At 42.6% G+C, this 72,089-nt stretch overlaps 2 protein-coding genes across 6 annotated transcripts; one reads left to right on the forward strand and one right to left on the reverse strand.

Moving 5' to 3' along the window:
• Positions 1-20,316: 20,316 nt before the first annotated feature.
• On the reverse strand, positions 20,317-53,543 carry LOC102928761 (uncharacterized). 5 transcript variants are annotated; one of them, XM_076559600.1, is made up of 6 exons: positions 53,438-53,543; positions 46,598-46,827; positions 41,742-41,958; positions 26,763-26,889; positions 26,516-26,576; positions 20,317-25,707 (listed from the first exon to the last, which is right to left on the reverse strand). In XM_076559600.1, exons 3-6 carry the CDS (start codon positions 41,745-41,747, stop codon positions 23,691-23,693), a joined length of 2,211 nt encoding a protein of 736 aa, XP_076415715.1. In that variant the 5' UTR covers positions 41,748-41,958; positions 46,598-46,827; positions 53,438-53,543; the 3' UTR covers positions 20,317-23,690. The 5 variants fall into 5 exon arrangements, with proteins under 5 accessions (XP_076415715.1, XP_042122779.2, XP_076415714.1 ...); XM_042266845.2 differs by having other exon boundaries at positions 41,742-41,892; positions 53,438-53,520; XM_076559599.1 differs by lacking the exon at positions 53,438-53,543 and having other exon boundaries at positions 41,742-41,892; positions 46,598-47,826.
• A 788-nt stretch (positions 53,544-54,331) lies between these two features.
• Positions 54,332-57,660, forward strand: LOC102922732 (ATPase MORC2B-like). Its single transcript, XM_006991303.4, has one exon. The coding sequence runs from the start codon at positions 54,422-54,424 to the stop codon at positions 57,488-57,490; it is 3,069 nt and encodes a 1,022-aa protein (XP_006991365.2). The 5' UTR covers positions 54,332-54,421; the 3' UTR covers positions 57,491-57,660.
• Positions 57,661-72,089: the final 14,429 nt, after the last annotated feature.

A 72,089-nucleotide genomic window follows, 5' to 3' on the forward strand; every position in this document is an offset into this window, starting at 1 on the left:
TCTTCCTGTACTAGTCAGTCTTTGAGTCATTGTGACAAAATGCCAGAGCAAAACATCTTAAAGGTGAAACTGTTTGTGTTATTTTATTGTATCAGTTAAAGATTGGCTGGCTGTACCTTCTCTGGGCCTGTGCTGAGACAGGATTGCATTAGAAGGGCATAGTGGAGCAGTCCTAGCTTTGTTTCATATTGTTGTGATCAAACACTGACAAAAATAACTTCAAGGGAGAAAGATTGTATAAAGCTTCCAGTTCAAGGGTTTGTCCATCACTGCTGGAAAGTCAAGGGATTTGAAGGAGCTGGTCACATACACAGGCAAGAACACAGAGAGGATGAATGCATATCTGCTTGTAATCAGCTCACTTTCCCCAGTTTTAATACCACCAGGACCCACAGCCAGGGAATGCTGCAGCCCATATTTAGACTGGCTTTCCCGACATTCATTAATGTAATCAAGACAATTCCTCACAGATATGCATGGGCTGACCTCACAGATGGGTCAACCTGATCTAGAAAAATTCTTCATTGAGACGTTCTTCTTAGGTGATTCTACATTGTACCATGTAGATAATTAAAGATAATAGTCAGGCAGCAATGTCACATACCCCTAATCCCAGCACTCAGGAGGTAGAGGCAGGCAGATCTCTGCATTCCAGGCCAAACTGATGAACCAAGTGAGTTCCAGGACAGGCAAAGCTGTTACACAGAGAAACCCTGCCTTGAAAAACCAAATGAAATAGATAGATAGATAGATAGATAGATAGATAGATAGATAGATAGATAGACAGATGATAGATAGATAGATAGACAGATGATAGATAGATAGATAGACAGATGATAGATAGATAGACAGATGATAGATAGATAGATAGATAGATAGATAGATAGATAGAAGATAGATAGATGAATAAATAAATAAATAAATCCATCTTAGGCAGACAAAGAGGCTTGGGACAAGATATACTCACTAGAAAATGCCTCTGGCAACCTACTTCCTCCAGATAGATTCTACCTCTTGAAATTTTTACCACCTCCCAATCATCAAATTATTAACCCATTAATGTATTAACTCATTGAGTCTTCCTGATCAAATAACCTCTCAATGTTTGGATCTACTATCTGGGGACCACATAATCAACAGATGAGCCTTTAAGGGGACACTGCATCATCTCAGAGTCAACAGCCTCATCCACCATTCCACCAGGTCATTCAGTTGTTTCACACTAAGTGAGACGATGATGCTGCATACAATCCTTTGAATACAAAACAAGAAGAGTCCATGTTTTCCTGGGGCAATATATTGTGTATCAAATAACGCTCACCTGAGGATCAGAGGACAGAGCCAGCCACTAGATTAAACATAGAGGCCAGGCAATGGTGGCACATACCTTTCATCCTAGCACTTGGGAGGCAGAGATCCACCTGGATCTCTGTGAGTTCAAAGCCACCCTGGACTACATGAAATTAGTCCAGTTTAAAAGAGAAACAGCTAGACAGTGGTGGCACACACCTTTAACCTGAGTCTCAAATATTATTAAGGACCATCCTTAATAATATTCTTCCCAGGGGCCTAGAAGAGAAGCTTTTATAAACAGCAAGAATTATTTTCAGGGAATGAATCTAAATACACCAAGCTCTTTGTCCATCTACTTTATTCCTCTGGGATAAAATCCTATCTACCCAGCTTCAGTTCTGTTCTCATGCCTAGCTCCTTTCTTACCTGATTTCTCTCTGCCTTTATCTGCTGTCCCCTCTAAGTTCTGTCTTAATTCTCTCATCTTAATTCTGCCTCATCTAGGTTCTTCTTATCTCGTTCTTACCCATCTAGTACTTCCCCATCTTGCTCTTCCTCATCTTCCATCTTATCCTCAAATTCTCTCATAATCCTCCTCTAAGTCTCCTTATACCTCTCAATTCTCTCCAAGTCTCTCAGGAATCCAGTTATAAACCCAAGCAATAGTAATCCTTCCCCTCCAGCCAGGTTACCAGGCTTGAATTCCTACAAGGTCATAAAGGCGGGTAAGAATTTTCCTCAGGCAGTGACTGTCAGGCTTTCTTTTACAACCCAAAAAGGGAGTGGCTAAAGGAGGAGGTCAACTGAGAGCTAATGATTGGTTAGTATGTCAGAAAAAGGGAATTTATGTGTTCAAACTCCATTCCTAGAAGTGGTTGAGTAAAAATGTTAGGAGTCTATAATGTTAGTAAGGCTGTATAAGAAAGGAGGGTCTCAGCTAAAATTGCACAAGAAATAAAGCTATCTGCCTGACCTAGGTGACAGGTGCTGTTTCCACAAGTGTGTTACCTTAATTCAGAAGATCGTTTAGCCTTGGATGCTTGATAGGTATTTTAGATAAATACACTGTTAGGAGTTCTTGGAAGCACACATAACATACAAGAAAATCATTGTAGGAACCAGCATATATATATATATATATATATATATTAGTTTATATATCTATAATATATATAATATATAATATATATGTATATATTAGCTAATATATATATATATATATATTATAAGCTAAAATATTACCAAGACTTCTTAAGTCATGGGTTGGCCTTTGGAAAAGTCCTTGACCTTTCCAAGTAGTAGCTTTTGTGATAGTAGATAGTAGATGGATTCCATTACATTTTCCAAATGTGCTTGCAGCACCCCAATACATGCCTTTAATCCCAGCACTTGAGATCTCATGCCTTTGCTACCAGTATTTGGGAAGCACACACGCCATTAACCCCAGCACTAGGAAGGTTGAGATAGGAAGTGAAGTGGCTGAACAGAGAAAGGCATATAAGGCATGAGGAGGCAGGAACTCAAGGTCCCTTTCTGCTGAGGACTCAGGGGTATTCAGTCAGAGGATTCGTGGAGTTGGCGAGGTAAGAAGTAGCTGTGGCTTGATCCTTTGTCTCTCTGATCTTTCAGTATTTACCCCAATATCTGGCTCTGGGTTTTTAATTAAAGACCAATTAGAATTCATGCAACATTTTCTGTCCGTGTTTATTTAAAATATACACAAGAAGGAAAATCTAAAATACTTTACATGGGTTTAGAAACTGGAGACAGAACCAGATGAGGGGTATACTGTGATTTCTCTCAAAATAAAACTAAAAATCAGGTTGGCAAACAACTATGCCCTTGGGAATGTAAAGATTCCAGGCCCTCTCTGTGATTAAATTCAAACTCCCAGTGAAACTGGAAAAAGACACTCCCAAATATAGGTGAAAACCACAGTGCTATGGATGAGTTACTGCTCTGTAAGTTATAGGCTACTGAATTATCTAATACCCTCATCAGCCCCAATATAGGCTAGTGTTACTACTGTTGGTTGTACACTAGAACTAGAGACAGTAAGAGCCTGTTGCTGAAGACCACACATTCTGTGGTCACAGGACAGGGAAAAATCAAGCTAAAACAAAACTGGAGGTTTCTTTCCTGAAGGCTACCTTAAACAGCGTTAAAAGGCATTGATACAAACAGCTAGGGGATAAGAATCACCAACAGTCCAGGTTGGTTATGGAATCAATATGCCAGACAAGATGTTCCCACAGGACAATAATGGCATGGCTGTTATGGGTACAACTAACACTCTATTTGGATTTAAGGTAGATCTACAGGAGATAGCCATTGGGTACTTTAAGCTAAGCAAAACCTTATGGCTAGGGAAGTTCAGTAAGGAAGTTCAGTAAGGAAGCTACTGATACTTTGTTAAATGGATATAGTGTGCCTTTGAAATCAACTTCTAAACATTTCTGATTGTGCCTGCAGATTACTATAATATTCAGCCTTTTTCATGGAGGGCAACCTCTTTTTTTTTTCAGTGAACAGTAGTTATTGCAAAGATGCATACTTCATCAACTTGCTGAGAATAAATGGACTTCACAGTGGTATAGAGTCCCAGTGCTCTGAGAGATACACAGACAAACACATCACCACCAACACCACCACCACCACCACCACCACCACCACCACCATCATGAAAGATGCAGAAAATACCACAGGAAAAAGGACAGAATGAATGTCAAAGGCTGAGGAAGAGGAGGCTTATGGTATAGGTATTTTGTCTGAGCTTAACATGACCACTGGCAATTACAGAGCAAAGATCACTATAGGGGCCCCATACAGTCACAGCATTGGCCATCATGTACTAGATATTGCTTTGGTGTTCTCAGCTATAGAAACATAGTGCGCAAAGTAATATAGCATACTTATGTCCACGCAGGTGGTGAGAGGGCTGTTACCATTCCACTATAGAAGTCAGAGGTGACTAGAACTTCCCCTGAGATTCTAGCCCATCTACTATCTTCTGCTATCTAGCATATCAGTGAAAGCCTGGCTGAGAGTGGAATAACAGTGATGCAGCTTTTGTGAGGTCATTACTCATGCTGGGCATGGGATGTCTTTTGGTGATGTGGCTATTTTTGCGTCATCCAGGCTACTGTAAGTACCCCCTTATTCATACTTTTTACATACGCTCCAAAATTCATTGGTTCACACAGATAGACAAGGTTGGAATAATTTCTCTCATTTTCTTCTGCCCTAGTTAGAGTGAGAGACAGTTCTTAATGCCTTCACAAACAAAAGACAGATGCCCCCTCCAAATGTGTCACATCACACAGTTTTATGGAAGGTTACACAATGTTCCCCACAGGCGTGTGTGTTTGAAAACTTGGCTCCCAGGTGGTAGTGCTGTTTTTGGAGATTGTATCGAAGTTAAAATGTGGTCTTAGCTTGAGGAAGGAGTCTATGGGGACAGTTGTCAGGTTAGGGCCATAAGCCCACTGCTGGCCTCATCTCTGTGTACTTCCTAGTCTGTCAGGATGTAGTGAGTTCAGCCACATCAACATGAACTTTGACATGTGCTTGTCACTGTTATGCTTTGTATCTTTCCAAACGGTGAACCAAAATAAACATTTCCTATCATAAGTTGCTTCTATCAGATATTTTGTCATAACTATAAGTAACTAATAAAATAACCACATCTCTTCTGATGTTAAAGCACATGGTGGATATATGAAGTGAATGATGGAGGAATTTTCGAGATTTCACCCTGCTATTCACAATGCTACATCTAAATTTTATGACAGTGATGGAGTGGAGAGATTTGAAAATCAGTGCCTTCAAAGTCATTTCTTCATTGAATGATTTCTTCTTATTCATAGTAATCTAAGTACCACCACTTGGACACAAACACAGCAAGATTGACAGTTTTACACAGATTTTTAATGATATTTTTATTATTTGAAAATTGTACACACACACAATGCATAATGTCCATTCCTACCTCTCTCCAACTCTCCACAAAACCCCCATATCACATCTCTCAACTTCATGTATTTTTGTTTTTAACATACCAAGTCCAATTAGTGCTTCTCATATGCAAAATGGGTGTGGGGTCATCTTCTGGGGCATGGGCAACCTACAAATTACCATACCCATGAAGAAAAGTGATTATTTCTTCCTAGAAGCATTAACTGCCAATGGCTCCTCAGCTAGGTATGGGGCTCAGTAGCTCATCTCTTGTCCATGTAGGAATTTCTAACTGGCTTGATTGCATTCCAGCACCACAGCTGCTGTGAGTTGATGTGCATAACAACCACAATATTGCAGAAGAGGGCATTTCATAACACTCATCCTTGAGGTCTTACATTCTTCTTGTCCCCTCTTCTGTAATGTCCCCTGAGCCTTTGGTGGAGGGGAGGGTAAGCCAAACTTTTAGGTAAGCCAAACTTGGAGGCATTCATCTATAGCCATAAGTTTCTCTGGTCCCACCTGGCCCCATGGTCCCATGTTTCTTTGGTTCTGCAGCTGCTTATAAAATAATAACTCTGAGGCTTAATATTAATTGCAAATTATATGACCTATGGTTCAGGCTTCTTGCTAGCTAGTTCTTATAACTTAACTCAACCAGCTGTGGACATTGCTCTGTATGCTGTGAATGTGTTGCTCTGATTGGTTAATAAATAAAGTGCTGATTGGCCAGTAGCCAGGCAGGAAGTATGGGTGGGACAAAGAGAGAGGAGAATTTTGGGAACAAGAAGGCTGAGTCAGGAGTTGCCAGCCAGGCAGAAAGGAAGCAAGATGTAAAGATACTGGTAAGCCACAAGCCATGAGGCAAGGTATACATTTATAGAAATGGGTTAATTTAAGCTGTAAGATCTAGCTAGCAAGAAGCCTGAGCCATTACGCCATACAATTTTTAATTAATGTAAGCATCTGTGTGTTTATTTGGGTCTGAGTGGCTGTGATCCCAGGCTGGACTGGAGAAAACTCCAGCTACATCAACCCATAACTATTAATCTATGTATTGCCACATGTTCTGTGGCTTTGCCTGTGTCCCATTACATGTTGCTCCTTGGAGAGCAGATTGGCGTCTCCCCTTATTCTCCTTTCTCCTTTCATTGTCTCTCCTGGATGTTCCCACCTGGCTGCATCCTGCCCTGCCATAGGCCAATACAGCTTTATTTATTAAACAATGGGAGTAACACATATTCACAACATACAGAAAGACATCCCACAGCATTCATCAGCACGTAAGAGCTGTGCTCATATTCTTAAAGGATCTATCACCCTTTCTGTCTCATTGAAGGCTAAGTTCCTCATATTATATGATAGGATAAAACATTCAGACTAACACAAGATTACATAAATGCTCCAGGCTGGAATATGAGTTCTGGAATCTATTTCCACAAAGCCAAATTCAAAACAATTTCATCAACACACAGGAAAGCAAATATGATAATGATAAAGATTCAGAACTTAACTATTTGATGGTAATTACTATTGGAATCTACAAGTATAGAACTCCCATGGCCTTCACATTTTATTGATTGTTATTTCACTAAGAATTGAAATGGTAAGTTGACAAATCTTTCTCCAGTTATGAGACTGCCTATTTGTGAACTTTCCATCAATTATAAATAACAATTATTTGAAAATACTTTATATTATATATGTAAATATAAATATATATAATATATATTTATATATATTTATATAATATATAAATATATATATATAAAATCTTCTGAACATCATCCATCTGGCTTAACAAAAGTGTTATTAGAATAATTCTACTAGTCTCGGTTTAACAGAATCAAGTACAGCAAAGTCAGCATAATACTAAACATTGAACATCTCATGAAGTTTGTCAAATACAGTACACTAGAGAGCAAAGCAACTGTTCTTAAGGGTTCTCTATCACAAGGATCATTGGGAAATGTACCTTTCTACAAGGTTTTTATTTTTACTATTGACTGTGTATATATTGCTGTATCTGTGTGTCTGTGTATATGTGCACATGAATGCAGGTGCTTTCAGAAAGGAAGAGCATCATATCCCCTGAAGTTACAGGCTGTTGTAGACAGCTGATTTTGGTAACAAGTGCAGCAAGCACTCTCAACCACTGAGCCATCTTTTCAGTCCTATAAGTGCATCTTATTATATATGGCTAACTCAGATATAGGCCTAAACATAACATTCTGGACCTTGTTATGCTTTACAGAGAGTGACAATCTCTGGTGACTGGAAGAATATTGGCTCTGAGTTCATCTTGGGGACTGGAGAATCTTAGAGGCCTTGTTTCAAGAAGACTGAATCAACTTAGGAGGTGGAGGCAGGAGGAAAGCTATGATTTCTAAGCCAGCGTGATTTACACATTGGCTTCCAGGGCAGCCCGAGCTACATAGTGAGACTTGTCTGTAGCTAGAGTTTTCCTGGTCCTGCCTGGCCCATGGTCAGAACAAATCTCTCTCACCCGACAGTCCTGCAGCTGCTCAGACCCAACCAAGTAAACACACAGACACTTATATTACTTATAAACTGTATGGCTGTGGCAGGCTTCTTGCTAACGGTTCTTACATCTTAAATTAACCCATTTCTATTAGTCTATAAGTTGCCATGTGGCTTGTGGCTTACTGGTACCTTACATCTCGCTTTTCATGGCGGCTGCTGGCAGCATCTCTCTGACTCAGCCTTCTTGTTCCCAAAATTCTCCTCTTTCCTTGTCCTGCCTATACTTCCTGGCTGGCTACTGGCCAATCAGTATTTTATTTATTAACCAATCAGAACAACACATTTAACATACAGAACATCCCTCAGCACTTGTCTCAAAAAAAAAAAAAAAAGTCTGGGTCAAGGTTAATCCTAAAATTCTTTAATCACTGAGGAAGTACATACAAAGGCCTTGGCATGAAACCAAGAACATTACCCAGTATTGCAGGCACCAGACAGCTTACACTATAGAAAAACTGGTAAGTCCCAGGTCATAAACACATTAACCAGCAAAATTACAATTATTTTTTTGGGGGGAGTGGGGAGTTTCAAGACAAGGTTTCTCTGTGTAGTTTTGGTGTCTGTCCTGGAACTCGCTCTGTGGTCCAGGCTGACCTCAAACTCACAGAGATCTGCCTGGCTCTACCTCCAGATTGCCCAGAATTAAAGGCGTCACCACCACCACCCTGCTCAATTATAATTTTTATAATGTAATTTCTGAAACAAATGAATGCTGTACTGACTGATAAGAAAGTAAAATGCAAAATGAAATACACATCATTTTTATTTTGGGAGGCAGTGTTTAGATCTATGTCCAAGGCTAGAAACTAGAATACTATACAGCCCAGGCTGACCTTAAACTAACAACTTTGCTGCCTCTAGCTTCCAAGGGCTGAGATTAAGCCTGCACCACTACACTAGGCCCACAGTAAAGTTTTTAATATATGCTTATCATGTTGGTTTCAACATGAACTAGAAAAAGCATTAAGTTCAACCATTCTATGCTAGAATATCAGTAAATCTTTAACATGTCCACAAAATGATCAAATTTTTTTACAGCCCAAATAAGTAAGATTAAATTCCCTTCTTTCCATGTAACATATGCAGGCCTATAGGGGTAGGAGTGGGGTGAACACATAATCCAATGCCATTTTTCCTTCATTGTGAACAACTCATTTAATGGCTAGTGCAAGAAATGGAGAGGTTAGGAACTGAAGATTTTCACCTTTAAAAAACAAAACAATGGGCTTAAACAAGGAGTTCCTATGTAATCACACCTTAAGCTTTATTGTGCACCTGGAATTGGAATGACTGTTGCCTGGAAACTTTCCCCCAAATCGTACTGTGTTTTAAATATGCCCACAATGAACATCCTGGCATTATACTCCCCAAAGTCTGATCCAGGTTAGCTAAGTCAAAATTTGAACCGAGTTCTCATTCTCATCTCTTTAAAGGTTCACTTCCCTGCCTGGATACCTGCAGGGTCCCCCTCAGTTTCAAAAGATAGACGCAATGTGAAGTAGTACGTTTAACGCATCCAGTTATATCAATCAGGCTGATGGGAATATCCTTTAATAGTCATATGATTTATATGAAAATCTTCTGTTAAAACAATTTTCGAGCCAAATTTGAAGCAAGCTTTAATTAATACTGCCCAGAAGGATGGGCTCTGACCAGGACCATTCTGAGGTTCCCAGGAAATGGTGATGAAAAAAAAACAAAAAACCAAACCAAACAAACAAACCATGAGTCTCCTCCAAATCTAATCCCTCAACTCATTCCTAGCTCTGCAGCAGAACACCTACTGAGGCCTGTCATCCCTTCCCTGCCCGCCCCCCATGCAGTAGATCATTCAGATCTTCCCACACCCCCACACTCCCCATGACTCATTGCTTTTCCTAGCCCCCAACTATAGCAGGCATTCCCTGGGAACCCACATGCCTCTCAAGCCAGGGAAGCTGGTAGGCTAACTGCACATCATTTTTACCTCTTCTTCACCTCCACCAAAACCAATCCCTCAGTTTTACCGCGACTGGGTAGCAGACCACCTGTTTTAGCCTCCATCCACCCTACCCCCTTCTCCAGTGAATCACACAGCTACTGAATCATCTAAATTTATGAAGTGTAACAACAGGATCTTTCTCTCTTTTCAAGATGGCTGGGATTCCCCTTCTTCTCCGAAGTCAGTCTCCATGGGTCATCGGATCTGGAATTCTGTGGTGTGCTTCTGACCCTATTTCCAGTAAGAAGAAGCATCAATCAGGACCCAGTCAGAACAGAAAGGTTGGTGTCCACTTTGGAGAGTCAGAAGCAAGGCTGCTTAAATTCTACTAATCCGCAGTCTGGGCCAGGTATGCCTGACAGGCAGGAAGCATGGTGGCATGCAGGCAGACGTGGTGCTGGAGAAGAGCTGAAAATTCAGCTCTGGATTAGCGGACAGCAGGAAGAGAGAATGGGTCTAGCTTGGGCTTCTGAAACCCTAAAGCCCTTCCCCAGTTACACACTTTCTCCAGCAAGACCTCACTTACTCCAACAAGGCCATACCTCCCAATAGTGCCACTCCCTATGAGCCTATGGGGGCCGTTTTCATTCAAACTACAAGAGGACAGGATCGCTAATCCACTTTCCCCTCCACCCATTCTATTCCAGCCCATATACTCACAGTAAAAACTCTCAGCAAGTTTGTGCCAGAATCGCTACCCCAATCCACAGCTGTCTGTGATTCTTACCACTGTTATACAATGTCTCCTTTATTATGAATGCATTTTCTATTTACATAGAAATGTATTAAAAACTGTTTTCCTTGGGCCGGGCGGTGGTGGCTCACGCCTTTAATCCCAGCACTCGGGAGGCAGAGGCAGGCGGATCTCTGTGAGTTCGAGGCCAGCCTGGTCTCCAAAGCGAGTTCCAGGAAAGGCGCAAAGCTACACAGAGAAACCCTGTCTCGAAAAAACCAAAAAAAAAAAAAAAAAAAACTGTTTTCCTTGTTGCTGCTTCATAACTGTAATTTTGCTACTGTTATGAATTGTAATGTAAATATCTGTGTTTTCCAATGGTCTTAGGCAACCCTTGTAAAATTGTCATTTGACAACCCCAAAACCCATATGACCCATGTGTTGAGAACCCCTGTCCTGAATCCTGTCAAACATTATTCCAGTGCCCTTGAATTGAATTTTGATAGGAGGACAAGTGACAAAGTCCACTCTGATAAGGTGTTTGAAAAGAGGAGATTTATTGGAAACTAGAAAGTAGCCATTCTCGTGATAAAATGGGAATAGCTTGGCTTTAGTTTGCTCATGTCTTACATAACTGAAGAAGTTCAAAGTGCAAACAAAGTTGCTTGGATAAAAATATCTATGTTGCAGGGCTTAGTTGGTTGTATGGTTCCTATTGTGATTTGAATGAAAAAGGTAGCTGCATCGGCTCATGTATTTGATCATTCAAGCTGTAGTTGGTGGCACTGTTAAGGAAGGCTATGGAATCTTTGACAAGTGGAGCCTTGCAGGAGGAAATATGTCACTGGGGAAAGGATCTGAGGTAATATAGCCTAGCCCTTGTGATGGTGAACATTATGTTTAGAGGATAAATTTACTGTGTTAGGCTTGTAAAAACAAAATTATTTCTAACTTGTATAAGCCATATGGAATTTGTTCCTACCCTGAATGATGGACCACTTCTTGGTGTAGTTGGGCTAGTCTTTTTTTGTTTGTTTGTTTGTTTTTGTTGTTTTTTTTTGTTTGTTTTTTTGTTTCTCTGTGTAACAGTCCTGGCTCTCCAAGAAACTCACTTTTTAGACCAGTCTGGCCTCAAACTCACAGAAATCCACCTACCTCTGCTGCCCAAGTACTTCATGTGGGCCACCAAGCCTGGCTAGTTAGGCTATTCTTTTTTTTTTTAAATGCTTATTGTTACAAAATAGTTCACAGCCTCAGCTATTCTTACAAGATAACAGGTCACAAGATTAAACACGCTAATTAATAAATTCTGCTTTTGTATGAAACACATGCTTGCATGGATGGCTGAGGCACCTGCTGGACATCTGTTACAAAATCAAGCCTTACCTGTATCCAGACAGGATATAAGTTAAATTGGCTCCCCAAAATTATAACTTTGTTGTTTTGCCTTCATAATCCTTTGGCTAACAATAGCTGGGGCATTACCTAGAGGACACTTTCTGGTTTGGTCCTGGCCAGTCTTTTTAATAAAAAGCCTCTGATTTACTAAAACCAATACTTGAGTCAGTCTGGTGAATTTCTGAACAACCCCAGACCCACAACACTCCAATTTCTGTGCTCACACTTAGCCTTCTTATTTTGATGGAATGTGATCATTATATTTCCTCATTACCAGGACATCCTGACATTCTTGCTGCCATGCCTTCTCCATTATGATGAACTGTATCCCTCCTGGAACAGTAAGCTGAAATAAATCCTTTCTTCCCTAACTTGCTTGTTCTCAGGCTATTTTTATCATTGCTGTCGAGAGGTAGAATAGCTCCTTTTATCTCTCTATAGTGCCAACACAAAACGGCTCTTTCATCTTGTACAGAACTATCTTCCAGCCAAAAGGCCATCATCTTCAGGAATTCACCTGAGCATTCCATCAAAGGATCATGCTACTTGGGCTTGTTCACTGTTGACCTTCCCTCATAGACAGAGAGAGCACATAGGGTCATGGGACCCTCACCCAAGTGTCCAGTAATTCTTCCCAACCAGTTGTATGCAATTTTGCCCTAATTGCATGTGGCCCCAACTGCGGTCTGTGAGCAACAGGAGGCTAGAGTATATAAGTAGAAAAATACTAGGGAAGAAGGGGGTCTATCTGTGCAGCCGTGGGAAGGACATCAGCACTATTGAGTAAAGACTTCCAGTGCTATACTGGAGGAAGGAGCACCTACATTCCTGTAAGTAACTCCTTGCCTATGCCCTGTAAGTCCAGTAAACCCATTGTTTGCCCTGGGTGAGCCTTTGTGGCATTGTACTGTGGTTTGTTGTTGGGACCTTGGAAAGACAGGGTAGTGGAGGTAAGATACTATTTATGTCTTGTCCAGAAAGGAGTTTTAGCAACTACTCAAAGGGAATAAAGAGATAGTTTATTCTAGTGCTAAAGATGAGTAACCTGGGAGCATGACTCAGGTTTGTGCAAATACCATGTTCTGGTGTGGAAAATTTTTTCTCTTTATATATATATTTCTCTTAGAAAAAAATAAAGTTATAGAGCAAGACACTTTTAAAATCTGTTGGTAGAAATGTCAAGTAGACAGGTATAGCAAGTGAGGACATTTCTGGTATAAGCCTCAGATACTATCTGATGGTTTTCTTAGCTTTTAGATACAATCCCATAGGGAGTAGAAGAAGTCCTGAGTGAATATATGTTGTTGACATGAGCACAGCCTTGTCAAGGATTCCAGTGCCTCAGACCCATGAGAATGGCAAATCCTTCCACAAGTCAGGCTCAGAGAAATAGTAAAACCTTCTCCTGGCCCCTGTGTGAGTGTTGACAGTGTACAGGGCAATTGCCAACCTCAGATTCTTCCTAAATGTTTACAGCCTGAGATTGTTCCCACAGCTGAGCTTTCTTCTGAGATCAGTTAACCATGCCCTGCTATAAATTATAACCCCACTTCCTCACTCAGCTATATATTGTTAATCCATTCTTGATTCTGCTATATAAAATAAACTGGTCCAAGTTTCTGACTGCTGCTGGTGTTCTTCATTGGAGTGCATGGTCCACCCTATTCCAGTTTTTCTGTATGTGAATCTGTTGTTTCTTCCTTCCTCATCTCCCCAGTTATGTGTGTGTAGTTTGTGTCAATCCATCATGGTAGAAAAGTCATGGCAACAAGACCTTGCTACAACTGTTCATACTGCATCAACAATCAAGAATCAGAGAGCAGGGCTGGAGAGACAGTGGTTAAGATTACTTACTGCTCTTGTAGAAGGCCCAAGTTCAGTTCCAAGCACCTGTGTCAGGCAGCTTATAATCACTGGTACCTCCAGCTCCAGCAGACCCAATGCCTCCTTCTGGACTCCCTCAGCACTGGAAAACCCACAAGCAAAGACACCTCCCCGCCCCCACACAATATACATATATTTAAAAATAAACATTTGTTAAGAAGGAGAGAGAGAGAGAGAGAGAGGGAGGGAGGGAGGGAGGGAGGGAGGGAGGGAGGGAGGAAGGAAGGAAGGAAGGAAGGAAGGAAGGAAGGAAGGAAGGAAGGAAGGAAGGAAGGAAGAAAACCCAAAGCTGGGTACTTTATTTAAAAAAAATTTATCTCTTCACAGTTCTGAATGCAGGGATGTCCAAGATCAGGACAACTATACTTAGTGAAGATGCTCTTGCCACATCTTCATATTTGGAAAGTTGATGAGCAAGAGAGAGTAAACTCATCCCTACAAGACATTTTATTACTAGATTTAGCAGATAAGGTGACAGCTCTTGTGATCTAGATCATTCTCTCCTGTAAAAGACCCACATCACTAGTCTGTTGCTCTAGGGATTATACTTTCCACAAAGGATTTTTGGGGAAACGTGGAGACTATAGGACAGAACACACAAGTCTAGGACCTGAGCCCTATAGTTGAGAACCTATATACAAATTTTAACTTAGAATCATCATAATTACAAAGAAACATTAATACTTGTCATGCTGGGAATGTTGAGCCCAAGTCACAAGGTAAAAGTATTTACCAGACCATAACTGATATAAAAGTTTTAATAAAGAATGTATACTGTGAAGGCTGGAGAGATTACTTAGTGGTTAAGAGCACATACTGTCTTGCAGAGGACCCAAGTTTAGTTCCTAGTATTCATATCAGATGACTCACAACTTCCTGCTAACTCCATCCTCAAGATATCTGACACCTCTGGCTTCTATGGGAATTCATATTCATATGATCACACCCGTATTGTGACACATAATTAAAAATAATAAAAATTTTAAAGAACATACATTGTGGAGGAAACAGAAACCCAATGAGAAATTCTAAGAGAGAACAAGAGACTGGTCCTCTTGACATTTCTGTAGAATATATTTGAACAGATGAGAAACAAGCAACTCATTATCTTTTAAGTAATAAATTTTACAACACTTTATTTTTCCTGTGACTAGCCATTTGAAGCAAACCATGGATTCTAATTGTATAAGATATCACATGTCATTAATTTGGGTGCCAAACAGTCAGGGTCTGATTGTTAAAGTAGATAATTTTTGCTTTGATTTATTGTCTTTTTATCTCTATATTCCCCCTTACCCAATAGATGACCAAAGTCAACTTTTTGATAAGGAATAAAGGATCATTTTATTTTAGAATTGCCTCATAGCTGAGAAGGGGTCTTGGTTGACATTGTGGATTTATCATGGGGTTTTAGGACCATAGGACATAAGAATCTTGACCCATATTTTGGAGGAAGGGTTATCTTAAGATGTTGAAGGCTATGATTTGCTTGTAGGTCAAGAGGTCCTTAGTAGTAGAACAAAGGTGTTGGTGTTGATGGTAATGATTGATAGTCCTTAGACCATACCATCTGGAGCTGAATAGCTTGCAGTCTTTGTTTCACTGAAAGAGATGATGGATGTCTCCAGAAGACTCATAAGAATAGGTCATTCATGTTTCTGGGACTAGAACAGCCTTAACTCTAAAGAGATGAATCCATAGAGATTGGCCTTACAATTTGACAGCAATTGGAAACCTGTAAGTTCAAGTGCAGAAAGCTCCAAATGGCCTGTAGTGGTTTGAATGAGAATGGCACCATAGGCTTATATATTTAAATACTTGGCCCTGAGTTGGTGTTTGGGAAGGATTAGAAGGTGTGGCCCTGTTGGAGAAAATGTGCTACTGGGGGTGGGCTTTGAAGTTTCAAAAGCTGGTGCCATCCTCATTAGCTCTCTCTGTCTTTGCTTGTGAATTAGGATGTAAGTTCTCAGCTATTGCCTCAGTGCACTGCCTGCCTGCCTGCTGCCATACTCCCTGCCCAGAGAGTCATGGACTCTAACCTGTTAGAACCATGAGCTCCAAATTAAATGCTTTGTTTTATAAATTATCTTGGCCATGGCGTTTTGTCACAGCAAGTGAAAAGTAACTAAGACATGGCCTTTTAACTTAATTTCTTTTGTTTATGTGAGAAAGTTGTCCCCAAAAGGTGGCCATAGGCTTGGAGCTGTATTTTTCTTGCTACTCAATGATAGCCTTGATCATGTATTGCAATGACAAACTAAGACAAATAATGAGTCTCTGGATCTAGAGAGAGGTTTTTCTGGAGAAAGGACACACTGTAAAAGACTTCAAAAGGTCTGGGGTAGACTGTAGACTTGGGAATAATGTGGGATTTTAAACAGCTGTTGGGAGAAGAGTGGGTCAAGACTGTCAAGTCTCCAGTGTGAGCTTATTGAGAGATCTCTTAGGAGTTAAATTAGAGAGCTATAGAGAGATGGCTCAGCATTTTAGAGCACTTGCTGCTCTTATGGAGAATCTAGGTTCAGTTCCTGTTGCTCATTTCAAGCCACTCATAATTGCCTATAACTCCTGTTCCAGGGGATCTGGGTCCTCTTATGGATTCCATTTGCACTAAAATGTTTTATTAGTCCTTTTAACCTGCCTGGAAGATTAGGATGCCAGGCTATGTGGAGATATTTAATTTTAAGAGTTTTACCTCCTCCATGAGTGGTATATAAATGAAAGCCATGTCTTTATCAGACTGTAAAGACAGGGAGCCCAATACAAGGAACAATATATTCTATGACGACAGTGGTTACATCTGAGACCTTTTCTGTTTTAGTAGCAAATGGCTTTGTTTATCTAGTGAAACATCTGCTAGAACTAATACGTTTGAGTCCCTTTCTTGAAGCTCTATGAGTATGCAGATGAAATTTGTTTGCCAGTCTTCCTATGGCATAGTCCCCCAATGTCGGACAGGCAATAAAAGAGTGGGTTCTGTTAAAGCCCATTTCTAGGTTTCCTAGTGGCTTTACCCAGGAAGTCTGCATAAAGAGGATGATTGGACCATGGGCCTGAGTGCAGGTGTCAGAGATGGTCTGCACTTGGCTGTGCTGGGGGTGTTTTTTGCTCCACCCCTTGGCATTCCTTTAAATACCCCAGGGCAGAAACAGTTGGGGCCGATGTATTAGGATCCCGGCCCTCCTGAGTCTATCCTGTATATTCTATCTGTTTATCTCCCCTCTGTCCATCTAACTAATATTTCCTGCTGCTCCTACTTGAGTACTCTGGGGAAATGTGGGGGTGGGGTATGGTCCCCCATAGGGTTCTGAAGACTTCTTGGAGAAGTCTTGACCCAACAACAGGTGGGACAAGATTAGCAAGTGGAAATCGAGGTCTGAAGAGTATCTGTACCTTTAAAAAGAGACTCAGAATCAGTAGGGCTTTTCCCTGATCCCCAATTGTATAGACTCGTGTAAATTACTAAGAATCTCTGATCAGGAAGCTCTGGGCAACACAGTCTTGTTTACAGAGTCAGGGGTCAGTGGCCTTTGAAATTCCTCAATAAAGATGGAAAGATTCTAGCTGAACAATCCTGGTTTGGATTGTGTTTCATATAGGTCCGATATGAGAAAGAAGTATATCCCTTGGGTGATAAGTATATCCCATTATGCACCCTGCAAAGGGGAAGGGTGTTTCCTGAGAGAGAAGATACTTTCTCATTATTCCCCAGGTTCCATGTAAAGTTCATGAAATTCCTGGGTGAATGTGTGTACATGCTTGTGCATAGGGAGGGGGAGCACTGGAGAATGCTCCAGAAGAGGAAGATGAAAAAGAGGAAGAGGAGAGACTGCAGAGAGGAGGCCAGGATGGAGCTGTTAAACAAAGAGGTGGCTGCTGCTGGAGAAGCTGGAAGTTGAACAGGGATCGGTTGTCCTCCGGGGATGAGTTTAGAGTAGATGGGCTAGTGAAAGAGGATCCTGAAAGGCACATTCATCTTTCTCACGGCTGAAGGTCCTGAAATAAGAATATGGAGGCTTGTTTAAAATACTTTTCTATGAAACAAGATCTCATTGTAAGATAGAGTTGCATTTGTGCCATGAGGCAGCAAATGCTCTTGGTCTCAGCAAGTATAAAAGCAAGATTTTTGTACTTTTTTTTTTTTTCAGAAACCCACAACTGGACAATGTGTAGAGAGTTGGAGACTTTGGAGAACTCACCCCTAAATGGGATGTCATTATTAAGCCCTCCCCCCTCAAGGCTTAAGGATCTATTTGGAAGAGGAGGCAACAAGATTTTTAAGAGCCAGAGGTGGTGGATGACTCCAAGAACACAGCATCTCCCAAACAGTGCAGGGCTGATGTACATATGAACTCACAAAATATCTTGACAGAATGCAAAAGACTTGTGCAGATCTAAGCCAGACAAAACCCCAGCATGAAAAAGGAAAAATGGGCACAAAGTCTCACTCCTAACCAAGAAGCTATTTGCCTTTGTTACTCCTGGGAGAGGGAAAATTGGTTTTCTCCAGTGGAGTCACAGTGAGTATTTCATCCGTGCTCAGGACTACTTGATCAACACAAAACAGCAATGAAAGCTCGATAGCCTGAGTTCAGATCCCTGGAACCTACTCAAAATGTTTGATGGGGTAGGTTGAATCTGTTCATCTGTATTCCCAGTGCTTTTACAATGAGATGGCAAGTGGGATAGGAGAAATCCCGGAAGTTTGCAGGCTATCTATGCTGGAGTACAGCAGCAGAAACAAGAGTTTCTTTAACAAAGCCAGTACAGTCGATAATTATATTTTAAATATACTCTTATTTCACCCCACATCAAGGAAGGAAATGTCTCTTTGTAACAGATAGAGACCATTAGAGAAAATCACAACCAATCAAAATGCAGAGTTACAGAAGCCAGTCCCAATGGATACATCTACAAAACACCCCTGCACCTAAGGCATCTTTGGCCTCTGTGGGCACCAGGCACATGCAGCCAAGAAACCCATACACATAAAAATAACAAGCAATTTTTTAAAATTTATTATTTATACATATGTATTTTGTAGGTGCCCACAGAAACCCCTAGAAGGTGTTTCATGAACTGTATCTGGCAATTGTGAGCCAACCAAAATAAGTGCTAGAAACCAGGTATACTGGAAGAGCAGCTAGTGCTCTTAACCACTGACCCATCTCACCAGTCCCATAAAACACCCATTGTTAAATGACCCAATTATTTGAAAACTACATTAAGCCTAGTGAAATATTGAGAAGACATGAATTCAACATAATTTAAAAGTAGCCATAGGTGCAGTAGTGAATGCATGTAATGTGCTAGTCAAATGAAACCCTGTCTCAAAAGAAATCAAAATAAGTAACAGAACAAAATTAGAAAAGTAATATTACTACATTTGATGGCCTCTTGGCTGCTGAGAAGTCCCTTCCCCAATGCAGTCCCTGATACTGAGCATCTCCCTCACAGGTTCTGTCCCAGACCCCCAGAATAATAGGAGGGCTTAAGCAGCCCTATGTAGCACGAATCTTAAATGTTCTTATTAATAAAAACAAACCCAGAGCCAGGTATTGGGGTGAACACTGAATGATCAGAGAAACAGAATAAGCCACAGCCACCTCACCTTGCCAATTCCTCAGCTGATCCTGTTTTCTCAGACTGGAAGCCCCTGAGTCTTCATCCAAAATAAATCTCAGCTGAACTACTGCTCAAAAGCCTAAAAGTTTAACCAGGCTAGTTCCTGGTCCTCATACCTTATATTTTTCTGCTTTCTGCCATCACTTCCTGAGATTAAAGGTGTGAGTCACCATGCCTGGCTGTTTCCAGTGTGGCTTTGAACTCATAGAGATGCAGATGGATCTCTGTTTCTGGAATACTAGGATTAAAGGCATGTGCTACCACTGCCTAACCTCTATGTTTAATATTATGGCTGGTCTGTTCTCTGACCCCCCAGGTAAGTTTATTGGGGTGCACAATATATCAACCACATCCCTACTCTCTTAAAATATCAAGAAAGTTCATCACACACACACACACACACACACACACACACACACACACACACACACACACACACACAATACACTACCCCCAGAACATTGAAGGAGGAGGATCATCATGAGCTAAAGAGCAGCCTAGGTTATTTAGCAAGATGCTGTTCCAAAAATAAATAGGGGATGGAGAGACTGATTATTGGTTAACAACACTTGCTGCTCAATCATGAGAACCAGACTTTAGATTACAGCACACAAAAATGGTGGCTCAAACACACCTGTGAGTCCAGGTCCAAATGATCCAGTGCCCTCTTATTGCCTCCACTGGCACCCACCTACACATGTGCACATACACATACAAATAAAAACATTTTATTTTTTTTTTTTTTTTTTTTTTTTTTTTTTTTGGTTTTTCGAGACAGGGTTTCTCTTGTGTAGCTTTGCGCCTTTCCTGGAACTCACTTGGTAGCCCAGGCTGGCCTCGAACTCACAGAGATCCGCCTGCCTCTGCCTCCCGAGTGCTAGGATTAAAGGCGTGCGCCACCACCGCCCGGCCTAAATAAAAACATTTTAATAAATAAATCAATAAATATAGAAATAACAGAACATACTACCAACTAAGTTCATAATTAACCTTAGATAATTATTTCACTCCAATATGTACTTTCAGAGGTGTATTTAAAAATACATTGTCCAAAGATCTACTTCTGAGTCATAAGAAGGGTTGTGGTAGAACACACCTTGATACACACCTTGAATCCCACATTTGGGCGGCAGAAGCAGAAGCAGGAAGATCTCTGAGTTCAAGGCCTGTCTAGTTTACAGAGCAAGTTCCAGGCCAGCCAGGGCTATGGAGAGAAACCCTGTCTCAAAAAGACAAAATGACAACAAAAGAATGAGTCCTTAAATTTTAAAAAAAGTTACATTTCTTTATTTCATGCGTGCGTGTGTGTGTGTGTGTGTGTGTGTGTGTGTGTGTGTGTGTGTGTGTGTGTGTGTATGCATTCTGGTGCCGTGGCATTAGAGTGGAGGTCAGAGGACAACTTTCATGAGTTGGTTCTCTCCTTTCGCCACATGAGTCATGGGGATCCCATTCAGGTCACCAGGAAGCTAGCCACCTCACCAAACATGTTATTTTTAGGGGCTGGAGAGATGACTCCATGGTTATGAGTTTTTGCTGCTTTTCCAGAGGACCAGGGCTCAGTTTCTATCACCCACATGGTGCCCGAGAACCATCTGTAACTCCAGTTGCAGGAGACACGATGGCTTCTTTTGGCCTCCACAGGCACTGTATGCATGTGGTGCACAGACACACATGCAGGCAAAACACCCATAGATATCAAATTTTTAAATTGTTTTAAAAATAAATAATAAATGGGAGTCAACAACCAGCAACTGATAAACATATTTATAACTCTCAGAACATTTCCACCAGGTTTTCTAATTTCTGGAGAATTCTACACAAATTATTTTGCATCACATTTTATACTGCTTGCTTGTTTCTAGAAGTGGACTGCATGAAGAAACTTCACAGGATTTTGAAGCTCTTTATTATAACCAAGTTTTCTTTTTCCCATTCCCAAAGAGTTTGATCCAGCATGTATTCAAACATGTAGACCAGCTGAAGACTTTTGTACATTATTCTAATGCACATTTCCCAATCAGAGTGTGGTATTTTTAAGGTTTTTCTTGAATTAATCAATATATTTATCTTTATGTGGAAAGGGGATGGGATGCACATACAACCCTGTGTGTATGGAGGTCAGAGGACAACTTGGAAGAGTTGGTTCTCTCCTTCTAGAATATGGGCCCTGGGAATCAACTTATGTCATCGGGCTTGGCAGCAAAGACCTTTATTCACTGACCCATTCCACCAAACCCATTTTTTGAAATTTCTGAATTGAGATGTCCTTCCACATGTTATACTAATACACATTTTCTTCATTAACCACTGTCAAGTTTGCTAGAATGGACTTGTGATAATGGGAACCTTCCACACTCTACACTGAAGGATACCTTCAAGTGTAGCCGCTTATACATCTTTGAAAAAAAAAATCACAGCAAGACAGATATGCCACATTGCTTGTGCCCATATGGTTTTCTCCAGTGTGAATTTAATCAAACAAATTCAAAAGCTAGAAGGCTTTCTTGCATAGTTTGCAGGATAGAAGGGGGTTTCTTTAGACCATGAACAAATCATTTCATGATAAAGGATGCCCATATTGATAGTATTCACAGGGTGTAGAAGTTATTCTTCTTGATGCCATGACAAAATACCATACAAAAACAACTTACATAAATGCTTATCTTATCTTTAAAAAATGGTTCATTTTAACAGGGAAGGCATGGTGGTGAGCTGGAAGACAAATCCTGGTGCTCTGTTAGCTTACTCCTTTCTCAGTATTTATTCAGTCTGGGCCCCAAGCCATGAGATGAGACCCAAAGTGGGTCTTCCCTTATCAGTTACATCTCTCTGGATGTGCCATAAGTGTTTGTTTTGTTTGTTTGTTTCTTAGGTGATTATAAATCCAGCCAGGTTGACAAAAAAAAAAAAAAAAAATAGCCATCAGCAAGTCTACCTCTAAAACTGATGCCCAGAACCATCCTTTTTCACCATACTGTTCTATCCCTGGCCCTCAAAGGTTTGTGGCCATCTCATAAAGCAAAAATAATCCATTCTAACTTCAAAAGTCCCCACAGTCTTAGTTCTTTAAACACTGTATGGTCCAAAGTCCAAACACTTTTTTTTTTGAGACTCAAGGCAATCTTGGAACTGTGAGCCCTTAGAAAATCAAGAGAGGTTACAAAGCTGAATATACAATGCTATGTAATAAACATTTCCATTCCAAAAGGGAGAACTGAGAATATAGCAGAGAAAAGACTGTGCCAAAAGCAAGGCCAAAACCCAGAAACACAATCACCAAATCCTGAAGATCTTTGTCAGCATCTAGAGCTATTTTTGATATCATCTGAGCTCCATTAGCCTTCTATAAACCCACTCCTGTACCCCGCAGCACCCATTGCACTAGACTGGTTCTACTCCCTACCTCCTTAACAGACTAAGCATGGTCCTGGCATTTCCTAGAATCTCTGCTGTAATACAAGGCTCACTTTCACAGCTTCACAACAATGAATGGCGGCATCTTGGGACATCCTTTCATAAAATTTGAAAGTGCTACACATTGCTTTCCTTGCAGGGAATCTAAATGTGACACATTATCTGGCCTTAGTGGGCTTGGAGCAAGCTTCTATAACTCAGGTCTGGTCTTGCATTTTGCATGAAGGATGCTGTCAAGTTCTGATGCTGGCTGGAGATGCAGACTGGGCCCCTTTGAGTGGAACTGAAATAGCCCATGTGTCTTAGTGGTTGATCCAGGAAAAAAAAAAATACTTCCCTAGGCAATTATTTTGAACAAGAGATCACTTCAGTCTCTCCTTTTAAACAATTTTATACACTTATAAGCTAGAATCTTCAATGGGAGGACTATGCCCTAGTGTATCCTTCCTATTGTCCCAGTGCATAATGCATGCTTTATTCTTAGCTGTGCTAATCTTTTTAACAATCACAGCCCCCCACCATGCATTCCTTTTGTGCAGCATTAAATTCACTTATGATTTTCTCAACAAACTAGATATTTTTTACATCTCTCTCTCTTCCTCTCCATCTCTCTGCAAACCCAGGAAAGAGTGGTGAGCAACAACCATGACACACTGAATACTACACTGTCTTCAAATTGCCTTGATCTAGTAAAATGTTCTTTAATTAAACCTCACTCAAATTCTTTAGACATGGGCAGAATGAAACCAGATTACTTGTCAAAATGAAATATGCATAGTTTCTAGTCCATTTCCCAATAGAGCACTCATTCTTTTCTGAAACCTAATGAGCATTCTTTATTTTCTGCATTTCTATTGGCATTTTGACCTTCCACACTCCCACCAAAATGGCCATCTGAACTCTTTATAGTGTTCTAGGGCTTCTCTAGTTAACAGGTTCACACTCTTCTGCACAGGGTTTCACTTCAGAATGAATTCGCTCATGTCTTTGCAAGGAACTGCACTGCAAGAATGCTTTTCCACATTGCTTACATGTATAAGGTTTCTCTCCACTATGAATCTTTTCGTGGTACCAAAGGGAACTGTGATAAGTGAAGGCTTTACCACATTGCTTGCATATATATGGTTTCTCTCCACTATGGACCCTCTCATGGTCCCGAAGGGAACTATGTAGAGTAAAGGCTTTACCACACTGATTACATACAAAGGGTTTAATGGTACTGTGTGTTTGCTCATGTCTCTGAACCTGATTCAAAGAAGGAAAGGCTTTCCCACAGTGCCTACATATATGGGGTTTCTCTCCACTGTGAATCCTTTCATGACGCTGAAGGGAACTGGAAAAAGTAAATGCTTTCCCACATGGCTTACATACATAAGGTTTCTCTCCATTGTGAGTTCTTTCATGGCGTTGAAGAGAACTGTAAAAAGTGAACACTTTTCCACACTGCTTACATACACAAGGTTTCTCTCCACTATGAATCTTTTCATGATACTGAAGGTAACTATTTTTAGAGAAGGCTTTCCCACATTGTTTACATATATAAGACTTTATTCCAGTGTGAGTCTGTTCATGCCTTTGAACCTCACTCAAACATGAAAAGAGTTTCCCACAGTGCTTACATCCACAGGATTTCTCCCCACTATGAATTCGTTCATGTCTTTGTAAGGACCTGCACAATGTGAAAGCTTTACCACATTGTTTACATCCATAGGGTTTCTCTCCAGTATGGGTCCTTTCATGATGATAAAGGGAATTCTGTGTTCTGAAAGCTTTACCACATTGCTTACATACATAGGGTTTCTCTCCAATGTGAGTCCTTTCATGGTGATGAAGGGAATTGTGTGTAGTGAAGGCTTTACCACATTGTTTACATACATAGGGCTTTTCTTCACTGTGAATCCTTTCATGGCATCTCAAATAATTGGAATGAGTGAATGCTTTCCCACAATGCTTACAATCATAAGGTTTCTCTCCACTGTGGATCCTTTCATGATATCGAAGAACACTGTGAACATAAAAAGCTTTACCACATTGCTTACATTCATAGGGTTTCTGTCCACTGTGAATTCGTTCATGTCTTTGCAAATATCTGTAGAGCATGAAAGATTTTCCACATTGTTTACATTCATAAGGTTTTTCTCCGGTGTGAATCTTCTCATGGCATCGGAGAGAAGTGTGTGTAGTAAAGGCTTTCCCACATTGCTTACATGCATATGGTTTCTCTCCAGTATGAATCCTTTCATGACATCTCAAGGAACCAGAACGAGTAAATGTTTTCTCACAGTACTTACAAACATAGGGTCTTTCTTCCTGATGCATCTTTTCATGGCATTCAAGATAAGCAGGATTAGGGAAGTCTTTATCACACAGTTTATGCATATATACCTTCTCTCCAATATGAGAACTTGGATGCATAAAAAGTGAAGTGGAATAGGCAAAATCTTTAGTACATTTCTTACACTTACATGGACCATCACCCCTGTGTGTTACCATTTGTCTTTCAGTAACATTGTTCCTGAATTCTTTCCTATACTGTTTGCATCCATCTGGTTTCTCTGAAGCATGGATTCTTTCAAGTATCTGGGAGGGATTATCACTAAAAGTTTTTCCACATTGTTTACTTTCATGAAGTTTCTCTTCAGTTTGAGTTCTCGTATGCATCAGAAGGCACTGGGGGAAGCTGGAGTTGTTTGTACATTCCTTACATTCATACAGCTGCTTTGCATATTTCTGATACTCATATGGTTTGTGTCCAAATTGAACTGTGATAGGCACATTTAAGGATGAATGACCATTGAGAATATTTCTACACATATGCCTTTCACATGGCTTGAATCTAAGAGGTGTATCTCTATATAGAGTAGGATCTAGAATCCAGCTGAAATTTTCTACACATTGATTATCTTCATTATGTTCACAAAGACTCTGTCCCATTTGACTTCTGAAAAAACAAGGTTTCATTATTATTTTCCAATAAAATAACCATTTTATATACTAAGAAGTTTTAAACACAACCAGATGAACATTGTACAGTTGGCTTGAGGTCATTATTATCACAGTGGTATTCCTAGAAAGTTTTACTTTTTTTTATTGTTTTGATTTTTGTCTTTTTTTTTTTTAAGGTGCATAGGTCTTTTGAGACAGAATATCAGACTGTGCCCCAGTGGTAAGGCAAGTCTATGATGCCAACACTTGGGAGGTGAAGGCTGGAGGATCAAAGGCTAAGGCCAAGTTCAGGGTCATAACCAGTTTGAGGCTAGCTTAGGCAATATAAGACCCTATCTCCAAAACAATAATTAAGAGGCTAGAGGGAGAGCTCAGGAGTTGAGAACATATACTGTTCCTCCATAGGACCTGAGTTCAGCTCTTAGCACCCATATCAGACTGCTCACAACCACCTGTAACTCCAGATTCAGGGTGAACTGACAATTCAGGTTTCTGTGGACACCTACAGCCACATGCACACACCTATGCATATATATGTAACTTAAAATAAGCCTTTAAAAAGGTAATAGTAACAAATAAGTACACCTTAAAGCAACATTTTCATGCTATGAACATCTAAAATATAAAAATATGTTGAGTTCAGGGATTTTCTAAATATAGGTAGTCAACCTATATGCATTTTTAGAAACAGTTTTCTGAAGGTCCATTAATTGGGGTTTGAACCATCTATATCATTTGGTTTGTCTTTAAAATTTCTTCTCATTTAAAGATGAATATTGCTTCATTTTTTGAGGGCAACTTACTTGGGATTTCTCTGGGAACATCTGTAGTCTTTTTCAAAGTTCTGGTCTTCCTGTTCCATTCCTAAATGCAGGCCCGGAAAAATAACTGACTTACTATAGCATTATACAAAAGTACGAAACTCTAGATAATTTCATGATATAATCTGGTATATTGGACAAACTTTCCCTTTGTATATTCCACAACGTATGAATGTGCACTGATGAACAGGATGTACTCGATTACATAATAAGGCGACCTCATTCTTACCTATGGCAGCCAAGTTCCTGAATGTTTCCTGCATCACATCTCTGTAGAGCTTCTTTTGAGAAGGACTCAGCAGTGCCCACTCTTCCATACTGAACTTTACTGCCACATCCTCAAAGGTTACAGACTCCTAAAAGATGCCACATATTTCCAAGAGAAGGGTATAAGTAACAACATTGGTGATCTAAAATCAGATCCTAAGTCACATGATGCTGGCAACCTCCACACAGAAATTCTCACATTAGATTGGAACCATAAGGTGACAGCAACAGCCAAACACTGGGAACTTCTGCAGTCAATTTCAACGCTCTGGTCTTCTTGTTCCATTCCTGAATGCAGGCCCAGGAAAATAACTGACTTACTACAGCATTATACTAAAATATGAAACTCTAGATCATTTCATGATATAACAGAGAATATGGTATATTGGCCAAAATTTCTTTTTGTATATTCTACAACATATGGGTGTGCACCCACTGTATTATTAGATAACCCTAGTAACTATAAACTGAGCCTGCTGCATTGTTCTTTTTTTCAATATTTATTTGTGCTGGGTGGCTGGGTGGTAGTGATGTATGCCTTTAATCCAGCACTCAGAAGACAGAGGCAGATGGATCTCGAAATTCTGGGCCAGCCTGGTCTACAGAGTGAGTTCCAGGACAGCCAGTGCTATACAGAGGAACCTTGTCTCAAAAACAAAAACAAACAATGACAAAAAAAAAAAAAAAAACCTATTATCTATTGGTTTATTCTGGCTTATATGCTAAGGTGTTTATATAAAGGTCTGAAAGCTGGTTATCTTTCCACAATGTGAGTCAGCCTACTTGGAGGCTGGTATCTTCACCCACAGAGCCATCTTGCCAGCCTTCTTAGAAATTCTTGAGCACCAATTCAAACCTTTTGCAAGACCTGGTGCCTGATACTGGAACGGACTGAATGAGCCCGGGAAATTCAGCCTGCTACTCCAGCTCAGGCTAAAAATATATTTTAATTGGTGTTTTCTCTAGATATTTGCAAGTTTTTGACATACCTATCAGAAGGAGCCTATCTAATGACAAAATAATCTCCAGATTATGAATGCTTAACCCTTCTTGAGGCAACTTTGTATGAAGGAAAACAAGGGCATGTTCTGTGAATTCACAGGTTAATAACTTTAGTAAGTCTGTATCTAATATCTCAACTGTCAACCCTGTATTAAATACTAAAAACAAAACAAAACAAAACTTATGAATTCTCTATGCAAATAGGAAAACATACCAGCTCTTCCTAGAAAATGTCAAAGGACTCAAGAAATAATCAGAATATTGTTAGCAAGAGCTCATTGTTCTCCCCCAAAAAATCATCTCTTACATATATTTATAAAGTTGTTTCCCAAAGCAGACCTTTAGTACATCAAAACAAAACCTTTATCTAGTCAAACAAAAGAAACCCTTTGAGGCTGGGGATGCATCTCAGTGAAGCACTGACATTATGTGTGGGGCTATGGGTTTAAACCGCAATACAAAGGAAATAACACAATAAGGGAAGTGCAGTATATGAACTCTAGTACATGTCTTTCCATATGCATGTGTTAGAGTAGACTTCTGCTCTACTTTTATGATGACGTCCTTAAAAACAAACAAAAAACCTTTCCCTTTTAAGTTGCATTTTTCAGGGTCTTTTTATCACAGCAACCAGAAAGGAAATTGGGATAGTCTCAGAGTCAGTTGAAAGTCCTAACTTACTGGGTCTTTTGCTAGCATCACTTGTGAACAAAATGTCTGGTTTCTGCTAAACACCAATCAACATTCAAATACTAGGTGTACTACAATTCAATTCTGACTATACCCAGTGTTAGCCAAGTCCTGAAGGACTGAGGGCTCAGTGCCAACACACATCTCTACCACAGATGCCAAGTCAAAGCATCCATTTGTTCGTCTATGCCCCATCTATTTTTCCAGACATTATAAACAGATGGCAGTGAATAACCTCATTAGCATGAATTCAGAGAGTATATGAAAGGAGCTTATGGTAAACATTCAGATACTCCTACCATTCCAGAAATTCTAACGGTTTTGAGTTCTCTGTAGTTGAATCAAAGACAAAGGCAACTAATTTTTAAATTTTATTAAATACTTCAAAAAACATCAAACTCTAAAACTCTTACCTGCAATAGGTTCTCAAAGTGTCTCCCAGACTATCCTCCATAGACTTTCTAATTGTAGTGGAGGGAGGAACATTTATTTATTTGTTTATTTGCACAGAGGGGGAGCATGTGGCACAAGCATGTGTGGAGGTCAAAGTACAACTAGGAGTTGGTTCTTGCCTTCCACCATTTGGGTACGTGGGATTGAACTCAGGTCATCAGGCTTGGCAGCATGGTGTTCATCACCACAGCTTCAAACTTGCTAGGTAGTTCTTGAACTTCTGATCCTCCTGCACTCCACCCCCAGAGTACTGGGATGACAGGCCTGCAGCACCACACTCAGCGCTTCATTCAATCCAGGGCTTCATGCATACTAGACAAGTATTCTGCCCACTGAGTTATATCCTCACAGTCTACCTTAACGACTCCCAATTCCCACACATTATATTCTAACTGGCACCTCACTATATTTGAAAATAAACAGTTGGAGATGCTAAATATTACTTAAGTCTTACAATTCTTATAAACTCTTAGCCAGCCAATCTATTTCTATTCCCAAGAAAGAACCTAGTACAACCAAATACCATGTCTTTTTAGATGATGTCTCTTTTTCAAAACTAAGACTGGGCCAGGGCCAGATACACACTTTCTAGAATACCAATTTTTGCCTAAAAAAATATGAAAAGTTTAACTGATTAGTAGCAGATCACACTTTTTTGGAGGGAGTCAGGGCATGAATCAGGTAAAGACGAGACTAGAGAACTGTCTAATCCAGGATGACCCCATGACAATGCTCCTGCCTCAGATTACAAGCAAGTTCCAACACACCGGGCTTGGGAAACTCATTAAGGAGACTTTCCTTAAAGCTCTCCTTCAGAAGCTGGGATTTTGATCCACCCTCTGCCTGAGCCTGCACACAGCCCTTCTTTATTGACAGCCCGAGAATGGGCTGATCTCAAGGGATAATACTCTCTAGTCTAAGGTCTGATTTTGCCTCCTTTTCTTGTTCTTTCCTAGACAGTAAAGGCTTTAACTGCCTAGCCCATGATATATAAGACCTAAAGACCTTGCAGACTGCTATTTCCATACATTCAGATAAAGTTAGGCCCTACCCTGGTCAACATTTAAAAACAAAACAAAACCAATGTGTATGGGCTGGAGAGATAACTCCATTGATTAAGAACTTTCTCCTCTTCTAGAGGACCAAAGTTCAGTTCTCAGCACCTGCATTCTTGAGCACATACCCACACATATGCACACATGAATAAAAGCAAATCTTTTACAGAAAATGAAGAGGAGGAAAAAGAGGAGAGAGGGGAAGACAATGTGTAGATACAGCTCTTGGAATAACCAGTACAACCTCAGAAAAATAGATACTTCTCCCTTGAATTCCAACCTACGGGCACATGTATATGAATCCTAGTTCTCTAGTGTCTCACTACCAAGGGATCCTCTTCCTGTGAGAAGTCAATTCTCTCCATCATGTGGATTCCAGGGATGAAAGCATTGAGTCATCAATCTTGTCTACAAGCACCTTTACCCACTCACTTAGCCATCTCACTGGCCCACGTTTTCTGTGTGTGTCAGAGAAGGACCTCAGATGTTCACCTCCCACTTTGTTTGAGGTAAGATCTCTATTGGTCACTGTTGTGCATGCCCAGGTCAGCTGGCCCAACAGCTTCAGAGGATTTTCCTGTCTCCATATCTCATCTCATCACAGGAACACTGGGAGTACTGGTGTGCACTACCACATCTGGAATTTAAATAAGTTCTGAGGATTCAAACTTAGGTCCTAACACTTGCATGGCATCTCCTCAGCCCTAGGCAATTAAGTAAAAGAGAAAATATCTAGGATTTGAAGATTTCAGTAAAATTGAATCTCAGATTCAGTGTTTATATACATATACATACATACATACACATATATATGTATATATATATACATACACACACACACACACACACACACACACACACACACACACACACACACACACATATATATGTAGGGGAAATTGTAAGACAAACAGAAACAAGTACACCAGCCACGGTAGCAAACTCCTCTAACACCAGCACTCAGGATGCAGAAATGGGAAGACTGCCATAAGACTGAGGGCAAGTTGGTCCACAAACCAAATTCCAGATGAGCCTTGGCTACACAGAAAATACCCTCTCAAAAATATAAAAGTAAAGCACAAATACCTATTTCTTCTAGACAATAAAGATGTCAGTCCTTTTAAAAACTTCTCATGGTTGTGTGTACTTGTTCTACTAATATTCTGGAGGCAAAGACAGAAAGATCACAAGTTTGAGGTCATCCTGAGGCAGGCAAGCATAGGGTAGTTTAGCAACCTGGGACTCTATTCCGTTGGGGCCATGTACATACACTTCCTCTAATGATGAACATGACAAGCTGAACTCATTACCTGTACATACTCTAACAGCTCATCAAACAATGTACGGAACAGCCTGTTAGCCTGAGGCCTCTATCTACATTGAGATACATAGATATACCTGCTTTAAATGATGGCAACAAGTTACCGTCAGCAATCCTCAAGAGCCATTTCTATTCAAACACTCTCGAATACATCCAAGAACCATGGGTCCAGTCTGGCCTAAACTGATTTTCGGTACATGTGCAGTAAGGCAAACTGTGTCTTCTGAGTGAACTTTTAGGGAGAATCTTCTACATCCCATCTTCCACCTATGCATAATTGGGTATGTACATTATTAAAGTGAGATGCACCGTGAAAAGAGACATGCACAGTGGGCAAAGATCCACCTCATCTAAGCCTGTCAACCAAAGCAGGGATCTATCCTCACTACACCCATTCACAACCAAACTCCTCCTTCTCTTAAACCGTATAAAAGGAAGCCCCAAACTTCTAATTATGTTTTCATTCAGGTAGCCTGCTGTCTGTCCCTCTAGACAATGTAACAAAATGGTACTATGGTGTTGCTTAGAATAAAGTCACCTTACTATTTTTGATCTCTGTGTGAGACTTTATTTCAAATCTTTGAGTAAGAGGCCTACAACTTAGAAACACCTGATCTAGACCCTAATAATTGGTAATAATTGGAATTCACATAGTGAATCCAACCAAGGCTACACAGAGCAGTGGTTCTCAACCTTCCTAATGCTGTGACCCTTTAATACAGTTCCTCATGTTGTGGTGACCCCCAACCATAAAATTGTTTTCATTGCCACTTCATAACTGTAATTTTGCTAGTGTTATGAATCATAATGTCAATATCTGTGTTTTCTGATGGTCTTAATGAACTCCTGTGAAAGGGTCATTCAACCCCCAAAAGAGGTTGTAACTCACAGGTTGAGAACTACTAACATAGAGAAACCCTGTCTCAATTAATTAATTAATTACAAATTATTAACAATAGGGGCTGGAGTGACAGCTCATGGCTAAGGACACCGACTGCTGTCCTGGAGAACCCAGGTTCAATTCCCATCATCTATATAGCAGCTCACAAAAATCTGTAACTCCAGTTGTAGGAACTGCAATGCCATGTTCTAGCCTCCAAGGTCATCAGGTGCACAGACATATACATAGCCAAAATATTCATACACATTAAAAGGACAATGATAAATTTAATAATTTATTTTTATGTATTAATGATTAATTTTTAAATGTATTAATGATAAAGATTTGTCTATACTACCTGCAAAACCAGGCATAAAAGGGAGAAAATTAGTTAGCATCCAAGTGTCTTACCCTAGAATGTTTTAGAGAATTTTGTAATTCACCATTACATCTACCTCACTGTCATCCAAAAATATATTTACCCGCTTGACCATCATCGAAAAATAATTTTCCCTAATTTTTTTTTTTTTTTTTCAAGATAGGGTTTCTCTGTGTAGTTTTGGTACCTGTCCTGGATATCGCTCTGTAGACCAGGCTGGCCTCGAACTCACAGAGATCTGCCTGGCTCTGCCTCCCGAGTGCTGGGATTAAAGGCTTACACCACCGCCACCCGACTTATTTGTTTTTTGTTTTTTTTTAACATTTTGATCGTGTGTGTGTGTGTGTGTGTGTGTGTGTGTGTGTGTGTGTGTGTGTAGTTTCTTTTTATTTCTGTGCATTGATGTTTTGCCTGCATGTATGTCTGTATGAAGATTGCAGAGCCCCTGGAGCTGGAGTTACAGACAATTGTGAACTACCATATTGGCACTAGAAATTGAACCCGGTCCTTTGGAAGAGCAGTCAGTGCTCTTAACTGCTGAGCCAGCTCTCCAGGCCCTAATTTTACTTGTTTCTAAGATTTTTATTTCCAGTAGCATTCTGAAGGCTGAGTCCTAAAACTCCATTTGAAGTCACCCTAAAAAAAAAAACAAAACAGGTAAACTGAAAAACAAATTCGAGCTGGTGAAGCAGTTCAGTAGGTCTGGGTGCTTGCCACTACTAAACCTGATGACCGACGATCAATCCTTGGTGCCCTGAAGCCCACATCATACAATGGCAAAGCCAACTCCTGCTAGCTCCTCTGACTTCCACATGCACACTGTGGTATCAGTGTGCACGTAAACACACGCATGTACAGACACACACACATACATTTAAATACATAAAAAGGATGATATGACCGTACAAAACTCCCTCTAAATTTATACCTCTATTCCCATACATTAGTGAATCTCTCAGACCTCATTAGAGAAGTCTCTCTGTTCAGTGACTATCAGTTGAGTGCAGAAACTCACAACTGGTGAAGATAGCAAGAATAAGTGTCTGCAGAGCACTCAGCCACCAACGGGGTGCCTACAGCATATCACTACAACCCCTCTCCCCAGTGTGGCTTAAGGACTGCCATGAGGAAAAGCTAAAAGTCCTAAGAGCCAGAAGTAGGAGAAGACCAGAGTAAAACAGTGTCCTCTGGACACAATAGACCACTGCACTCATGAACTCAGAGCCGCTGTGGTTGCCTGCACAAGATCTGTCCAGGATCAAGCAATCAACATTCTGACATGGAGACAGGAAGTGTTCATTGGCTGTTACCCCTAGATGAGGAGTTATTGATAGTTGATGGCTTCTGAAGAAGGAAAAAAAAATTTTTTAAGAACATAGCTCCTAAATGAAAGAGCTATCTTGACAGAGGGAGCCATTACTGGGTTAGGGAGGAAGCTGGTGCTAGGGAAATCCCCAGGAACCCACAATGATGACCCCAACTAAGACTCCTAGCAATAATGGAGAGGGTACCTGAACAAGCCTTCCCTTGTAGTCGGATTGGTGACTACCCTAATTTTCATCATAGAACCTACATCCAGAGACTCATGGAAGCAGATGCAGAGACCCAGCCAAGCACTTGGCCGAGCTCCTGGAGATCAGCTGAAGAGAAGAAGGAGGGATTATAGGAGAAAGGAGGGGTCAAGATCATGATGGAAAAAACAACAAAACCAGCTGACCCAAGCTAGTGGGAGCTCACAGACTCAGGATTGAGCTGGGAAGCCTGCATGGGACTGAACTAGGCCTTTTGAATGTGGGTAACAGTTGTGCAGCTTGATCTATTTGTGGGGTCCCTGGCAGGGAGACCGGGACTTATCCCGGGTACATGAACTGGTTTTTTAGAGTCCATTCCCTATGGTAGGTTTCCTTGCTCAGCATTGATCCAGTGAGGAGGGGCTTTAACCTCCCCCAGCTTGGTATGCCACCTGTGTTAACTACCCAAGGGAGGCCTTAACCCCTAAGAGGAGTGGATGGAGGATGGGGTCAGGGAGAGGTGGGGGGGATTGGGAGAAGGGGAGAGAGGGAGAACTGTGGTTGATATGTAAAATGAAAAAAATAATAAATAAAATGTAAAAAAAAAAAAAAAGAATATAGCTCCTAGTAAGTTAACTACTCTCCAGTGGGTTGTCCCATATCTATTAGTTAAAAGGCCACTAAATTGGAATCAAACAGGTTATAAAAAAAAAAAGAGGACAAATACAAAGGTGGAAGTTTGGAGGGTTGGAGCAGATCTGAGAACAGTTATGGGGAAGAGTAGAGAGTGATGATCCACATATACCATATGCATGTAAGAATTTCTCAAAAAATCAGTAACATATATTTAAAACACAAAAAAGAATGAAGTGCATAATAACAACAATAATAATAAATTAACAAATGTAACATAAACTTAGCTATTTAAATGTTCCCCTAAAATCCAAGTGTCTCTTTGGAACTTATGTTTGAAGTTGTTATGAAAACTGAAGAAGCTAACCAGGCAGTGGTGGCACACGCCTGTATTCCCAGCACTTGGAGGCAGAGGCAAGTGGATCTCTGTGAGTTCCAGACCAGCCTGGTCTGTAGGGAGAATTCTAGGACAGCCAGAGCTACACAGAGAAGCCCGGTCTTGAAAAACCAAAAAAAGAAAGAAAGAAAACTGAAGAAGGCAGGTGTGGTGGGGCACACCTGTAATTTCAGCACTCTAGCGGTGGAAGCAGAAGATGTTATAAGTTCAAGGCCAACCTGAGCTCCAGAGTGAATTCTATGCCAGCCTAGGCTAGAGAGCAAGATTTTCTGTCTCAAATAGATAAACAAGGAAAAAAAACAATCCAAATGCCGGACGGTGGTGGCACACAACTTTAATCCCAGCACTTGGTAGGCAGAGGCAGGCAGATCTCTATGAGTTCGAGGCCAGCCTGGTCTACAGAGCAAGTTCCAGGACAGGATCCAAAACTACACAGAAAAACCCTGTCTTGAAAAAAAAGAAAAGAAAAAAAAAATCAATCCAAGAAAGAAAGGAAGGCGGGTGGGAAAAAAGAAAAGGGCTTTATGGACTGTTATGATGAAACAAATTAAGGCCAGGTCAATTTTGGATTAGAAGCCAGGCAAGTCTGACTCAAGTTTTGGTGTTTTCTTTTGGTTTATTTGCTAACAACAGAATGTCATGCATCTCAGACTAGTGTTGACCTTCTGAGCGCCCCACCTCCACCTCCCACACATGGAGATCACAGGCATTCGTCATCAAGCCCAGTCTGACTAGGGTTCTAAGAGAAGTCACAATATTACCTAGGATGCTCCTGACCCCATCCATCCTGTTCACTGCAGTATTCAATGCCCATCACGACCAGGCATCCAACGTGTGTCTCCCAGGCCACATACGGCCATATGCAACTGAGGAGGGCTCTAGATGTAACACAGAATCGAAACTTCCCAAAACATGGAGATTTCTGTTGCTGCTATGCTTGCGCAGTTCTAAAACGTGAACTGCAGAGATGACAACATCATGTTGCAATGTTTAAAGGTTGTACACTCCTGTTTGAGTGCTGTGTGCCCAATATAAACTGGGCTGGCCAGGGCCTGGCATTGCCTTTAATGTGGTCAATTTTCTTGTCCTCTGAGATTGTTTTTCTCCCTTCAGAAGAGAACTAAGAAGGTAGAATCATTCCTACCTGTCTTCTCAATGCTAGTATCTAACTAGTAGACCACCTACAAGTATCCAAAAAAAAAAAAAATCAAATTTCTGTTAGGAAAAGGAAGCTGTAAGGTCACAAGGATGTACAAGGTTTCTCCTAGTCCCAGTGCATCCCAATGAACACCTGAAAGGTCCAGTATCTCTATGCTAATATTCACAGATATTCACTCCAAAAAACTTGAACACTATTGGCATCTTGGGTCACCACTGTTTGACAATTCTAAAACCTAGGGCTAGAAAAAGAACAGGAAGTTATATTGAAGATATATCATCCCATAAAATTTTCAAGACAGAACTTCAACCCAAAGGCATTCTGATAAGATGTCTATAGTTAGAGCTGGGAAGATGCCCAGCAGGTATGAGTCCTGGCTGTTCTCCCGGAGGATGTACCGGGTGGCTGATAATCATCTGTAGCTCCAGTTGCAGGGGATCTGATGCCCTCTCTGGCCTCCACTGGCACCATATTCACAGGACAAGAGACATGCATGCAGTCAAAACATCTATACACATAAAGATAAAGATATATGTCTGTAGTTATGAGAACTAAAAGAGGCACAAAGATGTTTTCCATGAGTGTGTCAGACATCTGCTCTCCTCCCATTTCAAAGATGGACTTATTTCCTGGCTTATGAAAAAATGACAACTTATAGTAAGGAATGTGAATCAAATGTTTTTGCTTTAAATTAGGAAGGTGATGTTTGGGCATGTGGAAAGATACATGGAAATTCGGGGATTTAACTTACAGGTCTTTTGCTGTGATTTGAATATATCTTGTCCCCTGTGAAACTAAGCTGGAAATTTAACACCCACAAGGAAATTTTAAGAGGTGGGACCTAACCTGGTAGTGGTAGTGCACGCCTTTAATCCCAGCACTCAGGAGGCAGAGGCAGGCAGATCTCTGTGAGTTCCAGGACAGCCTGGTCTACAGAATGAGTTCCAGGACCACCAAGGCTGTTACACAGAGAAAGAAACCTTGTCTCAAAAAAAAAAAAAAGCCAAACAAACAAACATAAAGAGGTGAGACTTAAGCAAGGGAGATGACTCACTGGACATAAAGCACTTACTACCAAACCTGAGGACATAGGTTCAATCCCTCAGACTCACAAGACAGAAGAACCAACATCGGCAAGTTGTCCTCTGACCTCTACACATGTCATGGCATGCACGTGCCTACACACATACATACACATATGCAGACTGTCTTAGTTAAGGTTTCTATTGCTTTGACAAAACACCATGACCAAAAAGCAAGTTGCGGGGGAACGGGTTTGCGTGGTTTACACTTCCACATTCATCACTGAAGGAAGTGACAGCAGGAGCTCACACAGGGCAGGACCCTGGAGACAGGAGCTGATGCAGAGGCCATGGAGGGTGCTGCTTACTGGCTTGTTTCACATGGCTTGTTCAGCCTGCTTTCTTCTAGAACCCTGGACCACCATCCCAGATGGCACCTCACACAATGGGCTGGGCCCTCCCCAACTAATCACTAATTAAGAAATGCCTTACAGCTGGATCCTAAGGAGGCATTTTCCTCCAGTCAAGTTCCTTCCTTTCAGAGAAGTCTACTTTGTCCAGTTGACATAAGATGAGCCAGCACAAAGACTAAAGTAATAAATAATGTAGGAATAGTTTTTATTCAAAAGGAGGGGCAAGGTGAAAATTCTCAAGAGGATTTCAACTCAGCCCCCATTAATGAACTACTAGGTTCATTTCATGTATTGTAGCCCGATAGTTTCTCTGGTCTTATCCGGCCCCAAGGTCCCACAGCCATTTATAAAATAATCATTCAGAGGCTTAATATTAATTACCAATTGCATGGCCTCTGGCAGGCTTCTTGCTAGTTAGCTCTTATAACTTGACCCATTTCTATATAGTTCATAATCTATAAGTTGCCATGTAGCCATGGCTTATCGGTATTTTCACATCTTGCTTCTCCTGGCGGTACTGGTGATGCTGGCGTCTCTCTCCCCTCTGCCTTTCTTCTTCCTGTCTCTCAAGTTGGAATGTACCGCCTAACCTTATTCAGCCTCATCATTGGCCAAACAGCTTTATTTATCGACCAATCAGAGCAACACATAGTCACAGCACACAGAAAGATATCCCACGGCAATGCATGAGTTAATGGGTTACCTCTCGTGGGTCTGCCACAAAAGCTGATGTGACTAAGCCTTTCCTGAACTCAAACTAGTCTCTGAGTTTCCTATCTTTACTGGCCCTTTCCTCTTCTTCCTACTGGAAATGAGGTCAGAAGTCTGCTTAGGGAATTCTTTACTCCATGACTATAAGACAATCCCTGATGTTATGTAGCAACTTCATTTGAATTAAAATGCATTCCTTTTTTTATTAGTGCACAGAGTGATGGGTATTATAATGACATTTTCATACACATTTTGTTTTGATTGATTCTCCTCCCTCACTTTTCTCTTCTGCACCATCATCTCCAGTAAAATCAAAATGAGGTAGTTACTGGAATTAGATAGGGTTCCCCTTATAGTTTGTGGTGTCATTCACTGAGTTGATAAAGCTGGGCAAAAGCAGGTGTGGATGGATAAAATGGCCCAGTCCCTTTTTCACCTTCATGTCTCATGGATTCTGTGAACCACTTCATCTGCTTCCTTACCCCGACCTGACATGGTCTTTCTCATTTCAGAACCTGTACCCACGCTCACTCTAGCATACAAACACATTTACAAAAACTTGAAGTTTTAGTCCATTATGGGCGAGAAACGTGGTATTTGCTGGAGTCTGGGATGCCTCAATAATAATTTGCAGATCATCCATTTGTCCTAAAAATTTTTATTTTCCTTTATGGCTGAATAAAATTACATGTCATAATGGGATGTATACCTCACTTTTTAACCCATTGAATTTGAATTATTTCCTTGTTATTGTGCATACAGCAGTAATAAACAAGAATCTGAAAGTAATTCTGTTATAGAATACAGATATATGCTTAGGAGTGGTAGATGACTGCTGTATTTTCATCCTTTTGAGCAGCCTCCCCATATCAACCTGCACCCTATTCCTTTTTGTGGCAGTGCTATGGTCTGTACAATCTCGGAACATCAGCAATAAGGCCATAAGCAGATGGCACTCATCTTGGTCCGCAATGTTCAATCCAGAAAGACACAGACTGAATCAGCTAGGAAAACCCATACGGAGAACACGGGGCTGAGGTCAGAAGTCCCTGCTTTGCATGTTAAACCACTTCAAGACAATCGGATCTGCTCTGGGCAGAACGCAGAGAGTGCGGGAGCCTGGCTTCTTCGGTGCAGAACCCACACAGAAGTAGTCTCCCTTCACCCTCTGGGCCACAAGAGAAGAACCTGGCAAGGACCGTGTAGAGCCCCGCCCCGCCCAGGGACAGCACTAAGGGCTCTGTAGCCTCGGGGGAGGAGGAGCCTAAGGACGCTGGCGACCTGACTATACTGTCCTTCCAGCCTCTGGCACTCGACCCAGCACCTACCATTTCCAGCTTCCGATTGTCTATGGTCCTCCTCAAAGTAACAAGGACCCAAGCAGGTTCACAGCGCGGCAGAGGTTTCGTCCCTGGAGTATTTGAGCTGCATACACTGGGTAAGGATAATGGCGATCTAAAAAAGGCCCGCACCTCTGTTTAAGGCGGGGCTCCTCCTCCTACAGACGAAGGATTGGATGATTTGCACAGCTCTAGCGCCTCTCATTCGCTAATGATTCAGGACCCGCCCTCTGGACCCTGAAAGGCTGCAGAAAGGCTCCTTCCAACCAGCTGGAGTCTGTGCACAAACAGATCAGAGCATCAGCACCTTAGCAAGCTATTCCGCAGGCCTTTTCACCTGGTTCATATGTGTCTTAGACTGGGAATTAGTAGAATTTAAACAGAACTGGTCCCTGACTCTCCAGAGTAGACTAGTAGTCTCTGAGTTTCCTATCTTTACTGGCCCTTTCCTCTTCTTCCTACTGGAAATGAGGTCAGAAGGCTGCTTAGGGAATTCTTTACTCCATGACTCTAAGACAATCCCTGATGTTATGTAGCAACTTCATTTGAATTAAAATATTCTCTTCTGGAGGGAGGATCATAAGACTCAGGAAGTAAAGGAAACATACACGGCCCAGGAAAGAAATTAATCTTAGAAGTTCTAGAGCAGTCGTTCTCAACCTTCCTAATGCCGCGACCTTTGACTACAGTCAGTTCCTTATGTTGTGGTGACCCCAACCATAAAATTATTTTATTGCTACTTCATAACTGTGATTTTGCTACTGTTATGAATTGTGATGTAAACATCTGATATTTCCAATGGTCTTAAGCGACCCCACCTCAGGTTCCCAGGCTCCTTGGCTCTCAATGCCTTCACACGAAGGCATGGGCATACTATTGTTTTTAAAACGTCTATTAGGGATGGCGACATGGCTCAGCAGGTAAAGGTGCTTGCCATGAAAGCTGACCTGTGTTTGATCCCCAGAATCCAGGTAACAGTGGAAAGAGAGAACTGTCTCCACAAAAGTTGTCCTCTGATCTCCATGTGCACACTGTGGCACACATCCCACCACATACTAAGTGATGTTGATGAGGTTGACAATGATGCTTTTATTTTATTTTCAATTACATGTGTCTGAGTGTAGAAATGTACTTGTAAATGCAGGTACCTGCAGAGGCAGCAGAAAGCATCAGATCTGGAGCTGGAGTGACAGAAGTTGTGAGCCGTCCAACAAGGGTGCTGGAGAGGAAACTGCGGTCCTCTGCAAAAGCACTAAGTACTCTTAACTGCTGAGCCCTTTCTCCAGAACCCAATTAGAATTTCTAAACAAAAGAAGCCTTGGAGCCAGGCATGGTGGCTCCCATCTAAAATTGCAGCACTTGGGGAGGTGGGAGTTGGAGACACTAGCATCAGGAACTGGAGGCTAGTGTCAACTATGTAGCAAGTTCAAAGCTAACCTGGGCTTCTTGAGAATCTGTTGCATGCCCTACTCCTACATATACAAAATAAACACATAAACAAAACAGTAAAATATTAAGTTTTCACACTTAGGGAAAGGATTTGGAACCTTATAAATGTACTGAGGGCAGCTGGGCGGTGGTGGTGCACGCCTTTGATCCCAGCACTCTGGACACAGAGGCAGGCAGATCTCTATGAGTTTGAGGCCTACAGTCTGGTCTACAGAGTGAGTTCCAGGATAGACTCCAGTGCTACACAGAGAAAACCTGTCTTGAAAAAACGAAAAAAAAAAAAATGTACTGAGGGCTAGAAAGATGGTTTAGCACTTAAAACTACTTGCTCTTGCAAGGGACCTGAGTTTAGTTCCCAGCATACATTTCAGGTACCTCACAACCACCTGTAATTCCAGCTCCAGGGGATCTGAAACCAGAGTACTCCTTTGTCTTCTAACAGCACCTGCATACCTGCACAACTGCATACCCCCCCACACACATAAATTTTAAAAATGAATCATAAAATGGATGGAAAGAGACTTACATTCATTTTGCTCACTTGCTCTTTAGCCTTGCATCATGTGAGGCTCAGTATTTGCCTCCTCCAGAACATGTGATATCATGGAGTCAGAGACAGGTCTTCCCACCAAACCCTGAACCAATAACCTTGATCTTGGAGTTTCTAGTTCTCAGAACTGTAACAAAAGGAAGTTTTCTGCTTTATAAATTAGCCAATCATCATTATAGCAACAACGATGAACCTAGAAAAGCAGATAGATAATTCTGAGTAAATGGGGGCAAGGAGTTGTTGGAAGTTTGGGGGGGCTATTTTTGATTGACAAGCCAAGGAACTAGAAAACATTGGCTGACATAGCTAGAATGTACACAGCAATCACCAGGTATGGTGTTGTGGTGGTTTGAAAGAAAATGGCTGCCATAGGCTATTAGGGAGTGTCACTATTAGGAGGTGTGGCCTTGGAGTGAGTGTGGCTTTGCTAGAGGAAGTGAGTCACTGGGGTGTGGGCTTTGAGGTCTTAAATGTCAAGCCATGTCTGTCTAGTATGATAGTCACTTCCTGGTTCCTGTGGATCGAGTAGAACTCTCAGCTCTTTCTCCATCCAGTACTACGTCTGCCTGCATGCTGCCATGCTTCCCGCCATGAGGATAATGAACTAAACCTCTGAACTGTAAGCCAGTCCCAATTAAATGTTTTCCTTTATAAGAGTTGTAGTCATGGTGTCTCTTCACAGGAAAAAAAAGAAAGAAGAGAAAGAAAAAAATAAAAGTAGCTAGGACAGGTGCTTCAAATCTAACAACTATCTCACTACTGAAAGCAAACAAAAAACAACAAGAGTCACAACTATACATCAGATCACAAAGCAGAAAAGGAGACTAAAAGTTCACAAGAAAATACTCTTATGAGTAACATACAAATAGAAGCCACTTGTGATTATCTTATCATGCAAAATCAATAAGCATCATGCCACAATGAAAAGGAGTAAGTTTTTTCCCATTAGAAACAAAGATAGAACCATGAAAAATACATGACACCCAGAACCTACCCTTGAGGCCAGGAACCAAATTTCAACAAACAGCAAAGTTCTCATTTTAATCAAAGAACAATTTTGAAAACACACATTAGGTTAGCTGCCTATTTGAATCACATTTCATGAACCCATGAATCTAACTCACTTAAATGAAATGAAAACTGGTTGCTGTAATGACAGGAGACAGAATCAGAGGTGTCATGTGACAGAGGTGTTATTTCCTCGATAGATGCAACACACATGCCTACTTCTACTGTGACAGGGAGCACAGAAAGTACGGATACCACTGAAGTCCTCCTTGGTGAACCAACTGTTTAATTGGGATTGCTTACAGAAGTACAGGTGTGGGGTTACTAACCAGAGCAGAAATGACTCAAAAACAGCTGCATAACCAAAGATCACCCCAGCGTGGGTGAGGCTCACAAAAACTGGTAACCCGGGGCACACCGTACAGCCTGCAGGCAACTTAACATGTTGGACAAGATCCATTCTTTCCAAGTGCCTCTTCCAGGCAGCTCCATTGGTTGCTGCTTCTTCCAGGTGGCTGGCTGTTCTGGTCTCACAGTCTCCATTTTGGCTTGTCTGAGAGTGATTCTGAGCAGGTTTATTGTTTACTCTTGGAAGCCCGGGCCTAGTGAATCTGATATTTTTCATGGACTCTCGGAAGTTATTTGAGAGGTTCATCATCTGGTTTAAGGTGCTGCCCTGCAGGAGAGAATGTTTCCATCTAGGAGGAAACTGCTGCGAAACAATGAGAAAATGGTCAGTTTGTTGCCACCTAGGCCACAAAGAAAGCACCAGGCTACCAGCTTCAGCTTCATAGAAAGACTCTTTTGAACAAAACAAAACAAAATGGCTAGGTGTCTTGGCACAAGCCTGTAATTCCAGTCCGTGCATGGGGAAGCAGTGAATCAGGACTTGAAGTTCCTCCACAGTTTGAGTCCAGTCCAGGCTGTAAAAGACCCTGCTTCAAAACAAACACAACAAAATAAAAAAGGACAAGAACAGTTTTACCCTAAAGCTACTCAGTAGCTGGGCATGAAGTTGGGTATTTGTAGTACCAGTAACACAGGAGGCAGAGGCAGAAAGATCAACAAAACCAGGGAATTCCCATGCAGCATCAGCATCATAACATTTCTCTCTAGGGCCTGGTTAAATGGCTCTGCGGTTACGTGGCCCAAGATGCTCCAGTGATCTCTACACACTCTAGGAGATGCAGGTTTTAGGTGTGGGGTTGCCAAGAGGCCAGCAGGCTGGGTCTAAAACAGATGTGCAGTGGGACAGATTTGAAGAGCTGTAGGCCAGATATCACCATAAAGCTACACACCCCAGGGCAGTAAGGGCTGTCCGCATACTGCCCGCAGCCAATTCCAGCCAGATTCTACTTCTCTGGAAGCCTGGTCCCACACAATCATTTCCCAGCCTTTGAGTCTCTGGGTGTCCTTCCTACTCAGCCCACAATCGGTGGAAGTCACAGACTGTAAATGTTACATCTCTGAGGGGAAAGGCTTCCCCAGTGGAAGCGTTGCTGGTCTGAGGGGTCAAGGTATCCTGGCAGTCAGGAGTCAAGGAATGCCAGAAAGTCATGTAACACAGCAAACCTCACGTGAGATTTATTGGAAGAAACACCAGAGAGTGGCTGCCTCTGCTGGAGTAAGAAGATGCAAGGAAATTGAGCAGGAGACAGGCTTATAGGAGGTTTCTTGGGGGCAGAGATTTCCAGGGTGGAGATTTCCAGGGTGAGAATTGGTGGGATTTCAATTTCAACAGGGCCTTGGGGCAAGCCCAGGGATTGGTGGGATTTTGAGCTCAGGGATTGGTGGGTTTTGATGGGCTTTCAAACCCAGAAGTGAGCTCGAACCTTTTACCCTACACAGACTAACTGACACACAGGCGACAAGGAACCAGACCCCTAGAACACCACCCACAACTTGTAAAACTTATGCACCTTCTCCTCACTTTCACCTGGATTGGATGCCTTGTTCAGCCTTTATGCTCTGATTGGCTGTAGACTTTGGGGCCACACTCTCCAGGTGGCAGGACACCTAAGCTGGGAAGGAGGAGAGAACTTTGGGAACCATCGCAGCTGCTCCTACTGTCAGGATGACCTACACTCAAACTCACCAGTACCAGCACCCGTTCCTTAGCTCCTTGAGCCTGACAGGACACAAAGATCTGCTGAGCAGTCCAGAACCTCTGTACGATGGCACCAAAAAGGAGTGCTTCTGATTGGTTTAGAAGGCTTCTATGGAGCCTCCTGAAAGCCCAGTTCTCTGGGACCAGGGCCTCAGTAGCCTGGAACCAGAAAAGCAGCTCACTGGCCAAGCTTTTCTTATACAAAAAGAAAGCCAGGCACTATGGAGGCAGAGGCAGGTAGATCTCTATGAGTTCCAGGCCAGCCTGGTCTATAAAGAGAGTTCCAGCACAGCCAGGGCAGTTACACAGAGAAACCTATCTCAAAAACAAAACAACAACAACAACAACAACAAAAAAAAAAAAACCTAAAATAAATAAATAAATAAATTTAAGAAAGAAAAGAAAAGCTGTTTCTTAACTGCCTGAGTACTACTGAAATGAAATTCCAGACACAGTCCTTCATAACACTGCTTGCTCCTGTACCTGGCCAGAAGTGGGGATGGTTATAAATGGGGATAGTTTTTCCAGTGCAAGGGTATCGTAGCAGTCCAGAGCCAATGAATACCACAAAGTCACACCATGTAACAAACCTCACACAAGGGATTTATGGGGGTGGGAGGTGGGGGGTGGGCATGGTGGCTGCCTCTGACCATGAAGAAAGACAGCAGAAGGCTCAATGGAAGGGAAGGCTTTTACATGTTTTTTGTTTTTTGTTTTGAGCATGTGCAATGAGCTTGGTGGGAATGTATGGAAGGATAGGAAACACTGTTTGGCCATTAATGTTGAGTTAAGTGGTGGATGGTGGTCATAAATCTTGCGGGGAGGGGCAGGCAGTGCAGGTTCAAACCAGGGATAGGACCTTTTTCCTTTGACCTCTATCTTGGGCTCCGGGTCAAGTCAGGCCCAGAGTGTTATTCCTTGGACCTGGCATTGGGGTCAAGTCAGGGTCAGGGTGTTCTGGTGTTCTTTCCTTGGCCCTGGTCTTAGGGTCAAGTCAGGGTCAGTGTGTTCTTTCTCTGAACCTTTTACCCTACAATGGTGTGTGGGGTGAGGGGTGGTATACACTGCCTCACCTGACGCAAGCTGGACTCTAATTATCTGCTACTGGATAGCCTTCAACTTCTGATCCTCCTGCATCCACCTCCCAAGTGCTAGAATAACAGTTGTGCATCACAATGCCCAGTATATATTAGGGATCAAATTCAGTTCTTGAATTCTAGGCAAGCACTCTACCAACTGAGCTACATCTCAAACTCTCCTGGGTTCCCCTTTTTTGAACATCGGAAACAGGTCTGGTTATGTACCCAAGGTTGGCCTAAAACTCACTATGTAGTCCACTCTGTCTTTAAACTCATGGCACTTCTCTAGTAGAAGTCTCCTGACTGTTAGGATTACAGGCTGCTTGATATAATGATGTCTTTCTTTTTCTTCTATTTTTTTTCTTTCTTTCTTTTTATTTTTGGTAGGATTTTGTGAATCTCAGATTGGTTTTAAACTGTAGGCAAGGGTTGCCTTGAACTTCTGATGCACCTGCCTCTACCTCCCCCCATTTACAGCATCACTGCATTAGTCAGGGTTCTCTAGAACAGAACCATTGGAAAGACGTGTGTGTGTGTGTGTGTGTGTGTGTGTGTGTGTGTGTGTGTGTGTGTGTGTGTGTGTTATAAGAATTTATTAAGCAACTAAGGTTGAAATGGCTACAATAGGTGAGTCATACCTGACAGGCTAGGAACCCAGTAGTTCCTCTGTCCTTGAGGCTGAGTGCGTCTGAGTGTGTCACAGTAGTGCCACGGTAGCTGTCTCTTCCTGGAAAGGCTGACAGTCTAGTGCCTGACAACTCAGCCCACAAGCCTGGGTGCCTCCATAGCTGGTGAGCTGCTGGTCCTTAGTTCCAATGGAAACCATGGTTCTGCTATCAGTGAAAGAATCAGCAGCAACAGTATAAATCTGATCAACATCAAAAGAAAAGGCCAAGTGAGCTGGGAATAATCTTCCTTTGACACCTTTTTTCCCCTAGACTGCTACCAGAAAATGCGGTCCATAGCCAGATTAGGTCTTCCCATATCAGTAAAGGCAATCAGGACAGTTCTTCAATTGAGGATCCCAACTCAGTGATTCTAATTTGTGTTAAAATGACACTAAAATCAGCTATAATAATCTATCCCTTATCAACTTGACACATAAATTCATCACTAAAAAACCATAGCCTTAGCCAGACAGTGGTGGTGTATACCTTTAGTCCCAACACTCAGGAAGCAGAGGCAGGTGGATCTCTGTGAGTTCTGGGCAAGCCTGGTCTACAGAGTGAGCCAGGGCTGTTATACAGAAAAAAAAAAAAAAAACTGCCTTGAAAAACCAAACAAACACAATTAAATAAATCATTAGTAAATAAATAAGTTTTAAAGGTAATAAAAATAAATCTTAAAAACTATAACCCTGTCTCCTAAGTCTCATGATTATTTTGTAATGTAAAAATATAATCTACTTTTAAAAGTCCCCAAATCCTTAAGAATCCTACTGCTTTAAATTTCTCAAATCTTGGGGATAGAAATTGAAGAACACTAGTTGCTCTTACAGAGGACCTGGGTTTGATTCCAAATACATAGATGACTATTAACAATCATCTGTAACTCCTGTCCTATGGGACTTGGGGTCCTCTTTGGCCTCTAAGGCACTGAATGCCAGTGATAAGAAAATATACTCATAGGAAAAACACTCATACATATAAAATAAAACTGGAAAAATAATTAAGGAATTCTAATTTATTTATTTTTATTTTATGTGATTGGTGTTTTGCCATGGGTTTCAGGTCCCGTGGAACTGGAGTTAAAGACAGTTGTGAGCTGCCATGTGAGTGCTGGAAATTGAACCCGGGTCCTCTGGAAGAACAGTCAGTGCTCTTAACCACTGAGCCAGCTTTTCAGCCCCAAGAAGTCTGGGTTTTTGTTTTTTTTTTTTTTGTTTTTTTGTTTTGTTGTTGTTGTTGTTGTTGGTGGTGGTGGTGGTGGTTTTTTTGTTTTTGTATTTGTTTTGTTTTGGAGACAGAGTTTCTCCGTGTAGCCCAGGCTGTTCTAGAACTTGCTATGTAGACCAGGCTGGCTTCAAATTCACAGAGATCTGCCTGCCTCTGCCTCTCAATTGCTGAGATTAAAGGCCTGTGTCACCAAACCCAGTTACGGAAACATTTTTCAAAATAATTAAATTGGGGATAGAGAGATTGTTCAGTGGTTAAGAACACTTGCTGATATTGCAGAGGACCGGGGTTCAGTTCCCAGCATGCTACTGCATATAGATGCTGCTCTAGATGTATGCAGGCAAACACTTATACACATAAATAAAAATAATAAATTAATCCTGTTAAAAATAAATAATAATCTCAACTCTCTTAACTGTAAACTCATATCAATACAAAATATGTTCTATACTTCTGTTTCAAAAGTGAAGTACCAAGGCACAGTTATAAACAAATCAAAGCAAAACCATGGGAAACAATGTCAATAACTTGTTGTCTGACATCTTGGACTCACTTATGGTCTTCTGGGTTCCAAACGGCTTAGGCAGCTCCACTTGCCCAGCTCTGCCATCCACAGCACACTCAATTTGTCTTGTTAGCCCAAGTCACCTTCACTCCATTCCTGCTGCTGTCCTTGGTGATCCTGTCTCAATTCAGGCACCTCCAATATGCTGGGGTTTCCACTGCAACCAAGGCTGCACCTTCACCATTGGCCTTCTGGCATCTCTTTAGGGACTCTACATAGTGTTAAGTCTCTGACCCTCTCCGTCACCCCTTCAGTCCTGGGGTCTCCACTACAAGGCTACCTTCACCAATAGCCTCTACTACCCTTTCATCTTTCACAGACCCCCCCCCCCCAGGACCACAGATTCTGTTCTCTGACCCCAAAGAAACTCTTCCCAGAATATTTCACTTCAGTGATGTTGGTCTCTATTAACTGCAGCTGATTTGTCAACGTCAGCTAGCCAGCATCATCTGTCTAGTAAAGCAAAAGTTTCATTTTAGTGGTACTGGTCTCTTGTTAGTCACTGATTCTTCAGCCCAGATGACCAGAAATCACAGACTATCAATTCAAAATATCACATGGACTGCCCTGGTGGTTGCTGCTTCCCTCTGGAACTTCACAAGCCAAGCCTCAACTGTCTGCATTTCTCTCAATACTCTTGCCTTCCAAGTTCCCATGGAGCAGCGAATTAAGTTTTGAGTACTCAACAGCTTTTCTAGCCTCAAACCTTTCCGGACCCCACCCTAACCCCCAACAATGTAGTCAAGTCTGTCACCGCATATTAGCATGCCAAAGCACACCCTGCCCTCTAGGTTCATTCTCTAGGCTCCTTTCTATTCTTCTCACCCCCCCCCCCCGCACCCCCCCCCCACCCCCTTGCCCTAAACCTTTCTAGCCCAGGGGCTTCACTTCCCTCAGCTTTCCATTCCAATATAATCCTGCCAGTCCAGCCGTGTGCTGTCTTGGTCTTGGTTTTCCTGCTCTCTTTCTCTCTCTCTCTCTCTCTCTCTCTCTCTCTCTCTCTCTCTCTCTCTCTCTCCCCTGCTTTCTTGGCCCACTAGCCCCTCTCACACTTCTCTCTTGCTCTCCCTGCTGTGAAACAAAACAGGAGCCACCTTGTTGTTAAGGAGCCACATTGTTATATATTGTCATCAAGTCTCCATACCTCACAAGAATAAGTTTCCGTTTCCTAAGCCTAAGGCATCCTGCAAACTATGATTTTTGGCCTGCGCTGTACATAGGACCCCATGATGTTTGCCCACCCCTTTGCCTTGCTAAACTCTAGAATCTGTGATGTGATTGCCCTTTTGGCTTTCAAAAATGTGTCTTTCCGGACACCTTGATGACTCCCCTTCCACGTGATGTATTCTTGCACTTATTTTTATGCCTCCTTTCTAACAGCCAACTTTCCCACAGCTGTTTTCTATCAACCCCAACCCTTCCCTATAAAAGGGCCTCAAAGGCTAGTGAGAGGCTGCTCTCTGGAATGTGAGAGACAGCCAGCTGGCCAGTTCTAAATAAAGCTTGCTTTAATCAAACAGTCAAGGATCTGGTTTTTCTCAGGTCTAACACTCCCTCCCCCAGCACTTTTCATGGCCTGGTTCAGTCTGTTAACCATGTTCAATGTACTATTTTCTCTCTTTGTCTGGATTCTTCTAGATGCTTCTGGCTGTACTCTGCCCCATATCTACAATAAAAATCTGCTCCTCAACCACATCTTGGAGTAGTCATGTCCTCTTTTCATTCAGTTACCTCTTCCCAAAAGACTATTTGTATCATGTTGACAAAAACTAACTGCCTCAACACCATGCCCAGTTTTATGTGTTATGGAATTTAGACTTTCATGAATGCTAGGGAGTACTCTGCAAAGTCAGCTACAACCCTAACTTGAGATTAATGGCTTTGTTTGTTTGTTTGTTTGAGACAGGGTTTCTCTGTGTCCTGAAACTCGCTTTGAGACCAGGCTGGCCTCAAACTCACAGAGATCTGAATGTCTCGGCCTCCTTTGTGCTGAGATTAAAGGCATGCACCACCACTGCCCAATGGAGATAATGCTGTTTAAACAGAATTTCTCCTTGTCTTTCCAAGAGCTGTTATTCTTTTATTCATGTACTTAGTGGGCTTTTCTTATTTCTTCCTGGAAATGTGGTCACAGACAAACGCTTAGAGAAGTCTAGACAGGGTTCCATGGGTTGTCTCCTAAATTCAAAAGAAGAGAAACCTAAGGCAGATTGGGCCACCTGGACTGGGGATCTGGGGAGGATCTGATGTGGACACAATTCAGGAATTTGGAATGACCTGGTTGGTTGGCTTTGTACCCAAAGTTTAAAAAAAAAAAAAAAAACATATAAATATTAGCTCTACATATTTTTCTATTAGAAAACAGTAAGAACCCAACAAGAGAATATAATTACTCAATATGCAGAGAAACCAGAGTGACATGCCAGCCATATTATGCAAAAGAATCAAGATGAAAGAAGAGTGAACATGGGAACTCGCTCATAGGGTATTCCAAAGTCATAAGGAAAGAACCAGGCGCAGTGATCCAGGTTTGTAATCCCATTACTTGGCAGTTGAGGCAGGGAGGTCAAAAGTCGAAGGGCAGCATATGCTGCATGGAACTATCCCCAAAACAAAGCAAGGGCCAGTGAAATGGCTCAGCAGTTAACAGCTCTTTACAAGAGCACCAGCAAGTGCTGATTCAGTTCCCCGCACCTACATGGTGACTGACAACAGACAAGTTCCAGATGATCTGACACACTCTTTTCACTCTTCAGGCACTGCATTCATGTGGTGCACAGACATACATGCAGGCAAAATACATAGCCACATAAAATAAAAATAAATATTACCAACGACTGACCCAGATGAACGAATCATCCCCTTTTTCTGAGGCAGCAACACTGAAGAGTGTAACTTGAGGGTTTTGCCTGTTTTGCTGTTCATTCATCTCCATGTGCAAAACTCTACTTTAACACCTTAACATTCACCCACACAGAAACTTAAGGTTTTCACATGAAAAAACCTTGAAATCCTCAGACTACTTACTGAAGAGTTTACCTAAGCCTACCCATCACAGAAAAAAATTATATTTCAACTCCTTAACACTACATGCTAGAACTAGATTGCTCAGGAAATGGCCATTTAGAAACTAGAATTACCAGAGACAAGGAAGTCCAAAAATAAAAGCAAAAATCCGCACACTTTAATAACCAGACACAGTAAGTTGTGATGTCTTAATAAAAACATTTAGCACCTAACTCCAAATGATCCATGATACTGGATCCCAAATGGCCAGTTTCAAGAAAGACAACTGGTAGTGTAAAATGTACTGCTTGACAAGGTAGAGGAAAATCAGCCTGTCCCTTCATATATTGGCCCTAAACAAATGACCTATGAGGCAAAATTAATAAATCCTCCTCAACTGTTATAAAAGACTTCCAACCCTACACCTTCCATTCTGTCTGTACAACCTACTGTGTTACACATCATATTTAATAAACACTAATTTTGCCTTTTTCTGTCTCATAATACATTCATTCACAGCCTATCACTGAAGCTCTCAGCATTATCCATGCATAGCATTTGTTTGCTCAGACATGGAAAGATGATAAGAACTGCTTTCAAACACAAACAGGACCATAATTCTACAATTCGGATCTTTCCCCCATCTCCTACTTCCTCTTCTCAGCATTGGGATTTTGTCTGGCTTGAACCTGCGCAGGCTTTGTGTGTGCTGTCACAGTAAGTCCATTTCCAGGGTCTTCTTTTGGCTTCTCGGGGCATCATGCATGGGCATGGTACACAAACACACATGCATGCAAAACACCCATACACAAAAACGTTCTAAAAATTAAATAGTATTCAAGGTATTCTATATTATTGTGGCATTAATTTTTTTTTATTTTATATGTATAGTGTTTATATGCCCGCATGTATATATGTGTAGCACATGGATGCTTTCCTAGAGGCCAGAAGAATGTGTTGGAGCCTCTGGATCTGTAATTACAGATGTTTTTATGAGCTACCACGTAGGATACTGGGAATTGAACCCAGGTCCTCTGAAGAGTAGCCAGCGCTCTTAACCACTGAGCCATCTCTGGAGTCCTTCATTTTTTATTTTTTTTTTAAATAAAGTGCTTTAGTCATCCTCCTGCCTTGTCACTTCCATCCCCTGTCACCTCTAGTTCCCTTTATAGTTCCCAAAGTTCAATGTCCTGTGTGTCCTTTTGTTCCTCCCCATCCTCGCTCACAGAAAACCCACATGCTGTGTGTCATGTGCCATAGGCTGCAACGGCCAATGGCTTCCTTTTTTAAAGACAGGATCTCAGTGGGTAGCTCTGGCTGGTTCGGTACTCACTCTGCAGCTGTGCAAACCAGGCTGGCCTTTAACTCACAGAGATCACCTTCCTCTGCCTCCTGAATGCTGAGAATAAAGGCGTGCACCACCACGCTTGGTCTTAGAATGGCTTAATACCACCGTTTCTAGTTTAGATTTCTGGAGGCCAAACCCACAAATGCCAAAACACACAGGCACCAAATCAGCAAACAATAATGTCTGGGACACACATCACAGCAAGGATCCCGTATTAATTAAAAATTGCCTAGCTAATTGTAAAAACATGGAGCCGGACACTACTCTCATCACCAAACAACAACAAAAATAGGTTCCTTGGTCCGCTCTTACTAATAGTACCTGTGCTAGTCTATCCAGGTTCTTGACATCTTGTTCAAAGAACTAAAGAAGGGCCAGAGTTTGGGTCTGGAGAGATGACTCAACAGTGAAGAGAGCTTACTGTTCTTCCTGGAAAACTGACTTCGATTCCCAGCATCCAGGTCTGTAACTCCAGCTCCAGAGGACCTGCTAGCTTCCGAAAGCATCCACACACAGGTGGCATAGTAGTCACACAGATAACATAAGAAGAAAAATGTTTAATAAAATAAGGCCCAAGGCGTTGCGTACTAAACGACACAAAGCAGAAACTGATGTATGTTAGCCATGGCAGAGAAGCAGCAAACTCTTTTGGTGTAGTACCCACCCAGTCCTGGTCCAGACTTTAGCACTGTAGTGACATAATCCAGCCGACAGGTGGCGCTCCGCGGAGGCAGAAGCAGAGGCAGCGGGTGGTTCCGAGCGAGCTGCCTACGGTTAAATTCCAGTTCTAAGGGAGACAGAGAGGCTTCAGGTAGGTAGCGAAGCTCGCGCGAACTGGTTAGTTGCGCTCTGGTAACTGTCCTACACCCTGGGTCTGGGCCTTGAAAGCAGAGACTCACTCCTCCCGGGGAGGAGCGAGGAAGTGGCCACAGGACCCAGGCAGGCAGGGGAGTGGCGAAAGGCCAGAATCCATCACAGGAGATTTGGGTGGTTCTGTTGACCAGTGTGAGGTCATCTCACACATCACCCTGTGGTGATTGTGGTATATAACATCAAGCTGAGTTTAGTCTTTGTTTGAATATGAAAGACTGGTAAGGAGCCCCAAAGACCTTTATCAGTTGCCAAAGAGGACACCGGATGTACAACTACCTACTCTGGTAAGGGTCCCTCCAGTACAGCATCTAGATACTTGGGTCTCTGGTGGTGAAGATGTAGGTGAAAGAAATTTCCTGATAGAAGCAGATTTCCACATTGGTAAGTCTTCTCAGAAAATTCAGAACAGGAAATGGCTCAAAGAATGTCAAGATAAAACAGTAACAGTCAATTCTGTGGCTGTTGAGGACCATTCACTTTTGACCCAGGTTGTCTGAAATGAACTATGGAAACAACACTCAAAGTTTTTTAGAAATACAGTTTAGTCTCCCCCCTTTCAAAAAAAAATTACATCATATTCATTGAAAAGTTTAAAAGAAAGAAAGAAAGCCAGTCTCAGATTCAAATATCTCTGTATTTTGGATAGTTACTAGATAACTTGCTTCATCTATCATTAAGAAGCAAGAAACGACCCTTTATTGAGCAGAACCCAAGAAAATCTGCTTCAATACATATATTTCTTGGTTAGTGGGTTAGTGGAGATTTTATTGGAGTTATGGCATTTGCCAATTACAACAGTCTTAACCGGGCTCAACTAACCTTTGAATATCTACACACAAATTCAACAACTCATGAATTTTTGTTTGGTGCCCTTGCTGAACTGGTTGATAATGCGAGAGATGCCAATGCCACCCGAATAGATATTTATGCTGAAAAGCGAGAAGACCTTCGAGGAGGATTCATGCTTTGTTTTCTGGATAATGGAGCAGGAATGGATCCAAGTGATGCCATCAGTGTGATCCAATTTGGGAAATCAGGCAAACGTACTCCAGAGTCCACACAGATTGGGCGGTATGGGAATGGACTAAAATCGGGCTCAATGCGTATTGGGAAGGATTTTATCCTCTTCACCAAGAAGGAAGACACCATGAGCTGCCTCTTCCTGTCTCGAACCTTTCATGAGGAAGAAGGCATTGATGAAGTGATAGTCCCATTGCCTTCTTGGAATACACAGACAGGAGAACCTGTCACAGACAATGTGGAGAAGTTTGCCATCGAGACAGAACTCATCTACAAGTACTCTCCCTTCCACACTGAGGGAGAAATGATGACCCAGTTCATGAAGATTTCTGGGAATAGTGGAACCCTGGTGATCATTTTTAATCTCAAACTCATGGACAATGGAGAACCCGAACTAGACATAACCTCAAATCCAAAAGATATCCGGATGGCAGAGATATCCCAAGAAGGTATGAAGCCAGAGCGGTACTCCTTCTGTGCCTATGCTGCTGTGCTGTACATCGATCCTCGGATGAGGATTTTCATTCACGGGCACAAGGTGCAGACCAAAAGGCTCTCGTGCTGCCTGTACAAGCCCAGGAAGTACACCTTCACATCAAGCCGTTTCAAGACTCGGGCAGAACAAGAGGTGAAGAAGGCAGGCCAGGTAGCATGGCTTGCTGAAGAGAAGGCACGGGAAGCAGAAAGCAAAGCTCGTGCATTAGAAATACATATGGGTGGAGACATCTCACGGGTCTCCAGGGTGATGTTACGACAGGTCCAGAATACAGCCATCATCCTTCGAAGAGAAGCTGATGTCAAGAAAAGGATCAAGGATGCCAAGCAGCGAGCACTCAAAGAACCTAAGGAACTGAGTTTTGTTTTTGGGGTCAACATTGAACACCGGGACCAAGATGGCATGTTTATCTACAACTGCAGCCGCTTGATCAAGATGTATGAGAAAGTGGGTCCACAGCTGGAAAAGAGCATGACATGTGGTGGGGTTGTTGGAGTCATCGATGTGCCCTACTTGGTCCTGGAGCCTACACACAACAAGCAAGACTTTGCTGATGCCAAGGAGTACCGCCACCTGCTGCGGGCAATGGGGGAGCACCTGGCACAGTACTGGAAGGACATAGCCATTGCCCAGTATGGAATCATTAAGTTCTGGGATGAGTTTGGCTACCTCTCTGCCAACTGGAGCCGACCCCCATCTGAGGAGCTGCATTTCAAACGCAGGAGGGCTATGCAAGTCCCGACCACCATACAGTGTGATTTGTGTCTGAAGTGGAGGACCCTCCCCTTCCAGTTAAGTGCTGTAGAAGAAGGTTACCCAGACAACTGGGTTTGCTCAATGAACCTTGATCCTGAGCAGGACCAGTGTGAGGCTTTTGAACTGCAACAGAAGATTCCTATGGGAATATTTAAAAAGGCTCCAAAGACACAAGAAGAAAGACGGAAGCAGCTGACAGAGAAAATTCGCCAACAGCAGAAGAAGCTGCAGGCCCTTAAGAAAACCAAGTCCATCCGTTCCCAAGGTGACCTGAAAAAATTACCCTTGGAAGTGACCACCAGACCTTTCACTAAATGTTCTGCTCAGAGACTTCACTGTCTTCAACTACCGTTGTGTGGTGTGAACAAGAATGCCCGAAGAAGACCTCAGTCCATACATGTTCCTAGACCACCCAGACAGTTACAAAGGGCTTCTGCCTTCTACAGCAACCCAAAGTCTCCTGCTCTGGCAGCCCAAAGAGAGGCTATGCTCCAGCCACCTGAGACACCCCCAAAATTGGTAAGCCTCCTGGTTAAAACTGTACCCCAGACTCCTATGGTCCAATCCCTGTCAACATCTGTAGTCCCCAACCCCAACAACCTTTGCAAGGTGGAAACCCCCGAAGCCATGAAAACTCCAGTGATGGAGAAGCCAGATCCACCCGTTAGTCCATCACCAGTACTATGTGATCATAAGCGGAGTCTTGAGGTCTCTGATGAGGAAGAGGCTGAGGAGAGAAGGAAGGAGTCGTGCAAACGGGGCAGGTTGACTGTAAAGGAGGAAAAGATTCAAGTAAATGAGCTCTCAGACAGTGCTGAGGAAGAGAATCCAGAGGACCTCAAGATAGCTCAGAAAGATAAAGGGCTGTACGTAGAGGTACGTGTGAAAGGAGAGTGCTACAAGGGCCACGTCACTGCTGTGGAGGTGGGTGAGAATGTGGTATGGTGGAAGGTCAAGTTTGAGGATGTGCCCAAGGATACTACCCCAACAGACTGCTGGGTAGAAAAAGGCAGTGAAAATGTATGGTTGATGAAGCCATCTCCAGTATATCAGAGCACTGATGGGCAGCAAGAGGGTGTGAAGGAAGAGGAGGACACCACGGACCAGCAGGCTATTGCATTACAAGGGTCCTCCACTTCTGACTACTTCCGCACTGAACCTGACACTACTGCTCCAAAGACCAACCATGAGACCACTGACCTCCTGGTCCAGATTCTCTGGAATTGCTTACGTTATTTCATGCCCCTGAGTTTTTCGATATCCAAGAAGGAGCTGGGTGCTATGAATTCAGAAGAATTACTGTCTCTTCCTCTAAAAGAGTGCTTTAAGCAATATGAAGCAGGGCTCCAGAATCTCTGTAATTCCTACCAAAGCTGTGCTGACTCAAGAGCCAAGGCCTCTGAGGAGAGCCTGCTCATCTCCCAGAAAAAACTCCGTGAGACAGAGGAGAAACTCCAGAAGCTTCAGACCAATGTCCGGGCACTCTTGCAGAAGGTGCAGGAAGACATAGACATCGGCACGGATGAGGAGCTCAATGCCTACATTGAGAATCTCATCACCGGTGAAGACTGAGGGACTCCGGGAACAGATTTGCTCCCCTTCCCCGGAACAGCTGCTTTTGAGGAGGGAGGTTTCATTCACCAGTTGGTTTGGTTCATGAAGGACAGCACCTTGGGGAGAGAATGAGACTCTGATTCTTTGAATCTTCCTCCCAGAATTGATAAATATTTCTTTCTTAAAGATTTACTTTGTGTTTCATTTGTGTGTGTAGTGTGCATGCCTGTCCTCAAAGCAGTAACCTCATAAGCCTTGTAATCCACCTGATGCAGGTACAGGAAACTGAGCTCAGGTCCTCTGTGATAGCAATGAGCAGTCTTTAACTACTGAGCCATTTCTACTGGACCCAGGTATTCTTTTTTTTTAAGAGACCATACTTACCTTTTTTTTTTTTAACATTATAGATGGTTGTGAACCACCAAGTGGTTGCCGGGAATTGAACTCAGGCCCTCTAGAAGAGCTGCCAGTGCTCTTAACCACTGCTCTTAACCATCTCTCTAGCACAGAGACCATACTTCTTTTATGTGACTTAAGCAAATGTCAAAACCTTTGCACTTTTTCAGTTGAGGAATCTGAACCATTCAGCTCACAAAGGGAAACAAGAGCCATTCTGAAGTAGGAATGACTCCATAGGACAGGGGTGATTTCTCTCCTAGAGGATCAACAGTGGTGCATTTGAGGGATGGAAGTGATAAAGGGCCTAACTCCCAGACCTGTGTGGCTGCAGGGGCTCAGACCTGGTGTGTGTATGGGTGGGCGGGGGCAGGGTGTGTGTGTGTGTGTGTGTGTGGGTGAACTTAAGGGTGTGTCAACAGGCTCAACATCACAAAGACTCTTCCTGATGCCCTAGTCTTTTATCAGGACTATGAGGGTCTGCAGGCCAGGGGCACACTTGTTTTGATGTCCAGATAGCTTGATAAATGGATGATTCTTGCTGTTCTAACATCCCATGCATAACTCAATTTCCTGCTGAAGGAGTGATTTCCTGAGGCTGCCATAGAGTCTAGGTTCAGAAGACAGCTCTGACTGTCCAGTTCACTGGACTGGGTGGCATTACAAGTGCTGACCTCCAAAGGATTCCTCAGAAAAGGTACACGTGTGACAAAGCCCTGTGGAGGAGGAGGCTCCATGTGTGGCTGCCTCAGGGACATTGCTTCCCATTGCAAACCATTGCTGCTGCTTTCCTATATCTTCCTGTTGGGCCCCACAGGGCTCTAACGCTGCTCTGGAGTAGTGAGGAGGCCAGACCTAGGCAGCGCATCAGGCCTTCACTCCCAGACCAGGCACAACCTCAGACAACTAATCAGGATCAAAACCAAAGACAAAAGCTGCTGAGTTTTATCTAATAGTTCCAAATTCCTTCAACTATTCTCCCGCCTATTCAATGGGATCCTGATCCCAGAAGCTCTATGTCTCTCCCCACTTGTGCACATGTGGTTTAAAGGTGCTTATTGAGTTCTGGGCTTCTGCTCTGTGTGTGTGTGGGGTGGGGGGGGGGAGAGTGTGTGTAATAGAGAGAGGGAGGGAGATCACACATGTGGAGCTTTTTGAGAATACCATCATTCAGGAGTGGTCTTTTTTGAAGCATTCTCCAAGAGGTTTTTCCCTAAGCTAATGGGCATGACCCCCTCCCCAAATTTAGCCTTGTTTCAATCCCACCTAGGCAGGGTGTGGTCCATTTTTCCCCACACCTAGGATATTTTTAAGAATTTGTATGTGGATCTCTCTCTCTCTCTCTCTCTCTCTCTCTCTCTCTCTCTCTCTCTCTCTCTCTCTCTCTCTGTGTGTGTGTGTGTGTGTGTGTGTGTGTGTGTGTGTGTGTGTGTGTGTGCCTGTAAAGGCCAAAAGAGTGCATTGGATTCCCTAGGGGCTAGAGTTACAGGGTGCTGTGATTTGCCTGATATAGGTGCTGGAAACTGAATTTGGATCCCCTGGAAGAGCTGTATACTTTTAACCACTGGCCCATTTTTCTAGCCCCTGATAAGTGCTTTATTATTCTTGCTCCACATACTCCTGTGGCCAGTGCCAACAAGAATAAGCAAGTTAACTCCTTCTACCCCTCCTTGGAGACTGTCTTTTCCTTTTCATCATTCTATGAAGTCAAAAAGGCTACAACTCAAAGTGAGGGGAAAGAAAGAGAAAATAGGGATGGAGAGATGGCTCAGGGGTTGAGAGCACTAACTGCTCTTCCAGAGAGCCTGGCTTCAATTCCCAACACCCACATGGAAGCTCACAGCTGTCTGTTACTCCAAGATCTGACACCCTCACATAGATACACCATGTCGGTAAAATGCCAATGCACATAAAATAAAAATTAATTATTATTAAAAGAAAAGAAAGGGAAAATAGACAAAGTGGGTAGACTCTGATGAAGAGTGACAAAAATTGGCCAGGCATGAAAGTAAAATGTTCAGACCTTTTTTCTGCCCTGACACAAATGTTGAACACTGAGACTCCTGACCAAAATGGGCATTGCTTTGGACCATGTGAGCAATAGTGTTGTAGGTACAGACCTGAGTCTGGGGAGCACCTACTAAGACATCCAGGTTCTTGTGTCCTAGGACAATACTGCATGAGGTGCTACGGTTAGTAACAGTAAAAGAAACAGTTTTTAAAGAAATACAAAGCAGGCTGGTGAGATGGCTCAGTACTTGCCATGCAAGCCTGGTGGCCTGGGTTTGATCCCCAGAACCCACCTAAAGGTGGATGGAAAGAACTGACTTCACAGAATTGTCCTTTAGCTACCACTCATTCATCATGGTGTATGCCCCCCACCCCAACACACGCATCATGCATGCACAAACATAAACCTGAAAAAGAAGAGAAAGGCAGTCTGGAGAATAAAGGTAGGCTAGAGAACTGGGAAAAGGCATACATTTAAAAGCTTTGGGTCTCGGGGCGGCGGCGGCGCACGCCTTTAATCCCAACACTCGGGAGGCAAAAGCAGGCGGATCTCTGTGAGTTCAAGGCCAGCCTGGTCTCCAAAGCGAGTTCCAGGAAAGGCGCAAAGCTACACAGAGAAATCCTGTCTTGAAAAACAAAACAAAAAAGCATTGGGTCGCCGGGCGGTGGTGGCGCACGCCTTTAATCCCAGCACTCGGGAGGCAGAGCCAGGCGGATCTCTGTGAGTTCGAGGCCAGCCTGGGCTACCAAGTGAGTCCCAGGAAAGGCGCAAAGCTACACAGAGAAACCCTGTCTCAAAAAAAAAAACCAAAAAAAAAAAAAAAAAAAAAAAGCATTGGGTCATGAGGCTCATGACAATTTATAGTCCATTTATTCACCTCTCCCACATACACACACTGTAAGCTTTTATCGGGTAAGTTCTGCTGGTTGTAGGTAGCTCACATGAGAAACAGCTTTCAGTCATTTTCTGTCAGTTGGCTTCATTTCATATGTCATCTTGATTCCCATCCTCCTGGTGTAACGCACCCCTCGGCACCCCTGGTTATGGTTTTGGAAATCTTTGGGGGGGGGGTAGAAGGCTGATAATTAATGACTCTTCCATACCATATTCTCTGACTAGGATGGACCACAGCACTCTCTTGTCCTGTCTTATCCAAGCCTGGAGAGGAGACTTTGGTTTTCCTGTAGTAGGAGGTGGCTTGAATCCCTGTCACAGGTGTTTAGTTTGAAACTGTTATATATCCAGAAAATATGAATTTTATAAGACTGAAGATACAATATCCTGAGCTGGAGAAATGACTTAGTGAAAACACAGGTTACTCTTGAAAAGGACCTGGGTTCAATTCCCAGTACCCACATTGTGACACACATGAGTCTGTAACTCCAGTACCAGGGTATCCATTGCTTCTTCCTGTTTCTCCAGGCACCAGGCTAGTACATGGTGCAAAGACATACATACAGACAAAACACCCATACACATAACTTTAAAAAGTAGAAAATATAGATAAGGAGCTGAAAAGATGGCTGAGCAGTTAAGAGGACTTGTTTCTCTTCTGAAGGATATTACCTTGATTCCCAGCACCTACATGGTGGTTCACAATTATCTGTAATTCCAGTTCCAGGACACCCAGTACTCTCTTCTGAGCTCCTCAGGCACCAAGCATGTACATGGTGCACATGCATACATATAGGTAAAACAATAATACTTAAAATACAGTGAATAAATCTAGCAAAAAATTTAATAAATAAAAAGTAAAATGTATAGTGTGTGTGTGTGTGTGTGTGTGTGTGTGTGTGTGTGTGTGTGCCACATGGTCTTAGGAAAGTAACATGACTATGCCAGCCAATGACCCCAGAATGGTGAAAGCCAAGAAAGCCCAGGAGAGCATCCTTGTGTCGCTTACTCTCCGGAGCATAATCTCCTTGACAGTAAAATAAATAAAAACATAATTGTGGTTAAGATCAAGAATGTATAAAAATACAAAACACGTTGTAAAATGAATCCAGGGATAGAAGAGATTGAAAGGAAAATTGTGTGAGGTTATAATCATTGAGTACCAACAATGCCAAAAGAAAGCCCACACATTAGGTCAGGTTAGAACCTGTGATACATTTAGAAATGTGATTTATCTTGGTATTATACCTGGCATGTTTATGGTTATCCTACCTGTCATGTCCATAGCCCATACTCAGTGTTTCATGGGAAGTTCTGTAAAGACTGAATCATCTTCCTTTTAATTAATTAATTAGTGAGTAGAAAGCCATCTTGCACTTCAACAATGACCATCAGTAACTCAGGGAGCTCCCCCATTTAGTTCCTCAGGTTTTCCTGCTTCAGCATCAGAGACTGACAGTGTGCGAAGCTCCATTTCAGCTGTCAGTCTGACTCAGAAGTTTGAGAATATGTTTTATCTTTTTGTGTGTAGGGGAGTCACTTCTCACTCAGGTAGCCTAGACTGGCCTTCAAATCCCTATATCACTAAGGCTGGCATTGAACCATTCCGATCCTTCTGCTTTCACCTCCCGAGCACTGCTTATATGTTCTCAAGCTGCCAAACCAGGTAAGTGTTGCCTTTTGTATGTGTGAATCACTAGGGTATGTGTTGGGTTTTGTTCTGATTGACAGACTTGAGTTTGTAAGTTACTGTTCAGTAAGGATGTCCTTTCCCATGAAGCATTTACTTTTCATTATATGCATGCACAATCATGCATAGGCAAATATGGTAATTAAAGGAGGTTTTTTTCTCTCTTTAATTGTTCATTTTGGGGACCTGGTTTACCTTACTGCATATGCACCTAAAAGCAGTTTAAACTTGTAAGGAACATGTAAGGCCTAGGGTGAGCAACCCTGGTCAGGAGTGATGAGCAAAAGAATGACGTAAGTAAACCACAAATGGAATAGTGATAAGCTATAAGCTATGTGTGGAAGTAGGGATAAGACTAGAAACTTAGCCAGAAAAAAATATAAAAGATGAAGCCTCAGACCCGACCAACAGAGCTCGTCAGGCCCTTGCGCGAGACGACTCTCCTCTGCCAGAGATGTGAGATACTCTGGCTTCCATTTGGAAGACGGGATGAATATTGCTCGTAATCTTATTGTGTGAATAAATGAGTGTTATACCAAGTCTGAATCAAGAGTGATTATTCCTCCCCGGTAACTGGGGTATGTGCTCGCTACAAAACTGAACCAGCATACTGCCTCTAGTTCCAGGATGTATTTGATCAGAAGCTAAACTTCAAACTACTAATAAGAGGGAGTACTAGGATGGGGTTAAATATTACTTTGTTTGGCGAGGGAAAGTGTGTGACTCCAGCCAGAACTCTTCCTCCCCCTACAGATTGCCTGCCTCAGGTGTTCACTGTGATCTTGGTGTGATACACAGGCTGCTTGCCAAAGCTCATCCAAAACTACCCACCGCCCCCACTTCCGTCTTCTTTTCAATCATCCGTAGTACTAAAGTTCCAGTTGCTCTGGGTATTTAATAATTTTAACGTCCTTCTGACGATATTTTTATTAACGGAGCTAATAGTGCGAGACATAGTGTGAGAGAGAAACCCCTGCCCACGAAGCGGAGTACCTCGTTCAAAGTTCTCAGAGTATTACGGCCCCAAGACCCCATGCCTATTCCAGAGGCCTCACTTGACCTGCCAACACTCCTTTGAAATCAAGGAGTTGTCTCCCTGGGACACTAAATGTGAAGTTCTCTGGGTGGAGTGAGGAAAACAAGCAGAGGACACTCTGAAAATCCAGTATCAAGTTTTGTTTAAATACAATTGCCTGGGCAGCTTCTGCACCCAGCAGGAAGCCGTACAAGTGGCTGTGTGGTCAAAACCTGTTGGTTTAACTTTCGGCAGTCGGATCTCCCAGACCTTTGTGGAGTTGGGTCACTAGCCAAACAGAATTGCCAAAGGGATGGGTCTAGCTGTACAATCACCGGTTCGTGGGAGGAGAAGGCACCCGTCTTAAACCGGTATGGCGGTTAGGTGGTTAGGCGGTTCGCTTGCAGAGGAGCTCTGGCGTATAGCAGGCTGAGTCGCTGACTTTGTTTATGCTCCGATTGTGCTGGGGGAAAGACACAGGACCCCGAGAACACCAGAAATGGTGAGTGTGGGGAGCAGTCTCACCCACTTCATTCCCAGATCCCTAGACCCCCGGGAATGAAGTGGGTGGACTGCTGCTCCCAGCAGTGGCGGCCCGGGCTTCCCCATCTCAATTCTGCAGTCTGTGGCTTTCTCTGGCTAGCTTGGCTAATCCGTGGGGGCTCCTGTGTCCTATAAGGTTCCTGCGTGGCGATGCAATCCCAGGCCTGGCGCCTTTGCTCGGTAGTTTTGCGCCCGCCAGAGATCTTCTTGACTCTGGTGATGACAGGAAAATTTGGGGAAGACTTCACTGTCTAGTGTGTTGGTTTTGTGCTCCAGAGCTGGTGTGGGCTGTGAGGTATCAGATTTCTCCATCTCCTCTGGACAGAGTCAATTGCCCTGAATTTTCAAGTTATTTGAGATCAATGCCTCAAAACCATGCCCTGAACTCGGGCCAATGCAGCTTAAATATAGAGGTGTTTTCCCACCTAACTAAACTTTTTGGAACCGTGGATGAACAAGTATTTGGATTTCCAGGGGAAGGCAGGATCTACAGCTTTCTCTTGAGGCCTCTGACCTTTAGACCTTAGCTGCTATCTGGGTCAGTGTGTCTTATCCCTCCCCCTGAGTTTGGGTTTTTGAGTCCCTGAGGCATTGAGCAGACACACACTAGCAGGAGAAGCTGGTATAGTTTATTAGCAGAGTTCCAAGGGAGGAAGCTGAAATGAGCAGAAAGAAAGTTCTGTAGTTTAAGGGGTTTTGGTTCATTTGAATGTAGAGTGCTTTTCTTTGCAAACTCTACCAGTTACATACTTCCACTTAATTCAAAGGTCACATATCTCGCTAGTTTAACTGTCTACTCAGGGGTGTGGGTTTTAGTATTATTGTTGTTCGAATCTCAGATAGTCTTTAATTAAAAAAAAAAGGTACTAGATATTGTCGTGAAAGCTTAAAGATCAGAGAATCAAAGCAAACCACAGCCAACTCCACGAATCCTCTGACTGAAATCCTGAGCCCTCACCGGAATGGGTCTCAGCTGAACTGCCTTAGTTCCTGTTTCCTCAACCTTATATACCTTTCTCTGCTGTCACTTCTTGAGATTAAAGGAGTGTGCTTCTGCTTCCCAGTACTAGAATTAAAGGTGTGTGCCACCACTGTCTGCCTCTGTTTCCAGTGTGGCCTTGAACTCATAGAGATCCTGATCTCTGTCTCCCTAGTGATAGAATTAAAGGTGTGTGCCACCACTGTCTGGCCTCTGTGTCTAATCTAGTAGTTGGTTCTGTCCTCTGGATCCTCAGGCAAGCTTTATAAGGGTACACAATATATCACCACTCTGAGCCATAGATTACTTTCAAATGTGTTTGTTCTTTGCTGTTTTTTCTGATATGCTAATTTTGAAGGTCTTTCCGGACCTTGTTTTTCATTCTATTTTCCTGCTTCATTTTGATCCTTTTTTTTTTTCCACCTTGGCTTTTAAAAATAAAATGCTGCCGGGCCGTGGTGGCGCACACCTTTAATCCCAGCACTCAGGAGGCAGAGCCAGGTGGATCTCTGTGAGTTCGAGGCCAGCCTGGGCTACCAAGTGAGTCCCAGGAAAGGTGCAAAGCTACACAGAGAAACCCTGTCTCGAAAAACCAAAAAATAAAAAAAAATAAAATAAAAAAAAATAAAATGCTGATGAGGGAGGACTTGATCTTATTCTAAAGCAGTGGTAAAGTGAGCGGTGAAGAGCACTTGCCGCTCTGGCAGAGGACGTTAGGTTCCCAGCACCCGTGTGGTGACTCACAATCATCTTTAATTTCATCCAGTTTCAGGAGCTCCTCCACCCTCTAAGGCTGGGTATCAATAACGTATGTGATACAGATACATACATGCAGGCAAAACATTCCTAAACATAAAAGTAAATAAGCCTCTTTATGTATGTATTTATTTTTTAAGGTCTGTGTGTTGTTTCAGGTGGGTCGGAGATGACAGTCCTAGAGGGAGGAGAGAAACTTAAGGAAAGTTGGCTTCATAGTGAATGGGGAAAAAAAAGAAAGAAAGAAAGAAAGAAAGAAAGAAAGAAAGAAAGAAAGAAAGAAAGAAAGAAAGAAAGAAAGAAAAAGGAAAGGACATTACTGCTCCTAGATACAGTGGTGGGGAATGATTATTGTAGATAAAAGGGAGAGCATAGCCAGAGTCAGAGACATCTGGGAGAGCCTGGAGTGGTCATGACCTTTCCTACATTAGGAAAGGAGTGAGTGGAAGGGAGAGGGGGAAAAGAGGAACCAGGTGCAGCAGCCAGGAGTCCAAAGGTACAAAAGGGAGGGCACCCAAAAGGGTTGGATTATATAGGGAAGGGCACCCCAGCCCCCAGGGCTGGAGAATTCAGAGTATGTAAGCCAAAAGGACTCTGTAACAGGTGATGAGGATGCCGCAGAACCTGGCGGCCAGGTCCACTTTGACATGTTAAATGGGCACCTCAGCCATTTGCCCCAGGGCTTGAGACCTAACTCATAGGAGGTCTGTTTCTGATGGCAAGTTGAGCTAATTGTTTTGAGGCAGACAGTGGGAATTTGGAAAGTGTATGTCTGGCCTTTTAGGTAAAAAAATGGGAAAATATCTCAGTGTATGGGAAGGATGTTTTGGTGCACTAGGCTACTTTCCAGAACACGAGGATTGTGGAGTACTCAGAGCCTGGGCCCTAGCAGTCCTGACAAATTAGACATCCATCCCATCCTCAGTAGGCCTAATAGGAGAAATCCTAATAGGAAGCCTAAAAGCACATCTTTGGTTGTTTGCTCTAACCCCTTTTAGGCCATATCTGAATTTACACAAATGAGGTGAGACATAATGCCTTCTCGGGGTAAATTCAAGATGGGGAATGCTATACACAGCAAACACATTTTGAATTGGCTAAGGCAGGAGGATGGCCAGAGTCTGAGGTCAGTCTGAGTTACACAGTGAATACCAGGACAGCCTGGGTGCAGGACATAAGAACAGAGCTTTGGTAGTGTGGAGAATGTAGCTCGCTTGGTAGAGTGCTGGCTTAGCATGCCACAGGATCTTGGTTCAATTCCTAGCACTACACAGGGATGGTGCTGCGCAGGCCTAAGACTCTAGTGGTGGAAACAAGAGGAAATTTAGTTCAAAGTCATCGTCATCTTGCCTCCTGGCTGTCTTTGGTTACATGAGATTCGCTCTCAAAACAGCAGGGTGTACAGCAAAAATGTGTGGAAGCCAGACATGGTGGTACATCCTTGTTTGAATATGCATTTCTGGAGGGAACTGTTATTTCAATTTTATTTTGTGTGTATGATGGTTGCCTGCATGTATGTCTGTGCACCGTGTGTGTGCCTGGTGTTACGGAGGCCAGAAGAGGGTATTTGATCCCCTAAAAGTGGACTTACAGATGGTTGTGGGTCAACAATGTGGATCCTGGGAATTGAACCCAGGTCCTCTTTAAGGATAGCAAATGCTCTTAAGCACCAAGCCATCTTTCCAGCACTGATCCCTGTAATTTTAACACTGGCCAGAGGATCAGGAGTTAAAGGCATCCATGGCTACATAGCAAGTAGCCAAACTCACTGGATATGGTGATGCACGCCTTTGATCCCAGCACTTGGCAGGCAGAAGCACTTGGATCTCTGTGAGTTAGATGCCATTAACAATTTCCAGGCCTAACAGTGAGACCCTGTCTAACAAAATAACACACACACACACACACACACACACACACACACACACACACACACACCAAAACAAACAAAACAAACCAACAAAAAGAATTTCACTTTAGCCAGGCTTATATTTTGATACTGTCTCACACTATAGCCAAAGTTGACCACCATTTCCTGCGTCCCAGATGCTGGGACTACTGGCCTGAGTTTCATGGGAATTTTAAATTTTTATTTCTTGATTGATTGATTTGATTTTACTTTTTTTCCCCCTGAGATAGGGTTTCTCTATGTAGCCCTGGAACTCAGTATGTAGACCAGGCTGGCCTCAAACTGGTAGATCCACCTTCCTCTGCCTCCCGAGTGCTGTGATTAAAGGCATGAGCCACCATCACCTGGCTTAAATTTTATTTATTATTGGTGTGTATATGTGTATGTGCACCACAGTGTGGATGGAGGTCAGGGGACAACTTCTATGGGGACATGTCTCTCATTTTTTACATGGGTTTTGGGGAACTGAACTCAGGTCATCAGACATACATAACAAAAATTTTCATCCAGGGCTGATCTTTCTGTCTCCATCCAGAGTGTTAGAATTGTAAATGTGCTGTTGTATCTGTTTCTCGAAACCCCCAGAGAGCACCAATGAGCTGGTTTCCAGTGCAAGCACATCAGGGTCCTTTTATTCAGGTATAACCTGGGCCGCCGCATGGCAGATGGAAGGAAATGTGGCAATGGCCACAAGCCCAGGTGTAGAGAGTTTTTATAGGGAAAAACCATAGTGAATTGACAACTTGGGATTGGGTAGAAGGGGCAAGGTGATTTTTTTGAAACTATTGATCTAGATTTTTGGTGGGGAACCACAACCCACTGAACAAGATTAGCTGGACTGCTCAGCAGGATTATCTAGATATCTCCAAGGGCCATAAACCACAGACAGGATCCTGTTAAGCTTTCCTTTCCTGTATAAATAGCAGACAGGATGTCTGCAGGAGGATACTGCTCTGTATTCATTCAAGTTATCATGGCATATTCCTGAGCCTATAAAGTTAAGTCCAGGCCTCCACAGTGGACCACTACCAGATTTCTTGTAGTGCTGGGGATGCAAGACAACATGTGCATGTTGGACAAACCCTCTGTTGAATGAACTAGATTCCCAACTCAACCTTGTAGCTAGGCTGATAGGATGGACTTGCAATAATCCACATGTTCCTGGGCCATGGTCACTCACATTTGGCCCTGGAATCAGCTACCTCTCCTCCCCTTTGGGCTGGGAGCTGTGTTTTATGCATCAGTAAGATCTACCTTTAAAGCACGATGGTGTCCTACTTAGTTTTGCTTTCTGTGCTGTGATAAAACAACCTGGGAGCTGGGAGGCGGGGGAGGTGTTATTTCATCTTACAATTCCAAGTAACAATTCATCAGTGGGGGAAAGTCAAGGCAGGAAATAAAGCAGAGACCATGGAGGAACACTGGCTTTCTTTCCAGGTTCAGATTCAGCTACTTTTCTTATAACCCCAAGCCCACCACCTACCCACAGTGGACTGAGCCAGATACAGCAGTCATTAAGCAAGAAAATGCTCCCACTGATGCCCTGCAGCCCATTATGATGGAAGCATTTTCTCAGTTAAGGTTCTCTCTTCCCAGATGACTGTTGTGCCCTGAGCACGAGACCCCCGCCCCCAAGAGACCACCAGAGACACAAACTCACTGAAATGCAAAAACAAGGTTCATTGGAGCAGTTCAAGCCACCAGGCAGTGACCTCCTCAAGCCGTCCAGCACAGCAGAGGCTGGAGGAGGTGCCCACCCCTCTGCAAGCTCAGGTTTTAAAGGCAAAAACCATAAGGTTACATCATTTAGGGGCGCTAGTACGGGTACAATTCTGATTGGCTCAAGTTTCAGGGGCTTTTCAGAATTTCTGTGTTACCTTACTTTGTAGTTTTAACCAGTTGTTTATCAGACCTTATAGATTACCTCCGGCATTGGGGCATTCTGTGGTTAATCAATTGCTACCAAATAGTCCTTCAAACATCCTGACTTTGTCCTTTGACCATCTCTGGCACTGGGACATTCTGTGGTTTATCAGTTGTTACCAGATGACTCTTCAAACATCGTGACTCTGTCTTGGGACCTATGTCAGCAGCTTTGAGAATTTTGAAACTCAGGCCTGTTTCAAGCATGGGGGGGGGAGGGTTTGCTTGAAATGGGGGTGCTTTGGTCCTTCAATGACCCTCATCTGTGTCAAGTTGACAAAAAATTAGCCAGCACATAAGGTTCAGGAATACTTATGAGCATTTACTTTTTTAAAATGTTTACTGTGTGGGATGGAGAAACTGCTTAGCAGTTAAGAGCATTTCCTACTCTTCCAGAGGAACTGAGTATGGATTCCAGCATTACTGTTAAGCAGTTCACAACTGCCTGTTGTAGGGAGAAGGGTGCTCGTCTGAGCTCAGAATATACCCAACACTGAATTCTCAGTGCAAAGTAGATTTACCCTAGAGCAGCAAGCAGGGATGTTGGGGGTGCTGCCTTTGGATCAGGCAAAGGCAGACTACAATCAGCAGCTGTCTCTGTAGAAGTGGGTTTTAAGGGGGAAAGAGGGAAGTCTGTGCTAGGGTGAGTTGATAAGTCCTGATTAGACAGGGTACCCCAAAAATGAATTTTGATTGCTGGACCTTGATGTTTTGATAGTTGGACAATGGTGATCAGTGTCAGTAGCCAAATAAGGGAATGGCCCCCCGCGGGGGGGGGGTAGCTTTAAGAAAATAATCTAACAGTTTAGCAAGAGAGAGAGGGAGAGGAAAGGGCACAGCCTGTCTGTGCTGTGTTTGCCATGCTCAGGCCTGTGAGAGAGCCCTTCCCTTGTAACCCTGGCTCTTGGGGATCTGTGATGATATTTTGTTTGTGCTCTAACAAATAAAGCTTGCCTGGAGAGCAGAGTGTGAAGCTAGCCTTTGATCTCAGTACTTGGGAGGCACTTGGGAGAAGAAAACAGGAAGTGATATGGCTGGGTGGAGAGAGGAAGTGATAAGGCAGGGCGGAGACAGCAGCTCAACCCTTTCAGTCTGAGGATTCCTAGAGGTAAGAAGTCTTTCTAGTGGCTGGCTGCTCTACTCTGCTCTTTCAGCTTTCACCCTGATATCTGACTCTGGATTTTTATTTATAAGCCCAATTAGAATTCATGCTACAGGGATCTGACCTTCCCATCACTGAAGTCATCCAAACACCCATGTCATGCGCACATAAACACATAAACACATGCACAAACAAAATAAATCTTAAAGGTAAAGTTGTCTTTGTTGTCCAAGGTATTTCTGGTTGTACCAGGTTTTTGAAAATGATGCATGAGCCGGGCTGTGGTGGCACACGCCTTTAATCCCAACACTCTCGAGGAAGAACCAGGTGAATCTCTGTGAGTAAGAGGCCAGCCTGGGCTACAGAGTGAGTTCCAGGACAGGCGCAAAGCTACACAGAGAAACCTTGTCTCAAAAAACCAAAAAAAGAAAAAAAAGAAAAAGATGCATGAATTGGACAATTGGACATAATTTTTGAATTCTGTCCTCTTAATGTATTAAACCCAATGGGAGGTGGGGTCAGTTTTTATGGGCTTTGTTGTTTGTTTGCTTATTGAGTTTTATTTTGCTTTGTTTTGTTGTTTTTATTTGTTGTTTTGTGAGCCTGGCTATCCTGGCTACCCCAGAGCTTACTGAGATTCACCAGCCTCTGCTACACAAGTGCTGGGATTAAAGTCATGGCACCAAATCAGTTTTTTATGTATTTGTTTGCTGTACATGTCCTTTCCCATGATGCATTTGATTTTACTTTTCTACTTTTGCTCCACTTCAGCATCTAATTTTAATCATATATAGGTCAAATATTGCATAAGCATAAAATGGGCAGTGGGGGGTTTTACTAACAGTTCACTCAGTGGACACAGATTGCCTTGCTGTGCATGTTAGACTTCCTAGCCATTCCCCCATGACCGCGCATGCACTGGCGAGATGCTTATTCATCCCAGGGCCTTACATGCTATGTAATCTGTGTGCTGTGTGATCACATAATTTGAGTACAGTGTGAACATATATAATCTATGTGCATGCGTGGCATAAGCCCATATTCGCATGTGTGGGGGAATCTATAAAAGTGGGTCACATATATCCCTTCCCGCCTCTTCCTGCACTATCTTTCCATAGGCCTAAGCACATCCCTTCTGTTACCCTCCCCTTAATAAACTCTTATAGTGGATTTTGTTGTACCTCATGGCTTTTCTCGCACAGTAAACAAACAGCGCTGCTTAATGAATAACACCGCATCCACCCAAAACCAGTCAAGGCTGATATAGCGTTAACGCCCAAGTTACCGATACCTGTTCACCATGTCCAAGCGAGGGGCTGAATGCCGAATGCCATTTATTGAAAAAGGGAGAAAACCTTAAATACAGGCTTACAGCACAATGGAGGATCTCTGGAGGGCA

Source organism: Peromyscus maniculatus, chromosome 22, assembly GCF_049852395.1.
Source record: "Peromyscus maniculatus bairdii isolate BWxNUB_F1_BW_parent chromosome 22, HU_Pman_BW_mat_3.1, whole genome shotgun sequence".
In the NCBI taxonomy this organism is placed as follows: domain Eukaryota; kingdom Metazoa; phylum Chordata; class Mammalia; order Rodentia; family Cricetidae; genus Peromyscus; species Peromyscus maniculatus.

Excerpts from the sequence above, each read along its gene's own strand:
- LOC102928761 (XM_076559600.1), bottom strand. Across the intron at positions 26,577-26,762 it reads CAGGAACTTGGCTGCCATAG|GAATGGAACAGGAAGACCAG; the intron begins GTAAGAATGAGG and ends GCCTGCATTTAG. Across the intron at positions 25,708-26,515 it reads TGTTCCCAGAGAAATCCCAA|AAGTCAAATGGGACAGAGTC; the intron begins GTAAGTTGCCCT and ends TTGTTTTTTCAG.
- LOC102922732 (XM_006991303.4), top strand. The coding sequence starts at position 54,422 with ATGGCATTTGCCAATTACAACAGTCTTAACCGGGCTCAACTAACCTTT.